Source organism: Lagenorhynchus albirostris, chromosome 9 (genome assembly GCF_949774975.1).
Source record: "Lagenorhynchus albirostris chromosome 9, mLagAlb1.1, whole genome shotgun sequence".
In the NCBI taxonomy this organism is placed as follows: Eukaryota; Metazoa; Chordata; class Mammalia; order Artiodactyla; family Delphinidae; genus Lagenorhynchus; species Lagenorhynchus albirostris.
This window is the reverse complement of record NC_083103.1, coordinates 69,921,038-69,993,126: the sequence shown is the minus strand read 5'-3', so window position 1 is coordinate 69,993,126 and position 72,089 is coordinate 69,921,038. Positions and strand designations below refer to the sequence as shown.

The following is a 72,089-nucleotide window of genomic DNA, read 5'->3' as shown; positions in this document are numbered from 1 at the left end:
TGAATTGATGCTGCCAAGGAGGCATATATGTGCTGCATTTCAAGCCACGAAAGTATGTGAGCTAAATCCCCCAATTCATCTCTCAGGAACAACTGCCCGAGGACAGGGCTCTCTCTGAAGACTCTGGTGACAGATTTAACTCAACACCGGCACCTTGTTTTAGAAAATGCTTCTTCAACGAGCAAAATAATTCACATCAGGACATATCAAGAGACACCTCTGTTTGGGGAGCGGTGGGGGAGAGGTAAGGGAGATTAGGTCCACCCATCATTTGTTCACCTGTGCAAATGTGTTTCTACTGTGTGGGCCCATCACTGAACACACTGCACACATGTCAGTGAATTAGACACAGGACCTGCCCTTGAAGAATTCACAGAGTAACAGGGAGAAGGATGTGTGAACCTGTGGTTAACATACAGTGGTAGGTGCCATAGAGAGGAATGTGCAAAGGGTTATGGGACCACAGATGGAGGGACTAATCCTCCAGCTCCTTGCAGACTGAGCTCGAGAATCTTCCTAACCCATTTCTGTACACCACTCCTCTCTCTTCACTTCCCACATTACGTTGGCATTGTCTGCTCGTGGGTTCCTCTCCCCAACAAGGCTTTAAAGCCAGGGTGTCTCAACTTCAGTACAATTGACATTTCGGGCCAGATGAATGTTTGGCTAAGGGAGGGGCTGTCCTGGAACTTTGCAGGATGTTCAACAGCATCCCTGACCCCCTACCCGCTACATGCCAGTATCATACACATGTATACACACACAGCACACATTCACATACATTATAATAACCAAAAACGTCTCTAGACATTGCCAATGTCCCCTGGCATCCAAATGACCCCAGCTGAGAACCTCCTATAAAGTCTAGCAAGGCAGTAACTACATTTTTTTCCTCTCTGATTCCTGGTGCCTTGGACAAGCCTGGCACTGTGAACCAAACAGAACTTTGCTTGGAGGGATAAGGAAAAGCCTTGTGTTAAAGAAGTATCAGATTTGGATTTTGAAGGATAGAGAGGAATAATCTATGTCAGCACTCTCCTGCAGAACTTTCTGTGATCATGGAAATATTCTATATACTGTCTAATACAGTAGGCACTACCATATGCAGCCTTTGAGCACCTGAAACGTGTGAACAAGAAACTGAATTTTTAGGGACTTCCCTTGTGGTCCACTGGTTAAGAGTCTGCCTTTCAATGCAAGGTACGTGGGTTCGATCCCTGGGCGGGGAATTAAGATCTCACATGCCGCAGGGCAACTAAGCCTGTGCATTGCAACTGCTGAGCCTGTGTGCTCAGGAGCCCATGAGCCACAACTAGAGAAAAGCCCGCACCACATCTAGGGAAGCCCCACACTACAATGAAAGAGCCCATGCACTGCAACAAAAAGATCCCACATGCCACAACTAAGACTTGACACAGACAAATAAATAAACATAAAATTATTTTTTAAAAAAACTGAACTTTTAATTTCATTCAGTTTTAATTTCTTTAAATTTCCAAGGCTACATGTGGCTAGAAGCTGCCATATTGGATAGCACAGCTCAAAGCATTGAGTAGCCCGCCCCACTGTAGGCACTACTCACCAAATGTGAATTTGGGTTTGGATAATTTCCCAGATATTCAGAAACATATTTACACTACCAGTTTCTCTAACCATTATCCAAGACTAAAGCAATATGTTATGGAATAAAATGAATATTATCATGCTTTATTCTACAGAGGTGATAAAGGAACCTCACCCCAGCAATCACAAAGCAACCAGGGACAACATTCTTGAGGGGCTTGAAGATGGATGCTGGTGGAATTCTCAGAATCACCCCATTTATTTAAAAGCAGCCCATCCATTTATCTATCCTTTCACACTTTATCCAAGGAGCACGTATTGAGAAACTGCCATGAGCTCTCACTGACATCACAAAAAAATATGCAGAACAGTCAGAGAGACAAATGTGTAAACAACTAACTAGAACACATTACAAGGAGAGCAGTGATGGAGTCCTGTGTGTGAGATCTTAAGTGCCTGACATGGATAGAGAAAGCTCGACAGCGAAGCTGATGCTAAGCTGAGCCTTAGAGTTAGGGAGAGAACTAGGTGAGTCACTTTTCTAAATGTATCTGAACTATATTAAAAAAAAATCACCTAGAGGCTTTTTTTTAAAATAAATTCTCTGGCTTCTCTGGAAATTCCTGGCATAGAGCTTAGAGTTTCACACATTTAGCAAGCACCCCTGGAAAATCTAGGAAAGAGGTGTTAGGAGGATGGGACCAATAATTGCCATGTGTAGATAGGAACAATGTCAGGTCTTAGTGATGGTCCTGATACCTGATATGTACCAATATATCATACCTGCCATATAATAAATAGTGGGAGTTTAAAAATAGGCATTTTTTCCTCAGATATCAAAAGCAATTGGAAACGTGGGAGATTAAGAAAAGTAAAAGAATTAAAGAGAAAAAAAGCCTATACATAGGCCCACCATCCAGACCTGATCATTGTCTGATATTTTTGATAAATATTTTGCTGGTCTTTTTCTTTGTATACACATACACACACACAAAACTGGAATAATACTGTACCTATTCTGCTTTTAAATAAACTTTTCTGTTTTAGAATAACTTTAGATTTAAAGTTGAGAAGGTGGAGATAGCCTCATCCACCAGAGGGCAGACAGCAGAAGCAAGAAGAACTACAATCCTACAGCCCATGGAACAAAAAACACATTCACAGAAAGACAGACAAGATGAAAAGGCAGAGGGCTATGTACCAGGTGAAGGAATAAGATAAAACCCCAGAAAAACAGCTAAATGAAGTGGAGATAGGCAACCTTCCAGAAAAAGAATTCAGATAGTGAAGATGATCCAGGACCTCGGAAAAAGAATGGAGGCAAAGACCGAGAAGATGCAAGAAATGTTTAACAAAAACCTAGAGAATTAAAAAACAAACAAACAGAGATGAACAATACAATAACTGAAATGAAAACTACACTAGAAGGAATCAATAGCAGAATAACTGAGGCAGAAGAACAGATAAGTGACCTGGAAGACAGAATGGTGGAAGTCACTGCTGTGGAACAGAATAAAGAAAAAAGAATGAAAAGAAATGAAGACAGTCTAAGAGACCTCTGGGACAACATTAAATGCAACAACATTCGCATTATAGGGGTCCCAGAAGGAGAAGACAGAGAGAAAGGACCTGAGAAAATATTTGAAGAGATTATAGTCGAAAACTTCCTTAACATGGGAAAGGAAATAGCCACCCAAGTCCAGGAAGTGCAGAGAGTCACATACAGGATAAACTCAAGGAGAAACACACCGAGACACATAATAATCAAATTGGCAAAAATTAAAGATGGAAAAATTACTGAAAGCAGCAAAGGAAAAATGACAAAACATACAAGGAAACTCCCATAAGGTTAACAGCTGATTTCTCAGCAGAAACTCTACAAGTCAGAAGGGAGTGGCATGATATACTTAAAGTGATGAAAGGGAAGACCTACAACCAAGATTACTCTACTCAGCAAGGATCTCATTCAGATTCGATGGAGAAATCAAAAGCTTTACAGACAAGCAAAAGCTAGGGAATTCAGCACCACCAAACCAGCTCTAAAACAAATGCTAAAGGAACTTCTCTAAGTAGGAAACACAAGAGAAGAAAATGACCTACATAAACAAAGCCAAAACAATTAAGAAAATGGTCATAGGAACATACATATCAATAATTACCTTAAACGTGAATGGATTGAATGCTCCAACCAAAAGACACAGGCTTGCTGAATGGATACCAAAATAAGACCAATATATATGCTGTCCACAAAAGACCCACTTCAGACCTAGGAACACATACAGACTGAAAGTGAGGGGATGGAAAAAGATATTCCATGCCAATGGAAATCAAAAGAAAGCTGAAGTAGCAATCCTCATATCAGATAATATAGATTTTAAAATAAAGAATGTTACAAGAGACAAGGAAGGACACTACATAATGATCAAGGGATAAGTCCAAGAAGAAGATATAACAATATAAATATATATGCACCCAACATAGGAGCACCTCAATACATAAGGCAACTGTTAACAGCTATAAAAGAGGAAATTGACAGTAACACAATAATAGTGCGGGACTTTAACACCTCAATTACACCAATGGACAGATCATCCAAAATGAAAATAAACAAGGAAACAGAAGCTTTAAATGACACAATAGACCAGATAGATTTAATTGATATATATAGGACATTCCATCTAAAAACAGCAGACTACACTTTCTTCTCATGTGCGCATGGAACATCCTCCAGGATAGATCACATCTTGGGTCACAAATCAAGCCTCAGTAAATTTAAGAAAATTGAAGTCGTATCAAGAATCTTTTCTGACCACAATGCTATGAGATTAGAAATCAATTACAGGGAATAAAACATAAAAAACACAAACATATGGAGGCTAAACAATACGTTACTAAATAACCAAGAGATCACTGAAGAAATCAAAGAGGAAATCAAAAAATACCTAGAGACAAATGACAATGAAAACACGACGATCCAAAACCTATGGGATGCAGCAAAAGCAGTTCTAATAGGGAAGTTTATAGCTATACAAGCTTACTTCAAGAAACAATAAAAATCTCATATAAACAATATAACCTTAAACCTAATGGAACTAGAGAAAGAAGAAAAAACAAAACCCAAATTTAGCAGAAGGAAAGAAATCATAAAGATCAGAGCAGAAATAAATGAAATAGAAACAAAGAAAACAATAGCAAAGATCAATACAACTGAATGCTCATTCTTTGAGAAGATAAACAAAATTGATAAACCATTAGCCAGACTCATCAAGAAAAAGAGGGAGAAGACTCAAATCAATAAAATTAAAAATGAAGAAGAAGTTGCAACAGACACCGCAGAAATACAAAGCATCCTAAGAGACTACTACAAGCAACTCTATGTCAATAAAATGGAAAACCTGTAAGAAATGGACAAATTCTTAGAAAGGTATAACCTTGCCAGGCTGAACTAGGAAGAAATAGAAAATATGAACAGACCAATCACAAGTAATGAAATTGAAACTGTGATTAAAAATCTTCCAACAAACAAAAGTCCAGGACCAGATGGCTTCTAAGGTGAATTCTATCAAATATTTAGAGAAGAGGTAATGTGCATCCTTCTCAAACTCTTCCAAAAAATTGCAGAGGAAGTAACAATCCCAAACTCATTCTATGAGGCCACCATCACCCTGATACCAAAACCAGCAAGGACTCTATAAAAAAAGAAAGTTACAAACCAATATCACTGATGAATATAGACGCAAAAATCCTCAGCAAAATACTAACAAACAGAATCCAACAACACATTAAAAGGTTCATACACCATGATCAAGTGGGATTTATCCCATGAATGCAAATCAATATATGCAAATCAATGTGATACACCATATTAATAAATAGAAGGAGAATATCCATATGATCATCTCAATAGATGCAGAAAAAGCTTTTGACAAAATTCAACATCCATTTATGATAAAAACTCTCCAGAAAGTGGGCATACAGGGAACCTACCTCAACATAATAAAGGCCATATACGACAAACCCACAGCAAACCTCATTCTCAGTGGTGAAAAACTGAAAGCATTTCCTCTAAGATCAGGAACAAGACAAGGATGTCCACTCTCACCTCTAATATTCAATATAGTTTTGGAAATTCTAGCCACAGCAATCAGAGAAGAAAAAGGAATAAAAGGAAATTAAATTGGAAAAGAAGTAAAACTGTCACTGTTTGCAGATGACATGATACTATACATATAGAATCCTAAAGATGCCACCAGAATACTATTAGAGCTAATCAATGAATTTGGTAAAGTTGCAAGATACAAGATTAATGCACAGAAATCTCTTGCATTCCTATACACTACTGATGAAAAATCTGACAGAAAAATTAAGGAAACACTCCCATTTAACACTGCAACAAAAAGAATAAAATACTTAGGAATAAACCTACCTAGGGAGACAAAAGACCTGTATGCAGAAAAGTATAAGACACTGATGAAAGAAATTAAAGATGATACCAACAGATGGAGAGATATACCATGTTCTTAGATTGGAAGAATCAATATTGTGAAAATGACTATACTACCTAAAACAATCTACAGATTCACTGCAATCCCTATCAAATTACCAATGGCATTTTTTTACGGAACTAGAACAAAAAATCTTAAAATTTGTATGGAGACACAAAAGACCCCGAATAGCCAAAGCAGTCTTGTGGGAAAAAAACGGAGCTGGTGGAATCAGACTCCCTGACTTCAGACTATACTACAAAGCTACAGTAATCAAGACAATATGGTACTGGCACAAAAACAGAAATATAGATCAATGGAACAGGATAGAAAGCCCAGAGATAAACCCACGCACCTATGGTCAACTAATCTATGACAAAGGAGGCAAGGATATACAATGGAGAGAAGAGAGTGTCTTCAATAAGTGGTGCTGGGAAAACTGGACAGCTACGTGTAAAAGAATAAAATTAGAACACTCCCTAACACCATATACAAAAATAAACTCAAAATGGATTAGAGACCTAAATGTAAGACAGGACACTATAAAACTCTTAGAGGAAAACATTGGAAGAACACTCTGACATAAATCACAGCAAGATCTTTTTTGATCCACCTCCTAGAGTAATGGAAACAAAAACAAAAATACACAAATCAGACCTAAGGAAACTTCAAAGCTTTTGAACAGCAAAGGAAACCATAAACAATATGAAAAGACAACCCTCAGAATGAGAGAAAATATTTGCAAACGAATCAACAGACATAGGATTAATCTCCAAAATATACAAACAGCTCATGCAGCTCAATATTAAGAAAACAAACAACCCAATCCAAAAATAGGCAGAAGACCTAAATAGACATTTCTCCAAGGAAGACATACAGACGGCTAAGAAGCACATTGAAAGCTGCTCAACATCGTTAATTATTAGAGAAATATAAATCAAAACTACAATGAGGTATCACCTCACACCAGTTAGAATGGGCATCAGAAACTCTACAAACAACAAATGCTGGAGAGGGTGTGGAGAAAAGGGAACCCTCTTGCACTGTTGGTGGGAATGTAAATGGATACATCCACTATGGATAACAGTATGGTGGTTCCTTAAAAAACTAAAAATAGAATTATTATATGATCCAGCAATCCCACTACTGGGCATATACCCATAGAAAACCATAATTCTTTTTTTCTTTCTTTTTTTTTTTTTTTTTTGTGGTACACAGCCCTCTCACTGTTGTGCCCTCTCCCATTGCGGAGCACAGGCTCCGGATGCGCAGGCTCAGAGGTCATGGCTCACAGACCCAGACACTCCGTGGCATGTGGGATCTTCCCGGACCGGGGCATGAACTCGTGTCCCCTGCATCAGCAGGCGGACTCTCAACCACTGCGCCACCAGGGAAGCCCCCAACATTATTTTTGAGAACCATTCATGTAGGTCTACATAGAACTAGCTAGCTCCTTTCTTTTAACTTCTATATAGTATTTTATAGTATGACTGTAGGATATTTTATTCATTCTCTTCCTTTACACACGTACAGGAGACTCTCAAAAGTACATACCTCAAAGTAGAATTGCTGGTTTGTAGGGTATAGGCCTTCCAATATGGTTGTACAACTTCACACTCCAGAAACGATGTTTAAGTTTGTTTCCTTGCATTCTCAACAACAATTAGTATCAGAAGACTTTTTAATTTTTTCCAATGTTAGGAAAATGAAATTAAATCTCATTAGTATTTTATTTTGAATTTTCCTGATTACTAGTGAACTTGAGCATCATCTCAAGTATTCATTAGTCATGTGGTTTCTTTTACTGTGAATTGCTTGTTCATCTTTTTGCCCACTTTTCTATTGGGTGTTGGTTTTTTTTAATTAACTTGATAGCATTTTTTTTTCACATTTTTGGAGTAATAATCCTTTTCTTATTGTACATGTTACAAATATATTGTTTCAGTCTGTTGTTTGTCTTTTAACATTACTACTATCTCATTTGTCATTTGGAAGCTTACATTTTGACATGGTGAAAGTTAACAATTTTTTCAATTTATGCTTTTTAATGTATTGTTTAAAATATATAAAATACATTTCCCTACCCTAATATCTTAAAAATATTCCCTCTGTTTTCTTCTAATTGTTAAAATTTTTGTTTTTAATGGTTAGGTCTTTAATCTACATGAAATTTCTTTTTGTTTTTCATGTAAGATGAAAATCTAACTTTCTTTGTGTAGGAAGCCCAGCTACCTGGTCCCTTTGATTAAGTCATTCATCCTTTCCTTTCAGATCTGTAATGCCAGCTCCATTAAATATGTTTCCATACATGTGCTTGCTTTGGAATTTCTAATCTGCACAGCTGATCTTTTATCTATGACTCAACCAAAGCCACACTGTTTTACTTATTTAGCTTTAAAATAAATTCTGATAATGGGTGGAATAAGCATTCCTTTCTTGTTATTCTTTTTCAGAATTACATTGGATATTTTGGGGCTTTTATTCTATCACATTAATTTTGAGATAACTTTACAAGTTTTATGAAAAACCATGTTAGGATTTTTATTGGAATTGCATTAAAATTTAGATTTATTTGAAGGAGCGTTACCACCTTTACCATATTGAATCTTCCTATTCATGAGTACTGTATATCTGTTTATTTTTTAAAGGTTTTTATATGTTTTTCAATAGCATTTTTGAAATTTTCTCAGCAAAAAATTTTACAAAGTTTTTGTTTTATTTACTCTTAGGCATCAAATTACTTTTATTGCTAAATTAGATTTTTTTCAATTTCTTTGTATAATGCTAGCCTGTGGAAATGCTATTTGTTTTTGTTTTTGTTTTCTTGTGGTACAGGGCCTCTCACTGTTGTGGCCTGTCCTGTCGCGGAGCACAGGCTCCAGACGCTCAGGCCCAGCAGCCATGGTTCACGGGCCGAGCCGCTCCACAGCACGTGGGATCCTCCCGGACCGGGGCATGAACCCACATCCCCTGCATTGACAGGTGGACTCTCAACCACTGCGCCACCAGGGGAGCCCTGCTATTTGTTTTTGAAGGTAGTTTTATATGATCTATCCTGTTCAGTGATTTTATTAGTTCTGAAGAATTTCTTAGGTTTTCTAAATAGACAATCACACCATGAATGAATAATGATAATTTATATTAGATGTAATTATAACACAGTATTGATGATGTGGTAGTGGATATCTTTGTCTTGTTTTTGACTTTAATGGAAAGCTTCTAAGCACTTGTTTTATGTAATATGATAAAATTGATTATGATATGATGTACGTTTTTGTCAGATGCCATTTTTTCAAGTCAAGGATGTTCAAGTTTTCTTCTATCTACACTTTGTTAAGAATTGTCTTTTTAAGTCACAAATTAGTTCTAAATTTTCTTGAAAGCTTAGTCTGCACCTTTTCAGTGATCATGTGGATTTTTTTTTTTTTTTGTCTCTTTTACCCTGCTAACATGGTGAATTACACTGACAGATTTTCTTAAGTTAAAACTTCTGTACATCTCTGGGATAAATCATGCTAAGTTATATTTTTTAAATGTATTCTTCTATTCAGCTAAACTGGATCTGTTAATATTTTACTTGGATTTTTTACATCTATGTTTATAAGTGAGTTTGGCATGTGGTTTTCTTTTTTATAGTGTCTTTGGTTTGGGAATCAAATTATATTGTCTCATAAAATAAACAGAATGGCTTTGTCTACTTGTCTACTCTCTGGAACAGTTTGTATAAGATAGGAATTATCTGTTCCTTGACTATAGTAAAACTCAGCTGTAAATCTTTCTGGCTCTGTTTCCTTTTTAGGGAGGACATTTTTGACTACCGATGCAATCTCTTGTTATTTTGTCACTACCATATTAGCAGTAGGTAACACTTACACAGTACAAAGCCCTTGTTCTAATCTAAGCATTTCAACAACAAATATTTATTTAATCAACACAACAGTCTTATGATCTAAGTGTAGTTATTATTCCCATTTTACATATGAGGAAACTCAGGCAAAGAAAAGTTAGGTAGCTTGATGAAGTTCACACAGTTAACAGCAGAGCCAAAATCAAACGCAGGCAGTCTGGCTGTAGGAGCTATGCTCTTAACCACCATAATATAGTAAATTTTTCTATTCATTTTGGGATAAATGGTCTTAATTTACATAGTTCTAGAAAATTATACCTTTCTTTCAAGTGTTCAAAATTATTGGCATAATGGTGTTATTAACATGATATTTTAAGATCTCTACAGTGCATTTTTTACCTCTAACATTGTTTTATTTCTGCCTTCTCTTTTTCTTCATGTGTCTTGCTAAAACTATTTTCTACCGGTCTCTCCCCACAAAGAGCCAGATTTTAATTATAGGATGTATAGATTTGCTTTAAAATAATACAGCAAGGAATATATATATATATATATATATATATATATATATATAATCTGAAAAAGAATATATATATATATATAATCTGAAAAAGAATGTATATATTCTTTTCCCATATAGGTTATTGCAAAATATTGAGTATAGTTCCCGCTGCTATACACTAGGTCCTTGTTGTTTATCTATTTAATATATAGTACTGTGTATATGTTACTCCCAAATTCCTAATTTACCCCTCCCCTCCAACCTTTTCCCTTTGGTAACTGTAAGTTGTTTTCTATGTCTGTGAGTCAGTTTCTGTTTTGTAAATAAATTTTTTTTTGTATCATTCCTTTAGTTTCCACATATAAGGGATATCATGATATTTGTCTTTCTCTGATTTACTTCACTTAGTATGATACTCTCTAGGCCCATCCATGTTGCTGCAAATGGCATTATTTCATTCTTTTTTATGGCTGAATAATATTGCATTGTGTATATATACCACATCTTCTTTATCCATTCATCAGCTGATAGACACTTAGGTTGTTTCTATGTCTTGGCTATTGTGAATAGTGCTGCTCTGAACATAGGGGTGCCTTTATCTTTTTTGATTTATAGTTTTGTCTGGATGTGTGTGTAGAAGTGAGATTGCTGAATCACATGACAACTCTGTTTTTAGTTTTTTAAGGAACTCCATACTGTTTTCCATAGTGGCTGCCCCAACTTACATTCCCATCAACATTATAGGAGGGTTCCTTTTTTTTTCCACACCTTTTTTTCCCAGCATTTGCTATTTGTAGACTTTTTAACCATGGTCATTCTGACCCGTGTGAGGTGGTACCTCATTGCAGTTTTGATTTGCATTTCTCTAATAATTAACGATGATAAACATCTTTTCATGTGTCTATTGGCCATCTATATGTCTTCTTTGGAGAAGTGTCTATTTAGGTCTTCACCCATTTTTCAATTTTGTTTGTTGTTGTTGTTATTGAGTTGTATGAGCTTAAACAACCAATATTAGTTTAGATTTACAACATATTTTACTAATTTCTTTACTCATCTTTGCTTTGTTCAGTGGGTTTTTTTCTGTTATACTGAAGTACATTCTTTAGTAGCTCTTTCAGCAAGGGTCTGTGGGCAGTAAACCCTCATTATATTTGAATTTTTAAATTTATCACTCATCAAAATTCATTTAGCTGCACATAGATTATTCTTCATTATTCTTTTCTCTCAAGACTTTAAAGATATTATTCAATTTTTTTCTCACTTATTCTACAGGCACTGTTATTGCTTCTTTACAGTGGTCTGCAAGTCTACACTTCTTTCTGGAAATCTTTTAAGATTTACCCTTATACTTGATGTTCTATAATTTCATCAAACTGTATGAAGTATGAAACTTCCTTATTTATTCTCCTTGTGATTTTTTTTCACTCTAAGAATGTGTGTTCCAATTTTGGAACATTTGAAGGCATTATCTCTTGAAAATTGCCTCCATCTTCTACCTGTTCTTTGTATTTCCTATTTCTGGAACTTCTACCAAATGTGTGGTGAGGTGTCTCATTTTACACTCCACGTATAGCTCTTTGTACTGCATTCTAAGTCTACTGATTTCCTAAAGTCTGCTTTCTGATTTATTAATCCTCTCTTTGTCTGGTTAACAAATTGATTGAGGTATTTATTTCAATGATTCTATTTTTCATTTTCAGGATTTATATTTGGTTCTCTTTTAACTCATCAATTCTCTTCCAGATTTGGGGAAAATAGCTTAGATACAGTACTCACTTTACACTAAAATATAATATAGATGGATGCACAGGACTATAGGAAAGGAAATAAAAACCAAGAAAAGGTCATATTTGTCAAATATCTAGACAGGGATAGATTTTCTAGGTTTCAAATCACACTCTGCTTTAGTAACATTAAAAGAAAACAGTGATAATTTGAATATATAAACTTAAAATTTCTGAAGCTGAAAAGACAACATAAACAAAATTTAAAAGCACATGGTAAATTAGAGACATAGGTACCAAAGTATGACAAATTATTAATATCTTTAAAATACAAAAGCCTTTGGGCTTCCCTGGTGGCGCAGTGGTTGAGAGTCCGCCTGCCGATGCAGGGGACACGGGTTCATGCCCCGGTCCGGGAGGATCCCACATGCCGCGGAGCGGCTGGGCCCATGAGCCATGGCCGCTGAGCCTGAGCGTCCGGAGCCTGTGCTCCGCAACGGGAGAGGCCATGACAGTGAGAGGCCCGCGTACCACAAAAAAAAAAAAAGCCTTACAGAAGTCAAGAAAAACACAAACAAAAAATACAAATGGCAAGAAGGACATGCTCTCACTCTCTCTTGTGAGAACACCAGAATCACAACTAACTGCTGAACAGTTATTGACAGGAAGACACTGGAACTTACCAAAAAAGATACCGACATCCAAAGACAAAGGAGAAGCGACAATGTGATGGTAGGAGGGGCACAATCCCAATAAAATCAAATCCCATAACTGCGGGGTGGGTGACCCACAAACTGAAAACACTTATACAACAGAATTCCACCCACTGCAGTGAAGATTCTGAGCCCCATGTCCGGCTTCCCTACCTGGGGGTCCAGAAGTGGGAGGAGGAATTCCTAGAGAATCAGACTTTGAAATCTAGTGGGATTTGATTGCAAGACTTCGACAGGACTAGGGGAAACAGACTCCACTCTTGGAGGGCACACACAAAGTAGGGTGCGCATTGGGACACAGGGGAAGGAGCAGTGACCCCAGGGGAGGCTGAACCAGACATACCTGCTGGTGTTGGAGGGTCCCCTGCAGAGGCGGGGGATGGTTCTGTCTCATCATGAGGACAGGGACACTGGCGGTGGAAGTTCTGGGAAGTACTCCTTTGTCTCAGCACTCCCAGGGTCCACCATTAGCCTTACCAAGGAACTCAGAAAGGCTCCAGTGTTGGGTCACTTCAGGCCAAACAACCAACTGGGAGGGAACAAGCCCCATTCATCAGCAGTCAAGTGGATTAAAGTTTTACTGCCCTCTGTCCACCAGAGAAACAGCCAGCTCCACCCACCGCCAGTCCCTTCCATCAGAAAACTTGCAGAAGCCTCTTAGACCTGACCATTGTCTGATATTTTTGATAAATATTTTGCTGGTCTTTTTCTTTGTATACACATACACACACACAAAACTGGAATAATACTGTACCTATTCTGCTTTTAAATAAACTTTTCTATTTTAGAATAACTTTAAATTTAAAGTTGAGAAGGTGGAGATAGCCTCATCCACCAGAGGGCAGACAGCAGAAGCAAGAAGAACTACAATCCTGAAGTTTCCAATCCTGTGGAACAAAAACCACATTTACAGAAAGATAGACAAGATGAAAAGGCAGAGGGCTATGTACCAGATGAAGGAACAAGATAAAACACCAGAAAAACAGCTAAATGAAGTGGAGATAGGCAACCTTCCAGAAAAAGAATTCAGAAAAATGATAGTGAAGATGATCCAGACCTCGGAAAAAGAATGGAGGCAAAGATCGAGAAGATGCAAGAAATGTTTAACAAAAACCTAGAAGAATTAAAAAACAAACAAACAGAGATGAACAATACAATAACTGAAATGAAAACTACACTAGAAGGAATCAATAGCAGAATAACTGTGCAGAAGAATGGATAAGTGACCTGGAAGACAGAATGCTGGAATTCACTGCCATGGAACAGAATAAAGAAAAAAGAATGAAAAGAAATTAAGACAGCCTAAGAGACCTCTGGGACAACATGAAAGGCCACAACATTCGCATTGTAGGGGTCCCAGAAGGAGATGAGAGAGAGAAAGGACCCAAGAAAATATCTGAAGAGATTATAGTAAAAAATGTCCCTAACATGGGAAAGGAAATAGCCACCCAAGTCCAGGAAGTGCAGAGTCACATACAGGATAAATCCAAGGAGAAACATGCTGAGACACATAGTAATCAAATTGGAAAAAATAAAAGACAAAGAAAAATTATTGAAAGCAGCAAGGGAAAAATGACAAATAATACATAAGGGAACGCCCATAAGGTTAACAGCTGATTTCTCAGCAGAAACTCTACAAGTCAGAAGGGAGTGGCATGATATACTTAAAGTGATGAAAGGGAAGACCTACAACCAAGATTACTCTACTCAGCAAGGATCTCATTCAGATTTGATGGAGAAATCAAAAGCTTTACAGACAAGCAAAAGCTAGGGAATTCAGCACCACCAAACCAGCTCTAAAACAAATGCTAAAGGAACTTCTCTAAGTAGGAAACACAAGAGAAGAAAATGACCTACATAAACAAAGCCAAAACAATTAAGAAAATGGTCATAGGAACATACATATCAATAATTACCTTAAATGTGAATGGATTGAATGCTCCAACCAAAAGACACAGGCTTGCTGAATGGATACCAAAATAAGACCAATATATATGCTATCTACAAAAGACCCACTTCAGACCTAGGGACACATACAGACTGAAAGTGAGGGGATGGAAAAAGATATTCCATGCCAATGGAAATCAAAAGAAAGCTGAAGTAGCAATCCTCATATCAGATAATATAGATTTTAAAATAAAGAATGTTACAAGAGACAAGGAAGGACACTACATAATGATCAAGGGATAAGTCCAAGAAGAAGATATAACAATTATAAATATATATGCACCCAACATGGGAGCACCTCAATACATAAGGCAACTGTTAACAGCTATAAAAGAGGAAATCGACAGTAACACAATAATAGTACAGGACTTTAACACCTCACTTACACCAATGGACAGATCTACCAAACTGAAAATTTATAAGGAAACTCAAGCTTAAAATGACACAATAGACCAGATAGATTTAATTGATATTTATAGGCCATTCCATCCAAAAACAGCAGACTATACTTTCTTCTCAAGTGTGCATGGAACATCCTCCAGGATAGATCACATCTTGGGTCACAAATCAAGCCTCAGTAAATTTAAGAAAACTGAAATCATATCAAGTATCTTTTCTGACCACAATGCTAGGAGATTAGAAATCAATTACAGGGAACAAAACGTAAAAATCACAAACACACGGAGGCTAAACAATACGTTACTAAATAACCAAGAGATCACTGAAGAAATCAAAAAATACCTAGAGACAAATGACAATGAAAACACGACGATCCGAAACCTATGGGATGCAGCAAAAGCAGTTCTAAGAGGAAAGTTTATAGCTATACAAGCCTACCTCAAGAAACAAGAAAAATCTCAAATAAACAATATAACCTTAAATCTAAAGGAACTAGAGAAAGAAGAACAAACAAAACCCAAATTTAGCAGATGGAAAGAAATCATAAAGATCAGAGCAGACATAAATAAAATAGAAAGAAAGAAAACAATAGCAAAGATCAATAAAACTGAAAGCTTGTTCTTTGAGAAGATAAACAAAACTGATAAACCATTAGCTAGACTCATCAAGAAAAAGAGGGAGAGGACTCACATCAATAAAATTAGAAGTGGAAAAGGAGAAGTTACAACAGACACCACAGAAATACAAAACATCCTAAGAGACTACTACAAGCAACTCTATGCCAATAAAATGGAAAACTTGGAAGAAATGGACAAATTCTTAGAAAGGTATAACCTCCCAAGACTGAACTAGGAAGAAATAGATAATATGAACAGACCAATAACAAGTAATGAAATTGAAACTGTGATTAAAAATCTTCCAACAAACAAAAGTCCAGGACCAGATGGCTTCTAAGGTGAATTCTATCGAATAGTTAGAGAAGAGGTAACGTGCATCCTTCTCAAACTCTTCCAAAAATTAAGGAGGAAGGAACACTCCCAAACTCATTCTATGAGGCCACCATCACCCTGATACCAAAACCAGCAAGGACTCTATAAAAAAAGAAAGTTACAAACCAATATCACTGATGAATATAGACGCAAAAATCCTCAACAAAATACTAACAAACAAAATCCAACAACACATTAATAGGTTCATACACCATGATCAAGTGGGATTTATCTCATGGATGCAAGGATTCTTGAATATATGCAAATCAATGTGATACACCATATTAATAAATAGAAGGAGAATATCCATATGATCATCTCAATAGATGCAGAAAAAGCTTTTGACAAAATTCAACATCCATTTATGATAAAAACTCTCCAGAAAGTGGGCATACAGGGAACCTACCTCAACATAATAAAGGCCATATACAACAAACCCACAGCAAACATCATTCACAATGGTGAAAAACTGAAAGCATTTCCTCAAAGATCAGGAATAAGACAAGGATATCCACTCTCACCACTATTATTCAAGATAGTTTTGGAAGTCCTAGCCATGGCAATCAGAGAAGAAAAAGAAATAAAAGGAATACAAATTGGAAAAGAAGTAAAACTGTTACTGTTTGCAGATGACATGATACAATACATAAAGAATCCTAAAGATGCCACCAGAAAAGTACTAGAGCCATCAATGAATTTGGTAAAGTTGCAGGATACAAAATTAATGCACAGAAATCTCTTGCATTCCTATATACTAATGATGAAAAATCTGAAGGAGAAATTAACGAAACACTCCAATTTACCATTGCAATGAAAAGAATAAAATAACTAGGAATAAACCTACCTAGGGAGACAAAAGACCCGTATGCAGAAAACTGTAAGACACTGATGAAAGAAATTAAAGATGATACCAACAGATTGAGAGATATACCATGTTCTTGGATTGGAGGAATCAATATTGTGAAAATGACTATACTATCCAAAGCAATCTACAGATTGAATGCAATCCCTATCAAATTACCAATGGCATTTTTTACAGAACTAGAACAAAATAATCTTAAAATTTTTATGCAGACACTAAAGACCCTGAATCGTCAAAGCAGTCTTGCGGGGAAAAAAACAGAGCTGGAGGAATCAGACTACCTGACTTCAGACTATAGTACAAAGCTACAGTAATCAAGACAATATGGTACTGGCACAAAAACAGAAACACAGATCAATGGAACAAGATAGAAAGCCCAGAGATAAACCCACACACCTATGGTCAACTAATCTATGACAAAGGAGGCAAGGATATACAATGGAGAGAAGACAGTGTCTTCAATAAGTGGTGCTGGGAAAACTGGACAGCTACATTTAAAAGAATGAAATTAGAACACTCCCTAACACCATACACAAAAATAAACTCAAAATGGATTAGAGACCTAAATGTAAGACAGGACACTATAAAACTCTTAGAGGAAAACATTGGAAGAACACTCTTTGACATAAATCACAGCAAGATCTTTTTTGATCCACCTCCTAAAGTAATGGAAACAAAAACAAAAATAAACAAATGGGACCTAATGAAACTTCAAACCTTTTGCACAGCAAAGGAAACCATAAACAAGACAAAAAGACAATCCTCAGAATGGGAGAAAATATTTGCAAATTAATCAACAAAGGATTAATCTCCAAAATATATAAACAGTTCATGCAGATCAATATTAAAAAAACAAACAACCCAATCCAAAAATGGCAGAAGACCTAAATAGATATTTCTCCCAAGAAGACATACAGATGGCCAAGAAGCACATGAAAAGCTGCTCAACATTACTAATGGTTAGAGAAATGCAAATCAAAACTACAAGAAGGTATCACCTCACACCAGTTAGAATGGGCATCATCAGAAACTCTACAAACAACAAATGTTGGAGAGGGTGTGGAGAAAAGGGAACCCTCTTGCACTGTTGGTGGGAGTGTAAATTGATACAGCCACTATGGAGAACAGGACGGAGTTTCCTTAAAAAACTAAAAAATAGAATTACCATATGACCCACAATCCCACTACTGGACATATACCTAGAGAAAACCATAGTTCAAAAAGACACATGACCCCAATGTTCACTGCAGCACCATTTATAATAGTCAGGTCATGGAAACAACCTAAATGCCCTTCGACAGATGAATGGATAAAGAAGATGTGGTATATATATACAATGGAATATTACTCAGCCATAAAAAGAAACGAAATTGGGTCCTTTGTAGAGACGTGGATGGATCTAGAGACACTCATACAGAGTGAAGTAAGTCAGAAAGAGGAAAAACAAATATCGTATATTAACGCATATATGTGGAACCTAGAAAAATGGTACAGATGAATCGGTTTGCAGGACAGAAATTGAGACACTGATGTGGAGAACAAACGTATGGACACAAAGGGGCAAAAGCCGTGGGGGTGGGGGTGGGGGTGATGTGATGAATTGGGAGATTGGGATTGACATGTATACACTGATGTGCATAAAATGGATGACTAATAAGAACCTGCTCTATAAAAAAATAAATAAAATTCAAAATATATATATATATATAAATGGCTAATACACATTTTCAAATGTTTTCCTTTGCCAGTAATCAAATATATATAAATAAAAACAAACTATCTGACATCTACCATATTAACAACATATTTTGCTTCTAATGAGAATATACAGAACTTGTTAGCTGTGAGAGCCTAAGATATGACATTTTGGGGAAAAAATTTGCAATATATACCAAACACCTAAAAAGTATTCTTTTTGATTTATTAATTTCACTTTTAAGAATCTAACCCAAGGAACCAACCCAAAATACTGTGAAGAAAAATTATGCCATCTTTTTATAGTAAGGGAAAATTCGAAACAACCTAGAGCTACAATAAAGAGCGAAATATGCAGTGGAATGGAGGAAGGATGGGCTGGGAGTTTGGGGTTAGCAGATGCAAACTATTATGTGTAGAATGGATAAACAACAAGGTCTTAGTGTACAGCACAGGGAACTATATTCAATATCCTGAAAAAGAATATATATATATATATATATATATATATATATATCACTTTGCTGTACAGCGGAAATTAACACAACATTGTAACTCAGCTATATTTCAAGAAAATAAATTTTTAAAAAGAGAGGGGAAATTGTTACATCTGTACAATAAAATATTATTCAATCATTAAAATTTACGCTTACCAAATTTTTAACAAAATACAAAAAACATGTTATAATCATATGTGAAAAATTAAGTATATAAAACTATATGTAGGGTATAGCTAAAGGACTAGATGAAAAGTATATATCAGAATGTTGACAGTATGTACTTCTGGGTAGTAGGTGTATTTGTGACTTTTTTTCCACCTCATTATATGTTTTTGTACATTCCAAATATTCCATAATGAAAGTCTATTTTTTTTTTTTTTTTTTTTTTTTTTGCCGTACGTGGGCTTCTCACTGCTGTGGCCTCTCCCGTTGCAGAGCACAGGCTCCGGACGCGCAGGCTCAGCGGCCATGGCTCACGGGCCCAGCCGCTCCGCGGCATGTGGGATCTTCCCAGACCAGGGCACGAACCCATGTCCCCTGCATCGGCAGGCGGACTCTCAACCACTGCACCACCAGGGAAGCCCAAAAGTCTATTATTTTTATAAATTTAAAATTAATTGAGGATTCTTTAAAACTTTCTCAGTAAATTGGAAGGAACTGGATTCCGTCTTAAATTCTTCAGTCATCCTCACTCTCTCCCCCTTCAAAACAAGTCCTTTGCTCATCTTTCCCATCAGGACTGTTGGATTATCTTGGCCAGGGGGTAATGGGTCAAGTTGAAAGTGAAAAGTACAAATTTACCTGAGCAACAAAACTCAGGCATTTGACAGCACTTCTCAGAAGCAGGCATTTCATGTCTGAGATGTTGAAGTGTGTTAGGAAGATTTAAGAGTAAACTGTCCTATGGGAAGTGGCTAACTTGAAATCCAATATTTTAAACATATGATATCTCAAGATAAATAGTTTTCTTTTAAATTTCAGGTTGTGGTCAATGGGGATTCCTAAGACTACGAATCAGCTCATTTTTATTAAAAACTTAAAAATGACTTAGTGGTTAAGGAAGTTGTGTCAGTTTGAGTCCCTCAAGAAACAGACACCAAGGCAGAATTAGACTTTTCAGAGATTTATTGAGAGAAAAGCCTGTGAAGGATGAAAGTGAGAGGGAGTAGTTAAGTAGGGAGAGCATACAGACCAAGATGCCAGTCTGACATCCATGAAAGGAGAGGGGGAAGGGAAGTGGGGTGGTAGGAAGAGCCCCAGACTACAGGGCAGTTCTGAGAAAGCCTTGGTCAAGTCAAAGAGGACTGCCCAATAGTGGAGTCCCATGTTGGGCAGAAATGGCCCAAATCTAGCACCTCTGCTGAGCCCAGTCAGTGGCAAGGAGCAGCCTGGGGTGAGCCTGCTCTCAACATCACCACTGCAGTGGACCCTGAGCGTAGCATCTGGAGGCTGTCAGCCAGTTGCAGAAGGTGTGATTAGTGCCCTTCATGGCTGCCATGGAAATGTATTCAAAGTATGCTCTCTTCCAGAGCCTGCTTTCCAACCCCCAAATAAAAGCAAAACCAAAAAACTCACTCCCTAAAACAGCAACTGGTAGACTGCTTATATCTAGAGAAAACATTAAGCTTTCCTTTAAGCAAGATTGTAGAATTCAGAACCTAGCATAGCACCTGGCACATTACATGGACCTGTATTTGCTGACTAATAAATTATGTCACTTCATGTCTCATGAAGTATAATAACATGGCCCTCTTGTTTAAACCCAGATACCCTAGACTGGACATTTCTACACATTTATACAATGTGAACATTGTTAGGTGTCTTTACAGGTAGATACATTGAGGCTCAGAGACGTTAAGTCACTTGCCCAAGGTCATACAGCTGGTAAGTGGTGGTTCTGGGATTCAAACCCAGGACTACTGCCCTAGACCAGTAGTCCTCAACCCTGGCTAACCGTCAGCATCACCTGATGATCAGACTTCACCTCAGACCAATAAAATCATTATTTCTGGAAGTGGGCCCAGGTGCCAATGTTTTTTTACAAAGGTTTTAAATATAGGAAGTTCTAATGTTTCCATGGTTGAGCGCTACTGGTCTACTCCAACCCCTTCTCATATTGCAAATTGGGTAACAGTCTCATAGAGGAGAAGTTATCACATCCCAATCACATCCCAAAGCTAAAAGAGTTGGAACCAGAGCTCAAATGAAGAGTTTCCTAATCTATGCTGCCCTCTGGCAGCTCACTTGGGGTTGGCTATTCTTCCACAATCTGTTGTACTGCATGGACCAGGCAAAGGCAGGGGGCTCGGCCTATACGACAGTCCTTGTGTGCCCCCTGGTGGGTTAAAATGGTAAAGAGTCGCTACCTTGGACAGTGCTTAATAGGTAAAAGGATGAAGAACTCTACAGGCCTGTGGCTCGTCTCATCAACGTGCTGCATGTAGGTTTATACAAGCCGGCTGTTAGCTGGTGGCGCTTTACATCAACCTTGTACTTGGAAGGAAGAAAACCACATCGTCAACACAAAAACACAACCACTCTGGATTTATACAGTGCCTTGCCTCTAAGACTTGCTATTCAAGGCCAACTTTAAAGCATATAAGGCACTCCCTCATCTAAGAACTCTGGGAGAAGTTTTTTTTTAATCTTTTCTTAAGGCAGTAGAGTCTTGTGGTTCACCTCTCAGGCTTTGGAGTCAAACACACCTGAGGACAAGTTCTAGCTCCACAATTATTAATTTTATAAACTTTGGTTAGCCACATGGCTGTTTTACCACCTGTAAAATGGTCATTATAATGTCTAATTCATATAGTTGTTGTGAAGAGTAAATGTGTATGTAAAGTGCTTAGCACTGTGCCTGCAATGTATTAACCCCCCCTCCACCCTTATACCCCACAAAAGGTTATTGTCACTATTACTGGAGTGGACCCATGGTGGGTGCATTTTTGCCTGGCCCGGACAAAACTCTCAAACAGGAAAAGACTGTGCTCTCTTAAATGATCTCTGCATTGGTGTCTGCTTCCCCTCATCCCTCAGAGAGAAACTTCTGCTCTCTGCTTCCCACTTCACCGCAGCCTTTCACACACTCTCTCCCCTGGGAGAAGAATCTGGAACTCTGAACTTTCCTGCATCGAAATATTCTCATTCCTGGGGCAGTCCTGTGAAAGGGATAGAAGATGAGGAGAAACCAGCAATGGAAACTGAGAATGAGTGATGGATGCAACAGGAGAGAAACCAGGAGAGTGTTATCCTAGTGGAGTGTCTCAAGATGGAGGAAATGACCAACTGGGTCAAATGCTGCGACAGGTCAGGGAAGGTGAGGACTGAGAATTGACCATCGGATTTAATAAAACGGAGGTCACTGGCCACCTTGACAAAAGCAATTTTGCTCTCGTGGTTGTGGTGAAATTCTGAGTGGAGTATGGAACTGGGTTCATTTTTCTGTAAAGAGGAGCAAAGAAATGGGGTGGGAGCTGGAGGGCAAATGTTTCTGTTTTAATATGGAAGAAATAAGAGTAGATTTACAATGCTGATGGGAATAATCCAGTGCGAGAGGGAAATTGATGATGCAGAAGGGAGAGGGAAGGATTGCTAAAGCAGTGTTCTTGATAGAGCAGAGGGAACGGGATTTAGTACACCAGTGGAGGGCCTTCCACAGGAGCGCAGACACAGTTTATTTATGATAATGAGGCGAGGGGCAGGGTCTATGCACAGAGATGCCCTTAGGTGGGTAGATGGGATGGTAGTCTGTGCAAGTTCTCTCCTCATGGCGTCTGTCTTTTCTGTGCAGTAGGAAGCAAGGTCATCAATGAGAGCAGTTGCTACTAAGTGAAATAAAATTCCCTAAGAGAAATAAAATTCCCTAAGAGAACAAGTGAAATCTGAAAAAGAATATATATATACACACACACACACACACACACACACACACACACATATATATATATCACTGAATCATTTTGCTGTACACTTGAAACTAACACAACATTGTAAATTAACTACACTTCAATTTTCAAAAAGAGAGAATAAGTGAAATATTCATTTTTAGAAATATAACTCAAAGAGTGATGGTGAAGTGGTCTACTGGGTAAGAGTCTTTGCTGAAAACCCTTAAATAATGAAATTCACATGAAATGCCAACTGAAATCTGAATAACAGTAAACACACATGTGATGCTTTGAATGTTCTTTATTTTCTAACAACTATTTAAACCACTCAACAAAACGCTCTGTAACATAATTTAAGAAAACTTCTGCAAATTTTAGTGTAGAAAGTAGACCCCGTTTGCCTACCATCAAAACATCATGCAAACATTTATTTTCTTAGAAGCTATTTAGCTTTGTAGTATTACTTTCAGATGATAGTACATTTTAATTCCGTACACCACAATAAGCATTCACTTCAAGCAAGTAACCTTTAAAATAAAACAACATACATTTCTTTTGAACCATTTCAGATTCAGTTATTTGGGGTTTTTTTCTTTTCCGTAAGTTAAAACTAAACTGAATCTCCTTCCCCCAGTCACAGCCTCGAGCTCACGGCAGATTTGTACGAAGTACACCAACGACTCCTCAGAAACCTCCGCTAGGGATGCCCGTGGTTCACGTCATCACAGGTAGAAGAGAGAATTGGCTAATTCCAAACTTGGTTCTTTATGAGTGCTTTGTGCCACCAGAAAGGTCAGCTTGTGTGCATACTGACACGGGGCTGGAACACTGATTAGGCCCTAAGGAGGAAAAAGTATTGGTAATGATTAAGAGAATAACTTCCTCTTCAAAGTGATATTTTTTTCCTGAGTTTTTTCATCCACTAGTTTTATACAAGATAGAATGTAAGTCAATTGGAAGCAAACTCAATCAACAAAGGGCACCCTTTCTCCTGGGAACTTAAATTCACTTAGCAAGATGGGAGAGCAGAGAGGGCCAGTCTGGCTTCCCGGTGCTGGGACCTGCGAGCCACATGCTTAGGGCTGATCTAAGTTTCCTACAATTTGATGGTCCAAGGGGCTCAGAGCAAATCTTGACTTTGGACTTGGTGAGCAGCTCTGGGCCTAACGTATAGGAATACAGAACAGAGCCAAGCCTGTTACTTTCCCACCAGACACAACATCTGAGTTGTCTTCAATTGCCTCATCTGTAACTTGGAAATAACAATACCCTGATTTCCTCCCAGGCTGGCATAAGAAAATGTATATAATAAAGTCTTCTAGAAAAATTATCAACGCTAATGCATTATAGAGTTACTGCTATTTTACGCCTATGATAGACTGGGTTTCATCCACTGTGGACTTAAGAAGTCATTCATTCATTCATTCATCCCTCCTTTGTGGAAAATCAGGCATTGTGCCAGGGGTTGGGACACCAAGGTGAATCGGGTGACAACTCCCTGGTAGGCACCTCGAGTACCACTCTGTACCTAAATAAACAGCTGTCACTTACTGGCCAGTTGTAGTAGAGGTGGCACAGTTTGAATGTGAGTCTCTGCATGTGGTCGGGCTTCAGGCCGTTGTCATCATAAATGACATTATAGTAGGTGGGATTAAGGGTTCCCCGACAGGCAACCCGGCTGATCAAGTAAAAGTCATACCTGAGGGGAAAAGAAGGACTGTGAGAAAGAAAGCTCGCAGAACAGGACCGAAACTGACCACACACAGTCAAGGCTTTGTTAAAAACGGATTTTCTAACAGACTTGCCATTCAGGCCGTGTTGCTCCTGAATCCACGATGGTGCCAAGAGGTGGGTTCTGCAGAGTTCGGCCTGTTTCCATCAAGAATCGTGGCATGCACTTCTTCCTGACCACGATCACTGACAGTTTGGGGCTTGGAACAAGAGAGGCAAAATAATAAATAAATAAATAAATAAATATGGAGAGAACTAAACCAAGCCATGCAACTTTCTATTTATTTATATATATTTTTTGGTAATCTTAAAATGAAATAAATTGATCAGCGAAACATTGCAAAACGAAGAAAAATTACCCCCAATCTCCCCTCCCCCAGAGACACAAACAATTTTTTAAATCAAGGATTGTCTTCATTTGTTGCAAAAGCGTGGTATGCTCAGTCATTTGACCAATTTATATCACTGAGGCGGGACAGGGGAGAATGGTTCACAGGACAATGAACTACAATCAGCACTTCTAAAGAAAAATTTTTCAGAATTATCCGTGGAGACAAGATTTTCTTCCCATTAGCAATCATCTCTATTTTCATCTTCAGTCTTCTCAATTTCTGAATAGCAAAGGAAGAACCAGAAGTTCCTCTTATTCTTCAAATCAACGCTTCTGAATCCTGCAAAACACGCACCTGGGAGGATCGATGGACGGTCCACATACACATATGGGCCAAATGCTAAATGACCAAGTGTTAAGTCAGTATTTGGTAAAATCCAAATCCAAATATTCCCATCATGGAAGAAACCTCTAGGATGCAAGGGTCACTGAAATTTCACTTTAAGTGTTTTAATTTTTTTTTTTTTTTTTTTTGCGGTACGCGGGCCTCTCACTGTTGTGGCCTCTCCCGTTGCGGAGCACAGGCTCTGGACGCGCAGGCTCAGCGGCCATGGCTCACGGGCCCAGCCGCTCTGCGGCATGTGGGATCTTCCCGGACCAGGGCACGAACACGTGTCCCCTGCATCGGCAGGCGGACCCTCAACCACTGCGCCACCAAGGAAGCCCTAGGTGTTTTAATTATTTTAAAAATATATTAATGTTTTCAATCTTGAAACTTTTTAAAAGTTGATGTTATAGTGCAGGAGAACTAACTCCTTAGCACCGTCAGCTGCTAAATTTACTCCTGTGATCCCCAAATTGCATGGGGGTGATTCTTAATAAAATCTAACTAACCCAAGGTCAGCGGGGAATGAGAACTTTTGGCTCTGATATTTTGGATACAGCTAAAGGTGGTTCTGCCTCCAAACTATGATTCTCTCCCTCCTTTCTGATGATTACTAATGAGGTCAAGGCTCAGCTCCTTTGGGGCTCGTGGCTGCGACACTTTGGTTGACGGTGGTGATGACGGTGTAACCCTACAGACCAAGCTCTATGCACAACAGAATAAGACGCTTTCTGAGGATTTTAAGAAGCCAATTTAAGATCGTCATCCTCCTCCGTTTTCTAGTTCTAACATTTTTCTTGCACTTAACACTTGACACAGTCATGGAGGAAAATATACCAAGACATTGAATCCAGAAGTGTGACAGCAGAGCAAGGTACTTGGTGTTTAGCATGGTCTGATTTTCACTTGTAGCCCAGCTTTCACAGCACACACACCACCCTCAGCACCTTCTGCAGACCTGAGCTGCACATCAGTGCCTGCAGGTCAGAGGCTTTTGCCCTGTGTGTTGATTTAGGCCTCAAATTTGAAACCACAGCTTGTTTTTTCCCCTAGCATGTTAATAGGTGTGAAGCATCTTCACCTGCCAGCAGCCCTGCAGGCTTCCTGCTGAATCTCAGGGTCAGGCACCCTGGAGGATTCCTGCCTTCTTCTGGTGCCCCAACCCAGGGCCCCCAAAAGCTCATGCCACCCAGACTATTTACATAATACCATCCCAACTACCCTCCAATCTAGGGTTGGTTGTACTTGCATAATGCAGAAATGCAGTGAAACTTAACTGCAGAGATGCTGGCATATAGTAATTTTAATAGTTGCGATGAATATGCTAGAACTGGAAGTGGGGGAAGGATACTAATTTGATACCTGGTATTTGAACTTGCTTCTGTCACACTGCTCAGTAGCTGTGGAACTTCATATTCAATGAGTGTTCTTAGCTGACCATCCCCTACACCGTCACGGTACACAATTATCCGTCCTGGCAAACCCTGGTTATGCTTGTACCATCTGTTCAGTGCCCCTGCAGGATTTGGTGTTAGTAAGAAAAGAACGACTTGCTTGATGCCAACAAAGAATAACATTCCCATATATTTCAACATTTAAATAGCTTGCTAGTTCAGACCATGATAAGACAGGGTAATACCTAATTTGGGTTGTATTTGCAATAATATAAAAATGGATACCTTTCCAGAACATTCCTGCAACTCTGCTATTTAAGGAATCATTATGGTTTCTATGGCATAATGTATTCTCAAACTTAGCATATCTCTTTAGTAAAATTTTAATATTTAAGCAATAAATTAAAATTTAATTCATGCAATAGACATACAAATTTCCCAAACCCATATTAATACTAATTTAATTTCTTTAAATCTATAAATCCTCTCAATAAGGACAGACTGGATAATTTTATGTAAATTTCTTCTCTGATGAGCATAAATACGAAAACATAAGGAAACGACTTGGCTGTTCCTCTAAAAGCATCTCTTCACGTGGATTCACCCATCACTCTCGCTGACAATATGAACTCTGAAAAATGTCCCCTCGCTCTAAGAAATTGCCTGAAGAGCAGAGAGCAGACAGTGACTCCTGCCCAACACAAGCTTTTCATAACTGCTACTAAGGTTTTGAAGTGAGGGGAAAGTAATATGATAAAATATTTCTTTTCATGCATATACGGCACCATTGTTTTAGGAGAGTTTATTGCCCAGGAAATTCATTTGTTTGATAGAAGATGACCGTATATCTTAGCCCACGACCAAAATATGTCACCAAATTCACCTTTTTTGGAAACAAATATTTATGACCCCCCCAAAGTTTATAGTTGGGACGATGCAAATCGGGGAGTGATTTGCACAGATCACAATGCTAGGGAATGACCAAGCCAGATTCAGACCAGGGTTGGAAAGGGCATGGGAACCCCAGACCCCCCCTTTCTACTGCATCCCATTGTAAGGAGGGCACCCTCCCCATCTGCTGCCTTTCCCGTCTTCTCCTGCCACGCCACACTTGATGTGTCAGCATCCCCGTCCCAGTCCCAAAAGCTTCTCTCCTATTTCTAGACCTAATGCTGGTCTGTCATAGTCCTTGCTCCTCCAGGGTAGGTTTATTCTGACCTTCAAACTGCTTGCAAGAGCCACCAGCAGCTACAAACTTTTTTTCCTCCTGGCTTTTAGTTTATCACACACAGACACAAATGTAAATTCAACAGAGCCTGTCTGTTAGCTTGAGTCAGGCCACAACTTCAGGGTCTCCTACTGGGTGGCAGTCAACTCAGGCAGGCTTGAGAAGTCTGTTTCCACCTGTCTGGTCTGCTAGAGGTTTATGAATTTGGGGTCTGAAAGAACAGTGCTTGGAGCCCACCCCCATTGTTACACTTTTAGTACCAGTCATGAAAACTTTTAAGCAATCTGCAACATCAGCTGTTGTTCTCTGAAGCATACAGCGGGAGAACCATCTAAAGTAAGCAAAGAACAAAAGTAAAGTTCAGTTTCAAAATTTCTATTCTAAGCATGCATTAGTATTAAGAAATAGACATAAGTAAATTAATGTTCATAATTTTATATACACTGTATGATTACAATTATATTAAAATGCTCTCCCTCACCGCCCCCCCCCCCAATAAAATTTATTGATACGAGAAACTAAAGCACAGTGCTAGCATCAGACGTCTCTGGGTTCAAATCCTGGCTGGTATACTCACCAGTTATGTGACTTTTTTATGTGAACCTAAGCCTCAGTTTTCTCATTTGTGCCAAGGAAATTTATAAGATAGTAAGGTAGTTACTACCTCATAGGGTTGTTGTAAAAATTAAACTAGATAATATATGTAAAGTACTTAGCACAGCACTTGGTACATAATAAGCATTGATAAATAGAGGCCACTACATTATTATTATAAGGGAATTTATTAGTTTAGCAGATCTACTTTAAAAATATTCAAAGATTTCTCAAGCATAAACTTCATTTCTATAGGTAAGCTTTTGGGAATTGAAATCTTAACATGATTAACTTATTTAGATTTCAGAAGCAAGTTCTCTTGCTAAAATTATTCATTAAAAGCACTTGGAAAATGAAGATCATGACTTAGTGGTATATATGTGTCCACGTTATTCCAGTTCTCTAAATCTGTGCAATAATAATGATGCAATTAGAAATGTTGCTAACAAGCCAGAAGTCCCTTATGTGCTTGATTAAGGAAGTGACATACAGAACAGGGATCTCATACAACCTGGGCTGAAGTCAGGGGCACGCAGTTACATTGCTGCTTTTCCTGTCTCCCACAATCCCCAATATATACCTGATCACAATTTAGAGGAGTAAATCACATAGCTTAATTCTAGGAAGAAAACATGGTTCAAAACAGCCTCAAAACACATTGTTTAGTTACGAATATTGAAACACTTCTAAGAACTACAATTTAACATGTACTATGAGTCAATGCTTAATGTGTTATCCCTCATCCTTGCCTATGTTTTTTTTTGTTGTTTTTTTTTTGTGGTACGCGGGCCTTTCACTGCTGTGGCCTCTCCGTTGCGGAGCACAGGCTCCGGACGTGCAGGCTCAGCAGCCATGGCTCACGGGTCCAGCCGCTCCGCGGCATGTGGGATCTTCCCGGACCGGGACACGAACCCGTCTCCCCTGCATCGGCAGGCGGACTCTCAACCACTGCGCCACCAGGGAAGCCCCTTGCCTATGTTTTTAATAGCTGTGTAAACAACCACCACATCAAGTTTCTGCGAGCATTAAAAACAACAATAACAGCAAGCATGTCTTGAGCATTTACCGTAATAGGTAAGTGACAGATCAGGATATAAATCCAGGCAATCTGATTCTCAACTGCTTGACATCGTGTATGTAAACTCCCTAGTATGGAGCCCAATACAGTGCAGGTGTTCAGAAAACAAATGCACAAGAATTTCTACACGGCCATCATTTGGGGAATATGATTTGCATACGAGCAATAGCTTGTCCTAATGTATGTATAAAAATAGTTTTTTAATGAACTACACTTTACCCCAATATTATGCATCACATTTATAGATGTAAGTATAATTTATGACCATAAGTGTCCATATATTAAAAATGAGTGAAGAAAACAAACTATTCCTTTCTGTAAAGTCTTTAGTTAAACCACAAGTAATAGTCTAAATAACTGAAGAATACGTTAGGGTAATTTTAAAAGTACCTGGTGATTCTGGGGTTAATACTGGCCACAAATCCAACCACCACCATTCCCTGGTTGAATGCATCTTTACAGACATCAATACCAACCACCATCAGGGACTTTAACTGTAAAATTAAAATTTTTCACGATTTAATGGAATGAGGTGTTTTCCCAAGCAATGATGTATTATGAAGTTTTTAAAAGACTGTCCCTAGTTATTGAATTATTTAAGTTAAGCTATGTGCCAGGGAGATCAAGGTCGAGATGAGGCAGATTATTAAACCAGAAACCAGAGAAACTTAAAGATGAAGGGAATAATAAGAACCTGCTTCAAAGAAAAACAAAAAGCAAAAAGATGGAGGGAACAATATAGTACATACTTTGCTTAAGAGACTCATTGTAATAAAAAATGGCCACCATCCTTTATGGGGGTGGGCAAGGGCCATCAGTGGCTCAAGAGATTCTGGTAAAGTGGCCCGTCCATCTCTCCCCTGTCTCGAGGCTGAAGGAATCTGAAGGGAAATTCCATTCCCCATTCTTCAGCTCTCTAAGGAATCCTCACTTGTCTATGTCCTCCAGGAGGGGCAGCTGGGGGTAACCTTGTACATCCTGGTTAAGGGAACAGGCAATGTACAACCTGGTTAAGGGAACAGGCAACATTCCCTCATTCCTCACCCTCCTCACCTCCTCCCATGGTGGCCATAGCTCAGGAAAGAGGAGAAGATTTTCTCAGTTCCCAACACGACTTGGAGGTTTGTATCACAGGCTCTGCTGGTTCCCCAAGCTCTAGTGGGGGCGTCCCATCCAGGGTTCAAGGCTACTCTGCAAAGTATCACCCTGCTGAAAGCAGGTAAAGGCAGAGGCCGTGGAGCACAGATTTTAAACCACGGCTGGGAGGCTCCAAATCAAGTGCCTCCAAGTCGATGTCAAACTAGATTCTCTTTCACGAGAGATTCTGTTATTAGCTTAACCGAAGCTCCATGAGAACAGGGGCCACGCCTCACCTTCTGGATACCCTCCCAGTGGCTGGTGTAACGGAGCCCAGAGCAGACAAACATACAACCCACCAACCCAACAAACAAAGCAAATATTTCTAGGATCACGTGAAAAGATCTCCTCCCACTTTGATTTAAATTTTAAAATTCATTAATAGATAGATTGATGACTAAAAGAAAAAGAGTGACGGTTCCTCACAGGGATCTCCACAGCCCACAGCTCGCCTCCGAGTTTACAGGTCATCTGCAAGGCAATCTTGGTGGCGATGCTCATCAACATTCCCTGTTTATTCAACGTCTGAGCAAGCACACACTGGCTGGGGACTGGGCAGTCGGAGCTCAAATATTTTTTAATGGAATCATAATAGCTATTCTGATTAGAAGGCAGAATACACATTACCTGAAAGTCAAAAAAAAAAAAAAACAGAAGAAAAGAAAGTTCATTTACTTATGTTCAGAGGAAGCTTTAAAAAAACACGAATATATGGATGCAAACATCTTTTGCCCTTAAGTTCCCAAGAAGCAAATATTAACATACCCACAGTTCTTCTCTTTTTTATTATTTTTTTTGTTTGGCCACACCACACAGCTTGCAGTATCTTAGTTCCCTGACCAGGGATTGAGCATGGGCCACGGCAGTGAAAGCACCAAGTCTTAACCACTGGACCACCAGGGAATTGCCCCTACAGTTCTTCTCTTAAATGGCCTTTAAAGAGCAATGAATCTAAGCCATGTGAAATGCCTTCTCATCAGCCATCCACTCTGCAAAGCCTCCCTCCAACCCTACCACTTCCCTTGGCTCTTCCTTCCTCCTTGCTTCTCTGCCAATCTGATTCTGCCAGTCTCCTCAAATTCCCTTCCATCCTAGCTCTTCCTCCAGCTGCCTCCCTTACTGCAGTGATCCTTCCCTGTAGCTCTCCAGCTATCATCCCCACTGCCTCCTCCCCAACTTCATCCACAGATAAGCAAAGTGGAGAATTAGCTTAAATTGTGGTCTTTTTCCCATTAGGCGCTGGACAGGCAAAATAAAAGGAAGAAGCAACAACACATTTTTTGTTAACCTGGACTTGAGTGTAAGGTATGAGGGGAGGGAAAATAAGGAAAAAGAAGGTTCAGGTGCTCTGGTATTTTTAAATTCCACCCTTCTCTCTCACTGCCTCTACTTCCCATCAAGTACTTCCCTCACAGAAGGACCTCTCCTGGCCTAACTCCATCTCCTTCCTATGTTTTATTCTCTACTTTCAAAACACCCAAATTACAGAAAAGATAGGCACTGTCATAATTAACAGAAAACAACGTGATTTTTTTCACCTATAGGACTGTTCATTATCATAATGTCAAGGGCTAAAATTATTTACACTTAATTATATAAAGTTGGGAAAAATATTTTTCAATTATCAGCAAAATTCTCTTAGGGGGGGTTTCCTGCCTTCCATCCCATGAGTCTGGGACTAAGCAAGGTAGGTGGAAGAACAAGGAATAGCCCAATGGGGACCAGGACCAAAAGAAGGTGGGAGTCAAGTGAGACTGGTAACACACCACGGATAAAGAAGCAAGTATGTGGAGAATAATAAGGGCCATGTTTCTCACTATGAGAGAGATGAGGTACAAATATGGAAAAGGGGAACACTTTCCCGTGGCACTGGGTTGCAACTGGAGGCGTGAACACGTTTTTAATCTTTAAAATTTTAATAAAATATTTTAACATATACATAACTACATATAGTAATAAAATGGATGCAAGTGTGTATGTATATATATGCACACACATACATATACATATTTCTTAGCTTTGCCCATTGGGAAAGCCTAGGGGCAGTGACACCCCAGTAGCAAATAAACACACCCAGCGCCCAGATCTTGGTTTCTAAATACTGTTCTCTACCAAAAGGAATCAGGGCTCATTGGGAAAACATATGATTCTAGAGTTAGACAGCAAAACTTAGATTAACCTGGAATGTCTTATTGTGCCAGACAGTAAGGAATTGTTCCAAGAAAGTTGGGAAGGTGTCAAAAAGACACACAAGTCAGCTTGAATGGGGCTCCCACTGGCAAAACCAAGGACAATTTGGATATCAAAATAAATAACAGTAGTGATAGACTATAAGCTGGTAAATAAAATAGGAATCCATGAATCCATACTGATGTAAATAAGTGAACAAACAAACAAATGGGAAGAAGAGAAAGCTCTTCCTTATAATGCCAACTAATAATTATAGAAGGAAGTACAAAATTAGAAAGCCACCATTTGGCCACCATCAGAGTAGTAATGGATTCAGACAAGAATTATCAATGGATTCTAAAACTAGTAGGAAAAGTCTGATGAAGAACAGGATATTTTCATAGTCTCAAAGTATCTCCCTACCAAAAAAATAAAGAAAAAAACCTGATTAATTACAAAGAGAAAAAGTGTAACTTTACAATGGAGAAAATTGACACAAACCATCTCAATCAATGGAGTCCCCCCTGGTAAGATGCAGTAAGAACACAGAATCATTGCTGTGATAACTCCTGCCAAAAGTGCATAACCTGAATTTAATCATAAGGAAACATTAGACAAACCCTAATTGAGGGACATTATATAAAATAACTGGTTTATGCTCTTCAAAACTGGAAGGTCATCAAAGTCAAGGGAAAACTAGGGAACTGTTACAGACTGAAGGAGAGATTAAAGCGACAGGGAAACTAAGGGCAACATATTAGATCCTTTTAACAGAGAAGACATTTGGGGGACAAATGGAGAAATATGAGTGGAGTCTGTGGATTAGCTAGTTGTACTGCTCCCTGATTTTGATGGTTGTTCTATGGTTCCATAGGAGAGTGGCCTTGTTTGTACGAAATGGGTGCAAATGTATTTTTTAAACTGTAATGGGCATCACTCCTGTAACTTACACTCAAATGGTTCAGGAAAAAAATAGGATAGATAGGAAGGGAGGGAGGTGGAAAATGATAGAAAATCATAAATAAAATGTCAAAAATTGGGGAATCTGGGTGAATGGTATATTACAGTTCTTTGTACTATTCCTGCAACTTTTCTGTTAGTTTGATTTTACTTTTTAAAGTGAAAAATAAATGCTCTTAGGATGATAACTTCCTGTATTATAACATCCTTACGGGCCATTTTTTGTGGAAACAAAGAGATAGCTAGGCTGCTTTGCATGCACTATGAATAGGAAAGTTGGGAGTTGGGATGAATGAGCTAGGGAGGTCAGACAGGAGATGGGACAGAAAAGCACTGCAGTACTGTGGGAGACTGAGAGAACATTTCCAAGAAATAGGAATGATTGAGAGATTTTTTAAGAAAGGGATGTCAATTTTAACTTGTCTGGAATGTTGACATGTGATATAACCATGCCTTGGCCCCAAACCCTCAGCAAAGTCAGATACATCACACACACACACACACACACACACACAGGACACACACATACACCAACACACACACACATACCACACACACACACAATACTTTGGGGAAATGAAGCAATTGTGGGTGTCCTTCAGGGTGATGCAATGCAGGAGGAAAAGGCACCCATGAAAGCGGGTAAGAATTCAGAGGAGGCAGGGACATGGGGCCATAGGTGACATGGAAACACTTAAACCTTCCAAGAATCTCCTGAAACAATGGGGAGAACACAGGGTGCCCCAACACTTATGGGATAAGATGGGAGTCAATTTATCTTAAATCTTGAGTAAAAGATGATCCCCCCAGTAAGTTGGAAAATATGTAGAATCCAAGAGGCTGATACAGGAGTAACAAAAAGTATTTAAAAATTAATATTAGAAATATGAAAGGAAAACAAAATATTGATTAAAATATCAAGATAAATACTTTCTTGGGTGCTTGGGGAAATGCACAGCAATTTGCAAACATATCATGGGAGAACATGTTCAAATTCCTTCTTTCAAGGCTATTAGATATGAAGAAAAAATTAAAATTATACCTCAAGAATTATCCTATACTTACCAACTGAACCTCAGGATCAACATATTTCTGTATAGCATGAAGAAATGCAGCTGGATTTTCTTGTACTTTTATGCTACAGAAAAAAAATTAATTTTGAAAATGCATAGTTCCCTTCTTAGTAGCACATAATCATATAGAACTAAAAATAATATTAGTTCATTTTTATAACAGACTATAATTTGAGGAAAAAATCATTGAAGTGAAAGCTTTTGAGTCTAAAATTGCTTCTCCCACACGTGATACACCAGCAACATTTCATTACCATTTTTATTAACTTAAAAAATAGTTTGGTGAAAAATGAAATTTTCTCCATTGTATAGAGTCCCTACAGATGCTATTTGAACAATTCTGTTGTTCAAAATGGAGTTGAAAGTGAACTTCTGAAACACAAGTCTCAATATCAAATGACTGAAACGGAGTTCAAGTTAAACTGGGATTAACAATTCTCTAATTCTGAATCTCCCTGGGAATTTTAAAATAAAAATCATTAGGTTGATGAGATCAAGATGTTCAGTTAATCTGTATGATTTATACTAAAACCTTCCTTTTTTCCTTAATGGCACACTGTGTGGAGCCTGGAATATTTAGCCATAATCAATCAATCAGTGGACAAGTATCAATACTTATCAATTATCAGTTCTGTGGTTACATTATATTAGGGGCCAGATGCTACAGAAAAAAATTGCCACGGAGAAGAATTTTTAGATCCGTTTTCTTGACATATGTTCAGCCTCTCATATGTAAATATAATGGGACTTTCCCAATACCCAGTGGCCTTTTGAAAGTTGACCAGCAGGTGGCAGGACCACTGTCTGCCGCTTGCGGGTTCTAACAGGAGTGGCCAGCAACGTTGTTTCAGATGGAAGAAAACCTACACATATAAATCTAGTAAGTAAATGGATACTTCATAGGGAAAAAAAAGGATGGACTAAAATATGAGCTTTCAAATAAAACAGGCCAAGGACCGAACACCGGCATGGGCATGTTGGAATTTGGGTGAGAAAGAGCCTATGATGCCAGCCCAGGTTCCGGGACTGTGGCTTCTTTCATGAATCTTTTCCTGCCTTATTACCTCATGGGTTAAGAGAAATTAGAGCAGGTGAAACTCAAACCAGGCGATTTGCTAACAGATTTGATAAGAGAAGAATTCTATACTACAGTGTAAAATGAGACTTTGGGAACAGCTATGGTTTTCAACAATGCTTATGCTGCTGATGTAATTAATTAGTAACCATGTGTTTAAAGAATAACTTCCCACCCTGCCAATTTAGGACATTTGCACCTCCACTACAACAAAGAAAAAGAAGTATCTGTTGCTCTTTTTTATGCATAGCGAGCTCAATGAAGTAAGGTATGACCAACTTTACGGCTTTCCTAAAGCAAAACAATATTCGACTTTGAGCGTGGCTGTATATGAATGGATCCCTTATTAAATTGAAAGCATCATATTCATCTCATCCCATGCAAATAGCATAGCATTTAGTATGTAGTAGCAGATACTCAATAAATGTTCAAAGGCTAAATGAATGACCTGGTTCTATCAGAAACTATCTAGATGACTAATCTTATGCTACAGGAACAGAATAAGAAAAGCTTATTTCAGATCTATTCTTACATTAAATTTTAAAACATAAAATCTATCAAATAAGTCAGGAAATGCAACATTTATTTGTTAATATCCTGTTTGCTGTTCAGTTTTATAAGTAAGTGATATGGAAGAATTAAGAAAAGAAACTGAGGAGGCACTATATGGATTTATTAAGGATTTATACCCCAACTAGTACTGGAAAGACGCTGAGATAATGAGAGTACTGCCTAGGAAGAACTATGAAAATAAAGTTTTATAAAGACCAACATAAAATACATTTCAGCTGGATAAAAATTTAATCATTGCCAAATCTATCTACTTATAACTGCTTGGCATTCTACGTTAGGAATCTTTACTGACATTAAAAAAAAACAAAAACACTTTTGTAGCTATATCAGCCATCATCTCCTATCTTTTAACCAAACCAAATTAATATGTGAAAAAAGTTGGGATGATTTTCTGCATCTTCTCACATTTTGGGGTGGTTCACATTAAATCCTATGGGCCTTCCAACTCTTCTCAAGCAGTTCAAAAAGCTCTCCGTCACACGTTCAGCTCTGTTGCTACACATAACCAACCATTTATTCAAAGACTGCGCACTTAAAATCTTGCAAGTTCGCATATCCTTGGACCAGTCAGCCGCAGACACAGGTTGACACTGAGAAAAATAATGATTGTGAAAGGGTTGAACAAATTTACTCAGAGAACAATTAAATAAAAAAGTGCGGAAATAGTTCATATTTGTCATAACAGAACTATTTAGTACAGTCTGCTATTCTCAGACTTAAAACACAGATACAAGCACTGCACATCTGAACACAACACATGTGCTTCCTGGGAGTGGACGTAGCTCAGCATCATCCCAGGTTAGCCGTTCCTTGCCTGCAGATCCTTGGCAAGTCCCTTTACTTCACGGGGCTCTGCTGTGGGCAAGGAAAGGCGCCTGGTTCAAATCTCTAGGTTCCCTTCCAGCTCTAAAAGTCTACGACCTTTACTATGAATGTAAAAGCCAGGCTACTGGCTGTCCAGTTTGGTCTCTTTGCTTTAGGTACCTAGATATCTCAAATAGAAAATGCTGATGACTGACACAATGCAGGTCATCATACTGAAACTAACAAACCCTACAATTAAAGACTATACATTATGCCAAGAGTAGATACGTCTAGGAGCAAAGTTGAGGCCAGGACACAAGCTCCTTTCTCATTCTTTGGAAGGTTCCCCAGATGACCAGGAAAAACAAGCTCCCTGCCTTGAAGAGGGGAGACTTCAGACTGGTCCCTAGCCTTCTGTTTATATCCATGGACTGGAATCAAATGGAAATGTTCTTGGTGTGGTAAACCAGGAAGAGTCACTGTTAGAATTTAAAAAAAACACTGCAATCTAATCTCTTGCTACTGAAAGTGTTGCCTTGTAGCAGCATGGCTATCTCCCGAGAGCTCGTTAGAAATGCAGAGTCCTGGGCCCAATCCCAGACCCACTGAATCAGAATCTGCATGTTAACAAGTTCCCCAGTGATTCATCTGCACATTACCGTTTAAGAAGCATTCCAATTCCCTTGTTTTACAGGTTCCAAAGACATGGCTGAAAAGGGTGATGGAGCCAGTTGGTGGCACTGAAGGTTTAGAATACTGCTTTTGTCTTTGCAACCAGGGCCCTTTCCAGTAAGCACTCTGACTTCCAGGCCCCAGCCAATCTCACGGTGGCCAGGCAGGGACTCAACTTCAGGAAGCAACCTTAGCCTGAGAATGAAGGGGAAGGGCTAGGCCTCCATAAAGGCTTCTGTCTGGAGCTAGGATTCGTTCCTTCCCTTTACAACCAGTGTGAAGAGAGCCACAGCTCTCTCACCTACACTCCTACCCGTTATGGGCCGGCAGGGGGCCCAGGACAAATGGCCACGGGCCACTCTGAAGCCTGTGAACCTTTAGTGTACTCAGTTCCTCAAACCCAATTTCCAGAAAGCAGGATCAGCTGAGAAGTCGAGGACACAGCCACCTCTAGCCCACCCACCATCGCCTCTAGGGGGCGGGTTCTCCATCTTAGTGCCCCTTCTCCTATGGAGACCTGTTTCCAGGCCGAAAAATGCAAACAAATCTCTGACAAGTATGACTCGACCTAGAGATGATGAGACAGACCATTTTAAATATTTCCCATCTCACTTCACGTGTGGAACCGAAACTGAGCTTCTCTTTACTGACTCCTGAACAAGATCTTAATGGGGGTCTACATTTTAGGACTTGACAAAGTTTTGTTTTGTTCTGCTTTTAAAGTAGTTTTTCTTCAGCTTCTCCAATAAGGGTTTCGGTTGCTTGGATAGATTATCAAAAAGAAATGATGAGAAAAATCTCCATTCTGCCAACAAAAAACCATTCGCTTGCTCAGTCGTTAGTCTTGATATGTTGGCTTACTTATTGTATCAAATAAAGGCAAGAAGAGTGCCTTTAAAAATGAAATGTAATTGGCTTTAAAAATGGGCAAAACAGAGGGGAAAAGTAGAAAGAGAATGTGCAATTTTTGCTTAAAATAGGTTCATTTTTAAATGGAAGCCCCAAAGAAGCAATGATTTGTCTCTCCAGGTTTCAGAGTGCCTCTCCGCCCAAATGCCGTGGCTGGGATGGGCTCTGTGCAAACTTCTTCACGTTTATGCCAACCGAGCAGCATTTTACTCTGGGGGAAAAAAAACCCTGAGGTACCAGGAAATATGGTCTATTGGAATTAATCTTCAGCAGTTAAAAGAATTTTCTCAGGTACCATAGATTTTTTTTTTAAGTGATGTAAGAGTACTACAACACGCAATAATAGGTTGGCATGTTTTGATTGCAATGGCTTGAAATACCATTTTCTAACTCATCTTTAAATGTGACACCACATCACAGTGACTGACCTAAATTACGTCCGCTGGGTGCCGCGAAGCCTTTCAAAAGTACACTCGGATTAAAAAGGAAAACAGAGGGACCTGGAGGTTTAGAACAAAGGAAAGGCAGGGACATGGCCATGGAAAAACCAAATGAATATTCTAAGCCCACTAGTCATTCTGGCATATGATCAAACTGACACACATTCAAGAAAATACTTTTAAATGAAAATAAAATCACTGCACTTACTGTGTGGTCTTGTATTATTATATTTTCTGAAGGCACAACCCGGCCAGTCAGAGACATCTGGCATCCAAAATGCAGACCCCAGGTCTCCAGCTCAAAACGAGCATCCTTGTTTCTGTTGATAGAGTTGAGTTTTAAATCATTAAAGGGCTTACTTTCTAAAGAATTTTAATCATTAGAGATAAAATTACAACTTAATTATTCGGACTGATTTTTTTAGGGCTCCTGACTTCTATTTCTACTCACCATTGTTTTCGCTGCTCAAGAGAATTATAGGAAGACTGCACCCATGGGGGACACGCAGGGATGGAAAGGCTCCCAGTGTGGCTCACTGGTTAGCAAAATGGGACTTTGAGCCAGACAGACCAGACTTCTACTCCGAGTGCTGACATTTAATAACATGTGACCTTGAGCAAACTCTGAAATCTTCTAAAGCTGTGGTTTCCTTATTGGCAAAAGGTAGGACTAATTGACTACTTCACAGGGCTGATGTAAAAATTAAACATGACAGTACATGGACAGTGCTACCACACTGCCTGGTACATGTTAAGTGCTCAAGTAAAGGTGAGATACCATTGCTGATAACAAACTTATCACTAAAGAGATACTGTGAAGCGTCTGGATGTGGAGATGTCCCTGTACCTCTGGATATCATCTGCGAGCCTGGCCAGGCGCTGCTGCCTTCCCAAAGGACTGAGGCGCGTTTCTTCAGCCACAGCCTTCATCAGCCGGAAATCAGATGTTGCCTCGCCAGGCAGCCCTATTCAACGTGAATGAAAACAAAGTGAAAAATGGACAGTCCTTGATGTAACCCCAGCCCATCTCAGGCACAGGGTAATAAAAGTTTTCACTTAAACTGACTCAGATTCACCGTCTGGATAGCACCATCTGACAGCAGTGCAAGCCACGTGTCATCTAAAATTTCCTATAGTAGCCACATTAAAAAAAAGCCAAAAAGAAACAGATGCAATTATTCAAATAGTATATATTACTTAACTCAATATATCCAAAATATTATCATTTCAACATGCAGCCAATATGAAAAATTTGTCAATGAGGTAGTTTCCCTTTCCTTTTCCTACTACGTCTTAGGCATCCAGTCTGTATTTGACACTTACAGCACTTCCCCAGCCAGTCCCTCAGTCGCACTAGTCATGTGTCAAGTGCTCAGTGACCACGTGTGGCTAGAGGCCACCGTGGGGACTGTGCAGACCTGGGATGTCCTAGTACCACTAAGAACGGGCATCCCTCCCTGCAGGGCTGATGTCCTTGTTAACTTTTCTAATCACGAAAGAAATACATACACATGATAACTGATCCGAGCAATACAAAGTGTAAAAAGTAGAAAGTCCACCCTTAGTCTCACCCTGGTAATCAGACGAGCATGATTAAAAGCACCTGAGACAGTTATTCAGTTTCTACTAGAGAGCGAAGATTACCTTGAAGCTTATGCAAAAAGAAAATAAGGAGCATTTTGGCACCACTCAAAGAATATACCTGAAGAAAATTAAATCATGTGGCTTCTCAGCCTAGTGAAGTTCAAAAAATGCGGAAGAACAGCTTGGTTTTAGGAAAACATCTGGGGACCATTTTAACATCCAATTAACAAACAGAATACACGAGATAAAGGAAATAGATAGCTTTCACCGTGCTGAGCAATTTCCAAAGAGCACTCTACCCTTCCACTTCCTCTGTGATGAAATAAATAACTTAAGGCTCATCCTCCATGGGTTAAATTAGTGCTCCAGCACTCAGCTAACTTAAGGAGTTCTACCCACCGCAAAGTATCAGGAATCTGTGACTGAGAGCCTGACAGCGTATAAAACGTAAACATCACCTGTTAGAAAGCAGAGCTCGGGGATCAGGTGGGCCATCCGGACCTCAGCGTCATCATTTCTCTTGCTTTTCAACAGACTAACGAGCACTGGCTGGTTTAGGTCAGATAAGGTAATATCATATTGCTGTAGGATGCAAGATTAATGAGGGAAAAGTTAATATGGAAACACTGTAAAACGAGCATCCTTGCTTATGAGCAGCAAGGTAATCCCCAAATGAATAGATAAGCAAATCCATTCAATAGAGGAAAAAAAGTTCCTACTAATCCGTATGGTTACGTACTCATTTCTACTTCCTTCCTAGGACCTATCTCTTATATCTCAGGGTCAGTTTCATGATTTTATTATCTTTTCTAATGCAATACTGTTGTTTTTTTTTTCATTCATTTCCTTGCTCTCTTCTGAGTTTCATCCAGAGACAGAATAGCCTTCAGCTAGCTCCATCCATAATGCCATGACCCCACTGCAGCATTTCCACCGTTGGAGACTGAGGCAGACTGCCCCATGTATAACTAACTGGTTCTAAGCGCCTGTGCTCATTTTGAAAATACCTATACACAAGTTGGAGGCAAGGGTTATATTGAGTCAATCTCAGATTTCCCAAAAGGGCACAACTGTCCTTCATTCCTAGGATAGTATGACGTTATAGGGAAACAGCTTTGAACTCCAACAAATGTAAATCTGATCCCCAGCTCTTCTATCAGTGCGTACATGGACTGTGACACTGGGGAAGTTACTTACCTTTCCTCATCTATGACATGAGGAGAACGGTAGCTCAGAGGTGTCCCATGTAAACCACTAGCGTGGTGTCTGGTTTATAATGAGTCCTCAGCAATCATTAGTTCCTACCCCACCCCCTTTCCCTTTGTAAACTTGAATTTCAACATTCTCACCTTGCCACGAGTTCATTTACCTTCCAACGGCAAAGTTTCCAATGAACACTCATTCCCAGTATAATTTACTCAATACTGATGACAGAACAACTGGAATTATAATTTACCAACTGCCTGGCGACTATATGACACTGACATCAATAATTATAATTAAGGAAGCTAGCAGTGAGTGCTTCTCTATTCAATTAGGACTTTAAGTCTTTAAAAACAATTCAGGAAATGTGATCACTGCAACAATGCTATGGCTGAAAAGCCTGGAGAAGGCTTCACAGAGAGTTTTTATATGTGACTTCATTAATTCACATCTCGTGCTTGCTATATTCCAGGAACAGCAGGGGATACAAACATAAAAGAGGCACAGTTCCTACGTTTACACATAACTACATTATCTACAAAGCAAAGTAGACCAGTAGCACAAATAACATATGCTAAGCACTTATATTTTCCCTCATTTAGTCTTTTTTTTAATGGATGTGTACTATGTTTTTTTTTTAATTGAAATGTAGTTGATTTACAATGTTGTGCTAGTTTCTGGTGTACAGCAAAGTGATAGTTATACAAACACACACACACACACACACGTACGTATTCTCTTTCAGATTCTTTTCCATTATAGGTTGCTACAAGATACTGAGTATAGTTCCCTGTGCTATACAATAGGTCCTTGTTGTTTATCTATTTTATATATAGTAGTGTGTATCTGTTAATCCCAAACTCCTCATTTATCCCCCACCCTTTCCCCTTTGGTGACTGTAAGTTTGTTTTCTATGTTTGTGAGTCTATTTCTGTTTGGTAAATTAATTCATTTCCTCCTTTAATCTTAACCACGATGAGTCAAATACTATCATCATCCCCTTCACTGATGAGGAAACAGCATCAGAAATTAAGTAACTTTCCCAAGGTCCCATAACTGTACATTAGCACAGCCAGGATTCATCCCTTAAGACCTGGGAACCTCTGCTTGTTACACCACTCAGGACTGGGTCCCTCGCAAGGAGTAGGGAACAGGGTGGTAGTGAAAACAATTTCTGGCTGGTAAATCAGGGAAGGCTTCGTGAAGGAAGTAGAATCCAAGAGAGAACCTTGAAGAAAACGTGGGAGTATTACAAGTTCCAGGAACAGCTCAAGCAAAACTGGGACATGTTCCAGGAAGAGGATATTCCATTTACCTGGAACATGGCCAGGAATTCTACCCACTAAGCTGTGTCATCAGCTGAACTTTACTCTCTCCCGTGCCCCAATTTTCTTAGCGTTTGAAAATATTTTTCACGATAAGATAAAATAGAGAAATATAAAGGTCAATGTCAAGATGTCTTCCACTTTGAAAGTTGACTGCATAATAATTTAGCATTCCTTTCCTAGGACAGAGAGGAGGACATTCTAGAAATTGGCACCATTTTCTTTTTCTCCCTAATATATATGCAGTGAACCACAACTCATTACACAGGAAAATGAGTGGGATTTTATCATGATTCCCTTTTCAAAATGTCACGGGTCCTAAAATACATCAAAGAAAAATGAATTTAACTGTGCAGAAAAAAAAATGTTTAACAAACTTTGTGTCTGATAAACGAACACTCATGGAGCACAATTTCTGCACAAGACGCTTTGCCAAATGTCAAACGCCATCCGTGTTCTATAAGGAAGACGTGTTCTGGAAGCAATGTGGAATGTTCTACAAGTGCTCAGGGAAGAGAACAGCTAGCTCTTCTGTGAGTGTGAGAGGGAGCAAAGTCAGAGAGGACTTCACTAACGAGATGACATTTGACCTTGAAGAGGAAAGGTACAGTTCAAGAGACATTATGCCAATGTCTCTTGAACATGAGCGAAGGCTGAGTGACAGCAAGTAGACTGGGGTGATGGCAGCATGGGGTGAATCGTGGGAGTGCCGTGAGAGATGAGGTCAAACTGTGTGATGCTACAGTTGAAGAAAGGAAGTGCTCATCACCTGCAGGAACTGGACTAAAAGCTCTGCGTGGACGATTCAGCGCTTACACAACTGAACGAGGAGGTGACGGTAAAGATGAGGAAGGACCAAAATGTCTTCCTGAGAGGCAGAATTCCCAAGGAGAGAGGGAAGTGGGAAAGACAATGAATTCAGTTTGAATTATGTTAGTGTGAGATGCCTGCAGGATATTCATGCAAATACAGTCTGAAACGGAGATGAGGATATAATTTAGGAATGAGGGCAAGGCAAAAATACCATATTTGAACAATCTCAAAATATGAAGCAAAGATCCTCTGCAAGGGGACCATGGTGAATAATAGCATTTAATGTCTGGGGGAAATGAAGAAGGAAGATGTCAAAAGAGGCTGAGACAGAACCACCTGAAACCTAGCAGAGAACCACCAGGGATGTGCGGAGGGGCCAAGGAAGAAGAGTTCAGCTCAGTGGGAGTGGTTACTAGTGTCCAAAGCCACCAAAAGCCCCTCCGAATAAGAACAGTAGCTGAATTTGACCTTGGAGGGCTATTTCCATAGCAGCAGAACCGGGTACCAGACTACTGAGGCTTCAGGAAGGAAGAACTGAAGAGGTGCTTGGAGCTAGTTTAGACAACCTTCTAAAGAAATGAGCTAAGGAGGAAAAAGAGATCGCTTTTCCTGAAGGTATAGAAAGGTCAAGGCAGGGTTTTTGCTTTCTGTTTTTGTTTTTAAAACAGTGAGATTTTGGAGACTGAAATACGACTGCACATTAAAGAGAAGGCACCTCTGAAAGGAACTGAAGTTGGATGGTGGGGATGAGGAAATTGTCATCCCTGTGAATCAAGCTCCCAGAGTCAGCAGGAGATTCCATCAGTAAATGTTTGAGTACCTACTAAATGCCACCCTGGGCATCCAGAAATCAAGAGCTCAGCGTTGAGGAGGGGAGTCAGACCCTTCGTGTCCTTTCTGTGATAGTCGTCTGCAGCTAAGTGCAGGGAGGGGACCCGGGGGAGAGCATCCTAGGGCTCCCTTAAGAGCTGACTGCTGAGCTGAGTACTGAAGGGTGTTCAGTGACCGGCTGGCTATGAGTGGGCGTCAAGGAAGAGGAAGCAACATGTGTGAAAATGCACAGCAGGGTAACTGACTCGAGGAACCATGAATGGTGGGCACAGCAGAACCCAAGAAGGAAACAGGGGATGGTAAGTGATGAGACTCAAGAGACAGGGAGTGGCCAGATCATAAAGGACCTGGGGAATTCTGCCCAGGAGCTTAGATCTGACTTCTAAAGCAACAGAGAGCCATGGGAATATTTTAAGCGGGGAAGTGACATTATCAGATATGTTTTAAAGGAGGTAACTCAGACTACAGGAAGGACCACAGGAGACAGGATGAGGGTCTGAGCCAATACAGGAACGGTGGAGATGGAGGGGAAGGGACAGGTCAGAAAATTATGTCAGAGGCAGACTCAGCCGGACAGACTGGGGGATTTGTTGGATTGGAAAGGAACAGGGACCCTCTTCTGAGCTAAGCAGAAGGGAGATGAGGATGAAGGAAGACAAGTCCCACCTGCTTGTAGTAATCCACATAGGTGATCTCGGTGCCATCCCGCTTCTGGAAGGTGTGTGTGGGCTTCACTGACCAGTCAATGTCATCGATGCGATAGGTTTTGTTATTGTATCTGGTAAAGGCAAGAAATCTTTAAGTTCTTTTCCCAAATCCTACAAGGTAAGTGGCTCTTTCACTATACTTTTTTTTTTTTTTTTTTTTTTTGCGGTACGCGGGCCTCTCCCATTGTGGAGCACAGGCTCCGGACACGCAGGCCCAGCGGCCATGGCTCACGGGCCCAGCCACTCCGTGGCATGTGGGATCTTCCTGGACCGGGACACGAACCCACGTCCCCTGCATGGGCTGGCGGACTCTCAACCACTGCGCCACCAGGGAAGCCCTTCACTATACTTTTAATTCAAAGTATTATTCTCAAGAATTTCAGAAATTATGAAAGATAATAACTCAAGAATAGTCACTTTAAAAAAAAAAAAGAAGGATCAGCTCTTATCTGAGAAGAGCATTAATTAACTCTTCCGTTCACAGGAGGACCTCTACCAGTGGGAGAGTCATTAGACCACCAGGTGCTTTTCTCACTGAGATACACTGCCACTTCAGGTAAATCATTCTTAAATGTTCAAAGGCTGAAGCATGGCTCAAAACTTTCCCATCAGCTTCTGGTGCCACTAAGATTTTCTGAACTCCCAACTAGTGCTTCTGATAAAGAGCACCGCAAGCAGGCTGATGGACCACCCAATTCTGGAAGCCTGCTTCCTCTCCCATCTAGGGCTGGCCCTGGGCAAAACTGCAAAGCAGGTCGGCTGAGATCTTTCTAAGCTCTTTCTCCCCTTCATCAGGTACCGTGTGGCCTGGAACATTCTCTCATGCCACCGCAGCCTTGGGACAGAAACCTCCTTGTCAGGTTTCTTCTGGGCTCTAGGTAACTTGCAGGGTGACTTTGAAATAGTGTGATAACTTAATCCATGAAGATCATGACAGGAGAATAAGGGGGCAGTGTGGAATTCAATCCGCACCACCTCTCTACTCTGTAACCCAGAAAAACAACTTCCAGTGGAAATTCCAAGCCAGACTAGGAGACTAGTGCGTCCTCTAAAAGAAGTGTCCCTGGACCAGCAGCCGCATAGGCGGGGCTTTTTGGTCCTCACGAAGTCACCTAACTGCCCATGTCCCATTCAGTTGAAATGTGCATTGATGACAAATGTATACACAGACAAACCTAGACACTTGCAAGGTCTCAGCCTTAACGGCCTCATAATCTTACAGCAGAGATGAGACACGGACCTGATGTTCTGTCCTGTTGTTACTGAATCAGACTTGGGTCTGCTCGCCCACGCACAGTAAAGCCAGTCTACTGACAATCGGGTTGTGGTGAAGGAAATGTGCATCAGGTACTGTTATCTGGGTACTTCAGAGAGGAGCTAAAAAAGAGGATATGGGGCAGAGGCCTGCCTGGGAAGGCCCCATAGGGTCCTGCTTGTTTACACTGTGATGTAATAAAATGAAATAAAATGGCTCTAAAGAGGTGGCTTACAAACACTGGACTTTGGGAATTGCCTGGCGGTCCAGTGGTTAGGACTCGGAGCCTCCATTGCCGAGGGCGCGGGTTCAAATCCCCGGTCAGGGAACTAAGATCCTACAAGTCGCATGGTGTGGCCAAAAAAAAAAAAAGAAAGAAAGAAAGAAAAAAAAGCACTGGGTTTGGGGAGCAGCACAGGGGCGGGAACTGAATAATTCCAACTGAATGGACAGGTGGAAGGTGGAAGCTTCAGAAAAGCAGTAACGTTTGAGCTGGACTTTGTGGGAGCAGAAATCTAAAAGGCAGAAATGGGGGTGGGGGAACCAGGCAGAGGGGCTGGAGCAGCAAAATGCAGACCACTGGCAGTTAGGGGAGAGGGTACAGCAGGAGGTAAGGAAGGACCAGGTCAGACTGTGGACCACCAAGCATGCCCCTCGAGGAAGCCTGCACTCTAGACAATTGAGAACGGTCAGGTCTATAACAGGTGAGTAGACTGATCAGGTCTGGGCTCAGGCCAGTGCCCTGTTCCCACACGGGATACATAATGCATTCTCTAGAGAAGAGTCTATTTAAATGCAGGCTTTTACCTTGTAATGACAATGAGCCCAATCAGCTGTTTCTCACACGTCTGGGTAAAGCAGGACATGCCAGTTTTGTGGCAGAGATCCGTCATGAATTCTAGAACAGTCTCATTCCTGAGTATCTTATAACTCACGTCAGCACAAAACAGGAGCCTGCTTTCGAAATGTGACACAGAAACGGCAAACCCAGGCCAAAGGGACAATCTTCAAAATAAATAAATAAATTGTAATAAATAAAATTTTTTTAAATGTTTTAAATGTTATATCAGGAAAACAATAAACATTTTAAAATGGTGACTTTACATTCCAATTCTCTAGATTTCATGAAACAATTTTTCTTTAATCTGATTTCTTTCAGTGGCTGACTTAACACTTCAGTTATTTCCAGCTGGAGTGTCTTTTAACATATATTTAGGATAAAATACATTCCTGTAGAGCTGCATTGTTTTGACCTTGATACTACTGACATTTGGACTGGAAAATTCTTTGTCAGGGGCTCTCGTGTGCATTGCAGGATGTTTAGCAATACCCCTGGCCTCCACCCACTAGATGCCAGTATCAGCCCCCAAACTGTGACCACCAAAAATATCTCCAGACATTGCCAAATGTCCCCCTGGGGAGCAAAATCGCCTCTGGTTGAGAGTACAGCTGTAGGATTAAAATGTTTATGGGGGGATCCATCCCAGCATGAAAACATCTAGGTTCAGAAAAGCACACTGGCTCAATGGTGAAGACAATGACTACACTTAATAATGAGATTAAGAAATAATCTAAGTGATATCACGTACAAACATACAAGGACAACTGGAGCAGTGGCTCCATCCCCTTTCCACATGTATGAATATCACAGTCTGAAGTCTTAAATAAGAAAACGTTATGGAAATGGCATGAAAGAATAGACAAATATTTTTTAAAAATCATTTCAGTTTATATTTTGTGGACTTCATTTGCTGTGATGCTCATGCCAGTTTTCAGGACAAGCATATGCACTAGGACCAGCTCTAGCTCAGCACAACACTGGGCCCACGAGGATTTCTAATCCAGGTGGAGAGATAAGTGACGGGGGTGAATGAATAGGATGCTTTAGACAGACCACTCCGACACACTGAATTAACATACAGAAACCCTGCCCTTTTCCTCTACCTGGCAGAAGCCAAACTCCCTGCCTCCACTTTCTATCTTTTCTGTACAGATCTCCCTCAACTTATGATGGGTTTTCATCTTGATAAACCCACCATAAGCTGAAAATATCCTCAGTAGAAAATGCATTTAATACACCTAACCTACCAAACATCATAGCCTAGCCAACTTAAACGTGCTCAGAACACTTACATTAGCTGACAGTGGGCAAAATTATCAAACACAAAGCCTATTTTATAAGAAAGTGTTGAATATCTCATGTCATTTATTGGATACTGTGAAAAAGAGAATGATTGTGCGGGTCCATCATGGTTGTAAGTGTGTCGGTCGTTTACCCTCGTGATCGGGTGGCTGCCTGGGAGCCGTGGCTGCCGCCACCCAACCTCGTCAGCGAGTATCATCTCCACATCCGCTAGCCCGGGGAAAGGTCAAAGTTCACAATTTGAGGTATGGTTTCTACTGAATGTGCATGGCTCGCACATCATCATAAAGTCGAAATATTGTAAATCGAAATATTGTAAGGCAGGGACCGTCCGAACTTCTCCATTTGTTTCGTGGCTGTCTTTGGGTTACTGGCTGCCTCTGTCTGTGGCACAGCTACTTATTTTGGAGAGCTGAGTAACAACCAGTTCAAGACACAGCCGATCACATTCCCTGCAGCATCTACCTCCCAGTTTAGGGTAAAAACTCTGCGAGTGTTCCTAACAGTTCACTAGGGCAGCTTAGCCGGCTTGTGTGTCTGACATCTGCTTACCCAATAATTTCCAATCAACCACCCTGGCTGTGTTAACATTCTATCGGCAAGAACAACAGAGCCCCAGCTATGTGGTATAACATAATAGAGCTTATCCTGCTCTCATTACGACTTGTCATACACAGAAAACTCAGTTTCTGAACTCCTTCTAGGATTTATGATAGTGACCTAGCACACTAATATAAGAAAACAGGCTGCTAGCTTTTGACATTCACCATTCTATAGAGAACTTGAAAATTTTAAAAATCCATTATTTTTCATACCACAGAATCTCTCATAGGAGGCATAATGGTATAATATTGCATCATAAATTATGCTGTTCACATTATAACAATTTCAGAGTAACAGAAAACATAAGTAAACCTACTTGTGCTGGGGAATTTCCACTGGCTCCGAAGGCTTATAGAAGTTCCGTCCAATCTGGTACATGGACAACTTTTTTAAGATCCTGCAAGTATATATTTTTAAAATCTGTTAAACAACCGTTGATAACAGTATACTTCCAAGTTTGTACACATGCTGAAAGAAAAATAGTAGAAAAGTCCAGAACTCCTATTGTTATAACACTGGAAGGTTTAGCTGCTAAATATACATATGAGTGTGTATACAAGAACTATCACTTCATGTTTGGGAATGACACAATTGAAATTAGTTCTATCTCTCTGGGGTTAACTGCAATAAGGAGGTGGTCACTTTCCAGTTATGACTGTGACTGTAACATTCTGGTTGGTGTGGATGAGGTGAGAAAAGCCATGTCCACAGGCTCTTCTGGCCTCTTTCTTATTTTGAGATGAGGAGGCTGTTTCCCTTCTTTTTCTTTCTTATTTTTTGTATAGTTAATTTACAATGTTGTGTTAGTTTCAGGTGTACAACAAAGTGATTCAGTTATATATATTCTTTTTCAGATTCTTTTCTATTATAGGTTATTACAAGATATTGAATATAGTTCCCTGTGCCATACAGTAGGTCCTTGTTGTTTATTTTACGTATCGCAGTGTGTATATGTTAATCCCAAACTCCTAATTTATCTCTCCCCCTGCCCGCATCCCCTTTGGTAACCATAAATTTGTTTCCTATGTCTGTGGGTCTATTTCTGTCTTGTAAATAAGTTCACTTGTATCATTTTTTTAGATTCCACATATAAGCAACATCGTATGATATTTGTCTCTCTCTGCCTGGCTTACTTCACTGAGTATGATCGTCTCTAGGTCCATCCATATTGCTGCAGATGGCATTATTTCATTCTTTTTTATGGCTGAGTAGTACTCCATTTTATATATGTACCACATCTTTATCCATTCATCTCTCGATGGACATTTAGGTTGCTTCCATGTCTTGGCTATTATAAATAGTGCTTCTATGAACATTGGGGTGCATGTCTCTTTTCGAATTAGAGTTTTCTCCACATATCAGGAGTAGAACTGCTGGGTCACATGGTAATTCTATTTTTAGTGTTTTAAGGAACCTCCATACTGTTCTCCATAGTGGCTGCACCAATTTACATTCCCAAGGAGGCTGTTGCTAATGAGGCTACTCAGGCTTCCCAGCGCTACCAAATGACAAGGTTGCCTCTTCAGCAACTAATCCTGGTCACCTTTGTAACGTGACACATCACTGATCTGAGGCTGCCCCATGCACGGGGGCAACAGGAGAGTTTCAAGTCCGAAAACAGGGGTTCCAACTGCATGATTTTTGGCTGTCCGATGTCATCTGAGCCTCAGTCCCCTCATCTGTAAAACGGGGATTTTAATCACACCTGCGTCAGGGCTCTCGAGTAAGGATCAAGGAAGCTCTAACACCACACAAAGAGCTTTGTCACTGCAAAGCACCTTGCAAACGTCAGCTGACTTAAAATAGTCCCCTCTCAGGGGGGCACATGCAAGACTGGCTGCTGAAGGGCATTTTACAGTGCTGAGCTGAGGCCCAGATATGATCTAAAGATGCTCGGCAAGGTGTCTGACTAGAATCAAAAAGCAACGTTATCTGTGTGATGAAAGTTCCTTTACGTGTCCTACTCAGCAAAACCCCAAACGCCCCGTCCTCATCCTGTCCAGAGGCCACTGTTGAGTGAAGGGCTCAAACCTTAGGTTCTTAACACATCCTGCTAGTGATCCACACCCGTAGCGGGGAAAACGGTGGTTCTCAAGCTTTCGTGCTCCCACGTGTCATCCGGGAAGCTTGCTAAAAATGTGGATTTTCAGGCCCCACGCATGAAATTCTACTCACTAGGTCCAGCGAGGCGCTAGGGAATCTGCATTTTGTCGAGTCCCACCCAACATCCAAGATGACACGGAAGCAAGTGATCCTCAGGTCAGTTTGAAGAACACTGAGAAGCTTGGTGACAACCTTCCTTCTGCCCCCAGGGACACATGGGGAAGGAAAGGGGGCTGAGAGGCAAGTGACAGCAGAAAGCAGATGCTGATGGCCTTTCACACCTAAAATCCATCAGCCAGGAGAAAAACCAATCCTTCCCTTTACTCACCCCGACACACGCATCTTTGAAGTCTGGCGGTGGAGGCTGGGAGTGGGTACAGAAAAAGAAGAAAAGGGAAGAGGCACCTGCCCTGCAGCCACTGAGACATCACAACCCTCGAGTCCTTTGTCTCCACACAGATGATACTGGATAGTAACAGAGGTGCCAGTCTGAGGCCGTGACGGACCGTGGTGTGTGTTATTGCACAAGTACATGAAAGGATATGGAAAATTTCCCTAAAGATGACACTGCTGCTTGCACACTGCCTACAAAATGGTTAATGCTTTTAATACCCAGGCTCTACCATGACAGGCATCATGAGCCTAAATTAGATTCACATTTAAGGCACTTTACTTCTTGAAGATGATACTGAAGACCTGCATGCACACGGGAGAACTTGCCGGCAGCTCCCTCGTCAGCGTGATAGTCATCTTTACAGTCTCGCCTCTTTGAGTTTCACTTGACAATTCCATGACCTGAAAAAAGAAGTACTTAAAATGCACTCTACGGATTATCCTCAAGGGCACAGAATGTGGATATGCTAAAGCCGTCCCAACTTAATAGGCATTAACAAAAACAAAACTGCAGGTGTCAGTAATGTAATAATCTAATGATTACGTTACGTGTGGAAGGTTTTTTTCGCTGTATTTTGCTAATACCAGAAAAGCAACACATCTCTTTCCTCTCGAACTTCTTAATAGAGAATCAAAACCGGCCTCGGGGTTCAAACATTCAATCCAAAGAGAATCCAGAGCAGCGGTTCTTGACCTTTTGGGGAAGTGGGGGTGGGAAGACAGGTCACAACCTACTTTGAGAGTCTGATCAAAGTTACAGACATTCTCCAAAGAAAATGTCACATATGTACATACAGAAGCAATGTATACAATGTACCCATTTTCAGATGTTCACAGATGCCCAGAAGCCTACTAATGAACTTTCCTGCCCATCCTGGGTTCATGGATTTCAGAGGGAAGCCTCTCAAAAGTTCCTTCAAAAAAACAGAGGAACAGAGAAGAAGAAAGCAAAGGATAGGGAACAGACGAGAGGGAAACATAAATGTGGAAAGAGAGAGGAGAAAATGGTGAAAGTTTAAACAGATATGAAATCTGATTTTATTAACTTTTGTGAGGTCTAGAGAAATCCCTAGGGTTCTTATAATCTGGAACAACGTTCTAACAATTAGAATGAACGCATGAATAGGTCTTTATACCAGATGCCTAACTAAATTTAAAGCTCTTCAGATCAGGGAGGGCTCAGGATAGATTTCTAGAATAAAAAACGACAAATCAGTCAGTAAAAATCTATGATCAAGGGTTTTTCAGAAAGGTAAGGAATTACAAGAGGTCAGTTTATTAGCAGGCATTTATGTTATTTTACCCCTACTTTCCATGGTGAAAGTGTCGTTTTAATGGCTTTTAGGTTGAACCAAGAATGTAGGGCAGGGATAGTTCACTTCAGGGAAACAAAGAGAAATGTGTCCTTTCACAGGGGATGAAATATTTCACTGAGGCGTTTCTTGCTTCAGATAAAACTGTAGAGAAGTCAGAGGTGGCGAGTTGCAGGAAGAGCTTATCAACGTCCAGAAGTCTAAGGCGCAGGAGATGGGGGAGCGGCCCTCAGACTGCTGCCAGGATCTCAGAACAAAGGCGTAAGCCAACAAAGTATGCAGGGATGAGTGGCTGGCAGCAGACGGTCCCCACTCAGAGCATTATTCAGGAACCCCATTCGTAACAGCCAGCAAAGAGCAAAATCGGCAGCACCCCCTGCACTTCCCCCACCAAACACCACTCCTCCTCGCTTCCCGCCTGTTCTGCATCCCACACCCTCACTCTCAGAGTGCGCTTTCACTTCCTCCTCTCCATCCACTTATCTAAGGGGTTGGCAAGTCTTCGCCCTTCTACACCAGCAGTTTCTCTACTCCATTTCAGCTGTTCCAATACCAATATTTACCACCGAGCCCAAGAGCACGTGACGTGGAGTTGCACAGACCCTGGTTCTCTGCCTCTTGCAGCCTGTATGATGCGGAGCAAGTTACTGCAACTCTTTAAGACCTTTTCCCGTCTTTAACGCGGGAGTGAGACCAGGATAATGAAGATTAAATGGGATAATTCATGGATCTTATCCCTATCCGTAGCAGTGCTTTGTACCTTGCTCGAGTTCTTTCGACAGCCTGCCCAGATTATTCCAGTGGCACTTTATTAATCGTCCCACTTTGTTCTGTCAGCCATTCAATAGGATGTGATCAGAGTCACTGAAATGTAACACAGCTCTATGGAAACTCTCTCTCAAAGGCTTCAGTGGTCCACGGAGGACAGTTCTTGTTCCTCAGCAGGACATTCAACGTTCTCCCTACCTTTGGAGCCACAACTTGCAAGCCTTCCCAGCTAAGCCTGAACAACCAGAAGTTTCTAAACTATGCCCTTCACTTCCCATCTTTGTGCCTTTGCTCCTCCGGTCCTCCCCATCTCCCCCTTCATTAATTCAAATCCTGCCCAGGAGATAAATTAATGACCATTCCCACTGAAGTGTCCTGCTGGGAATAACCTTTGCTTTCATCACCTCTTTCTGAAGACCTTGGGTAAGACACTTAACCTCTCTAAGGCTCTAGGGGTGATGAGAGGATTAAATGAGTTCATGCATACAGCAGCCTGGCAGAGTAAGTGCTCATCAAATGTAATCCAGTGGTAGGTGGGACATAAAACACAGATCTGCTCATCTCAAGAGAGCTGTGCTGGGGCTAATCCAGAGAACAACCAAGCAGAGCACCTAACACCTTGTAAATGCTCGATAAATGCTAGCATAACAAAACCACTAATTATTATTATGCCGCTTATGTCATTCTATCTGGCACTGAATTTATTTGTAAATAACTTCAGTACTAAATTGAAATGTTTCTGACAACAAGAACCTTGTTCTATTTATCCTGGTTTCCTCCAAGGTGCCAGCACCCTGCCTGGTACACAGTAGGCTCTTTATAAGTGCAGAAGGAATGCATGAGAGTGGCAAATAGATGTGACAGGTGACAGCAACCTGGGTCGTGGCCACAGATGCACAGATGGGGTCTGAAAGACAGTGGAAGGCCAGGAGGCAGCAGAACAGGACTTCTAGAACTGCACCATTTGGGGGTGCAATGAGTGAATCAGTGGAGGGGCTCTTTCCATGAAAATAAGCATCCTATAAAGTGTGTAGGGGATGGATGGGAGCACAGGATTAAGCCTGAGTCAGTGTTAAGACCAGAAGAAAAAGATGAGACTAGCAACCTTCGTTAGGACAGTTTCTTTTTACTATCTCATTTTTACTGTCATTAGGTGGCAGGTCATATGTTGATAGAAATTAAGACAACACTCTTCTGTCTAAATCTAGTATCCCCTGTGTCTGGAAGACAGAAGCAACAGGTCTGATCTGTCACACCACGTTTTCACCATCTATTTACTCCCTGCATCCTCATTAGACTCCATGCCCAACAATAAGAAGATGTGTGGCGTATACTACATGCTCACTTTGAATAAGAAATGAGTAATATTAACTTATTCCTAGCATCTGTAGAGTAAAATTCCTCCATTCTCCTTAGGTAAAATTGAAGAAGGCTGGACCATTCAAGGGGGCTACATGATTTTAATATATCCAAACTTCCAAACTGTTACTACAAATGCATTTAGAAGAACAAGATCTTTAATGATAGTAATGCCCTTGAAATATATCACTTAAGTATGAGAGGCCATATTAGCATGCTATCAACATCTAGTCATAGGACAAAATATTGAGGGATCAATAAGGACTCATGACGAATAAAAATGTTTCTAAATTTACAGGTCCAGATTTTCCAAGTCCTTAAATTTAATCATATGGTAGAATTTTTAAACTCCATATTCAGATGAAATAAACACTCAAGTAGCTCCTATAAATCTCACAGTCTCATAAAAGGAAAAAGGTTCCAAAAGTGCTCAGAAACATACTTCTTGAGGAAATTAACAAAGATACACATGGAATCTAGAAATTTACATTTATGCTCTTGGTGTTCAAAATGCTGAACTTAAAAAAAAAAAAAAAGATTAAGCTTTCCAAGGGATAGAAGCGTCAAGTTTTAATCCAATACTCTGTTTTAATTTTTCATACAGAAACCAGTTCTTTCTCATAATTTTCATACTGCTTTAGAACAAAGCACATGATAAAAACCTCAATAACAATACCTTGATTTTAGGGCTAAAAATGTGGAAGGCGTAAAAAATAAAATAAAATAAAGGGCTATGAATCTTGCAATTGCCATATCCAATGGTCATAACCATTAAAAATATCCTTAAGATTGACATAAATAACTCCTATTTCATATGATGGAACAAGTCATGAAAGAAATGACACTTTTAGAATCAGGATTGATGTAAAGTTCTTTGGACACGTGGACACAATGTGCAGGAGCAAAAAAATGTAGAGTAAATTTAAAGCTCTTAGGCCATAGGGTAAATGGTGTTTTTTAAACTTTTTTTTTTTTTGTCCACACCCTGCAGCATGTGGGATTCTCCAACCAGGGATCAAACCCATGCCCCCTGCGTTGGGGGCTCGGAGTCTTAACCACTGGACCACCAGGGAAGTCCCTGTTACTTAAACTCTTGCCTATTTGGGAAAAGTTGAAAAGGATTCCTATTTCAAGGACACTTTGCCTTTAAAAAAGTAGTTGAAAAAGCAGTGTTTGTATTACAACTCTTCTTTTTTAAATGCCAGACCATCAGCTTCTTAATTAAGAAATCAATCCTGATGTGGTCTTAATTAAGAAGTCTTTCGCTCTCAGGCATGGGAATAGGAAAGAGAAAAGGAGTGAGTGACATACTCATTCCAACTGTCATGAAAATCAGCTAACCTCTAAAATCTACATGAAGGAGTATAAATATATGCACACATGTGTGTATTAAAAAATTTAAAATACCATACCTTTTCCTCTAGCTTTTGGGAGAGAAAAAGGATGACACCATCAAATGCTTTTGCTTTGTTGGAAAGTTCCGTGTGACTATAAAGCAGAGCAATTCTCAGCCTTCTAGATTCTATATCTGGACTGTATGTCACATGATACTGGTAGAGCTGCCAGTCCTGGGGCAAGTCTAAATTAAAAAGATTTGTGACCAGTTTCACAGGTATTCCACTGGAACCTGAAGAAAACAAAGAAAAAACATGTTTTAACCAAAAAAACAAAAAAAACCCATCGTGTTCATATTAATCACAGCATTCAAAAAATTTATTTGCATATGCATAATTGTTCTAGAAAGCAAGGATTCTTGTTCAGTGACACAAGGTAAGCTCTAGTAACCAGCTGCCTGATAACCTTTGGAACCCTGCAAGCAAAAGGATCCTGTGTAAGACAGGCCTCATAAGAACCTGAGAGCAGACACTGACATTCTTGTTTTGGGGAGAAAAGAAACATCTGAATTCAACTACCCTAGGACTCCTTCCAAAGCTTGCCTTCCAGCTGATTCTCAAATCGATCAAGTAAGCATTTTGTAACCAAGCAGGACCCCATGGGGCCTCCCCCATATCCTCTGCTTTAGCTCCTTGCTGAAGTATGTAGGTAATAGTATCTAGTGTATATTTCCTGAATTGTTTTACAGATGCTAAAACCCCTACCAAACAGAGAAATTAACTACTTGATGACCATTAGCTCCCTCCAGAGCTACTGGCAGCAAAGGATTGATAATATTAACCCGTTACCTCACGATCAACCAACCAGAGAATTGTGCAGGAGCTGATCACAGACCCTGGGGCGCCCCTCTTTCACTTTGCCTTTAAACATGCTTTGCTGAAATGCTTCGGGAAGTTTGGGCTTTTTGAGCACTAGCCGTCCTAGACTCCTCGTACAGCGCCTCACAATAAACGCTGCACTTTCCTTCACCACAGCCCAATGTCAGTAGATTGGCTTTACTGAGCATGGGGGAAGGGACCCAAGTTTAGTTCAGTAACAGTTTCAGATGCTGCTCTGGAATTATGGTGCTCTCAGATTATAAAGAAACTCTCCAGTTTTTATCATGAATACAACCCCCATCCTCTTGGAAATCCAGATAATCAAAAGTTCACCATACTTCGGAAAATTCTGAAATCACTTCATTCGGTGATTAGATGGCTCTGTAGGTCCCAGCGAAGGCCCCCCAGAGATAAGGGGGCGACTGGGGATGGAAGAAGAAATTTTACATCTTCCCTGTGTGAGAACAGACAGGGCTCTGGGCTTCTGTTTTTTTGCAGGCACAGGGAGGCCATGTGGGCTTCCAGGAATTCCATCCCCTACAGAATTTTTATCCACCTCTTCAAAATCTACAGGACAAATTCAGAGATGGCCACGATGTCGCTGGTCAGTGCCCAGGATGGCATAAACTCCATCCAGGACAGACTCTAGGAGGGCATAAAGGAAGTACTTCTCACCTCTCCTTGGAGGGAATCATCCAATGTTCGTCTTATAGGAAAGAATTATCAAATAGTCACTATTTGCCTTTCTGGTGGAGGAGGTGGAAACATGAGCCCTGAGGTGGTGAGGAAGAAAAAGTATCATGTATATCTTACGTAGTATTCCCTCAGTTTTGACCTGTGTATCTACTGAGAAATAATGCACAACCTAAAAGGTAAGAGTTACGTTTTATTCAGCGGACAAAACTGAGGGCTGAAGCCCAGGACACAGCAGCTCAGTTCTGAGGGACTGCTCCCAAGAGGTAAGGGAAGAGCCAGGATATACAGGAGCTTTCGCAACAAAGACCGGAACATCATAAGATTACTTTTAATTAAGGAAAACCATATGTCTCGAGTTAATGAATTTAGCGCTTTTCTATGTTTGGGAAGATGCAAAAGTCAGGGCTCACTGAAATCATTCCTTTGATCTGCACCTCAGCTATCTGGGGCCAGTATCCTGTTCTTTCCCACCCTGAGTCTCCTTAGGGGGCGTCATTGGAGGGTGGCTGCAGTGACTGAAGACTTGGCAGCCGGCGCCCCGTTTGTCTCCATCCGGAGTTCCCTCAGGGCTCACCGTGGGAGCGGCTGCAGTGGCTTCATGGCTGCAACATCTTTTGTGTACTGATAAGGTAGGCAATATTTTTTTCATTGACGTGCAAATATCCAGTAGGAACAAGGAATCTTTGTGCTATTTTAATTAAAGAAAAGGGTTTTTTTTGTTGTTCTCCCAGAGGACATGGCAACATATTTTAGCCGCTCATATTAATGGACAAAGAGAAGTCATCTAGAATATCAGAGCTGGCAATACCCTTTAAGACCACTTACAACAGTGTGTTCCAACTGTAATCATGACCCATTAATTAGTGCTGCAGTTATGAAAGTAAGTGAGGTGAACCGTCATGTTTCATAGAAAGACTAGAATACAATAGAATGGATCGGAGTATGCTGCCCATAGGAAGGGCAAGCATTGTTTCATGAAACTTTGTTTCAGTTGCGTTTGTGTAGTGTGTGTATGCTGGAGAACAATTTATGTACTTATTTTTGCTGCATGGTTTGAAAGAGTTTGAAAAAGACTGATCTGCATCAGTGAGTCTTAACTTTTAGAGGGAGTTACAAAGCCTTTTGAGAATCCTATGAAAATAATATGCCTACTTTTCCTGAAAATACACATGCAATCCTAGGTTAAATTTCAGGGGTGAGCCCCGAATCTGCCTAAAGAATTCCCCAAAGAGGCCACATTTTTCTTTTTAGACCTCAAGTCCAGAAAGGTTATTCCCCATATAGGAAAAAGGTTGGGAAAGAGACAAAGCATCTTTGCTGACCCCTACCTCAGGTGTAAGGAGAAAAGGTTTTCAACAAGTGAAATGTAGTTCTGGAGAAAATGTTACTCTTCCTATTAATGAAAGAGAGAATTAAGGCTAAAACAACTAGTGCCTAGACAATGCTTGAATATAGCAGATGTTCAATACATATCTTTTAAGTCAATATATGAACTTGTTTATTTTATTAAATTTAAATTAAAATTTCTTAAGCAAAATTTGGTAACATTAAAAAAAAGTAAGAAATTCTCTGGCAGTCCAGTGGTTAGGACTCTCTGCTTCCACTGCAGGGGGTCTGGGTTCAATCCCTGGTCGGGGAACTAAGATCCCACAAGCAGCATGGCATGGCCAAAAAAATAAATAAATAAAAATTTAAAAATAAGTAACATGAAGACTGGGTACCTCTTTTGCAGTCTCTCACATGGGCCAATTTCTCTCTGGTACAGACACTCAAATCCATCATCTCTCGTCTGATTTTCCCAACTCTTTCCTTGAAGGTACATCCAGCATCACCAGAAGATAGACCACCTTCACCTAAAATATGAAGGGAACACCAAAATGTTATATATTATTAATATTATATACATCAATAACATTTCATGCTAGTGATATCGTTTACAACTATCATATCAAAAATGCATCTAGGGCTTCCCTGGTGGTGCAGTGGTTGAGAGTCCGCCTGCCGATGCAGAGGACATGGGTTCGTGCCCCGGTCCGGGAGGATCCCACATGCCGCGGAGCGGCTGCGCCCGTGAGCTATGGCCGCTGAGCCTGCGCGTCCGGAGCCTGTGCTCCGCAACGGGAGAGGCCACAGCAGTGAGAGGCCCGCGTACCGCAAAAAAAAAAAAAAAAAAAAAAGCATCTAGAGGGAATTCCCTGGCAGTCCAGCGGTTAGGACTCCGAGCTCTCACTGTCAAGGGCACCAGGTTCAATGCCTGGTCAGGGAACTAAGATCCCGCATGCCCCTTGGCACAGCCAGGAAAAAAGATGCATCTAGAACCAAAGCTCAGATTTTTGTAGCTTTAATAAAACTGGCCCGCATTGCTGAAAACAGTCATGACCATACAGAAGTCTGCAGCCTGAAAATTGAAAACTGTGAAGGAAGCATGGCGTGTTTTGTTAGAAATAACAGACTCTGAGTTAGTCCTACCTCATAACATTTGGGGCTTACCTGATTCTCCTCTTGGCTAAGGAGAAAGCTCTATCTCCCTATATCCCACTCCACACCCATTTATGGAAGGCTGGTCTCCCTCCTGTAGCTCTTGTGTAACACCCAAAGAATTACAGACTAAGATTGGCCACATCAACTTCTGTACAGATTGGGGCTAAACCTTTCCCCCTTCTCAATCACAAGAAGAGAAATGCCCATACACTGCCGTCAGTGTTTATGCTAGATCATTCCCCTGAGAATGAAAGTCAGCACGTCACCTTGGGACGTGTCACTTACTCTTAGGTTCTAGAAAATGGGAAATTAAAATCTGTTTCCTGATGACTATTTTCTTTTTTAAATGAGTACAAAAACATGCTAATTTTTCGGATACAACTTTGGCACTTTGAAATGTGAAAATATAAATTTTATATTACAGAATTATTACTACAAAGTAATGTGGCTAATAGTATGACAAACCTCTAGGACACTGACTTGACCACTGTCCTTTGATACAGTCACTGTATGCAACTACCCCAAATGGCGCTACCCACTTGCCCAAAACTGCTGTCCATACCCTTCTCGGTGGAGTTGGAGTCTCCCAGGAAAATCACAAAATTTATTTAATTTTTTAAAAATTCGATTATTCTCACTAGATTATCCATATCATTTACTGCTCTTGGTTTCAAAAGATGTTTGATGGTTTCTAAAAATTCAATCTACCATAGAACGGTAGTTCCCAGAATCTGGGGGTGGGAGGGGCACATGAGGAGTTCTTGTTTAATGGGTACAGAGTTTCAATTTTGTAAGATGAAAAACTGTTCTAGAGACGGATGGTGGTGATGGTTGCACAGCAATGTGAATGTCCTCAATGCCACTGGACTGTACACTTAAACACTGTTAAAATGGTCAACTTTGTATCATACCTATTTTACCACAATTTTTAAAAATAAAAAAAAATCAGCCTACCCTCAAAGGATAAAGAGTTTCCATCACTTGCTAGTCACAAGAAGGCACAGCAGATGCGAAGGAAATTCCCAAAGAAATTTTGGAATAACACTTGAATGGTGGCAGTAGGGCTGGAATTATAGGACATTTCTACTGTTTAGGCCACCCAGTCTGTGGTACTTTGTCATGGCAGCCCTAGCAAATTAGTGCATCGGGCATGCCAAATTATACTGTGTGGTAGGGGCTACTTGGACTAGCACGTTGACAAGTATCTTGAGGCCAAACCTGGATTTGCAGGTAAGAGAGCCACCACCAAATGGTGAGGTCTACCGTGGGCAGGGAAGGAAGAAGAGAGAAGGGGCAACAGGCATGTGAGGTTACTACCATCCCTGCAAGGCAATGGTATTGGCATTTATGTGTCACAAAGAATTTAAAAATACGTTTTCAAAATTATTCAGTAAACAGAATCAGCAAAACTGGTTTCCAAATATCTGGGGGTTCCCAACTGCTAAGCACCATCAGGAAATTCAGTGGCAGATTCTGTGTTTGGAAGTCCCAAAGAAACACAACAAACACAGGGGGATCCTTCAAAAAAGGAAGATAAGATGCTCAAGAAGTGAGTCTGCTGCTGAAAGGCTTAGTAGAGTCACTCCTATTCCATTCAGATGGGACGGAACTGGATGGAACAGACAGAGCTGCACTTACATTTCTGTGAAATCCTGCTGGTTCCCACGTGGTCACTGCTAGAAGATGCTTCACTGTCACTAAGAGCAACAGACAGAGGCTAAAATGGGGAAAAAATATTTGGTCAGATTTAAGATGTTAAGTCATAAACCAAAACTTTATCACAAGATGAGAATGGTATCACGTCCTATGTCATTGGATTACCGTGAGCTAGGAAAAGAAAATGTTGGCAGGTAAGATGCTTGAGAGAGGAGAAAAGATTGCTCATTTCAGAAAAAAGATAAGGACAAGCTACGGTCTTCCCCATTTATCAATCTTTGATTTCAGTGCCAACTGTGAGCCAGATACAGCCCTTAGGCCCTGCAGGTGGAAAGAGGCAGAGGTGTGATCCTTGCACCCGAGGAGCTCATCAGAGCTCCTCTGGAAGGTGGTACAGGTGATCGCAGACCTCATGCTCCTGTAGCCTTCAGACATGGGGCCTCTGATGTGAACATATTTGTACCAAGAAAATAAACTGAGCCCAGAGGATCTGGGCCACCAGCTCAGATGATGACCCTCCTGAATAAACTGCTCCAAAAGTTCACAAAACAGGTGAAGGGAACCATTAATATTTTCTCTTCAGGGTAATTACTTCTCTGTTCAAGAAGCTATAAATCAGCCTGCTAAAAAAAAATGGATGATACCAAGAGAAGACCGCTCTACGACAGTAAAGGCATAGACTACTCACTTGAACACTTCTGGTCTAAGATATTGCTCCAAATACTGAGTTTTTGCTAAGTACTGCTCCAAATACTAAATGTAACATCACTCAAAAATTGCTGGTTTGCCACTCAACTCAACCTAGTTGTCTAAGTCTAATAAGGAGCCCTATGCACAGTGGTTGCTCAAGAAACAGTGGTTGATTCTAAACTTCATTTGTGTCTGAGATTATTTCTTTTTATATATAAATTAGCGAGACAGATCATATTAGATTATATACCACATAATGGTACCTTTGAAGGGACAGCCATTTTCACGAGGAGACTTACAAACGAATGAAGTAATTAAAACTTAATGATATACTTGCCTCCCATTTTCAACCCTTTTCACTGACCGAAATATCTATATTAATATCTTACTCAGATAAGCTCCGCAACAGGGAAAAAAAAAATGTGAGAAACCCTGGAAGGACTCAAAGTTGAAAGAGAAGATAAGCCACTACTTCGTAGCAGAGAGGAAGAGATATCTGCCGAGGAAGGCGGTGTCCACGAAGGAAATAGAGGTAGGAGTGAGCGAGACAATGCCAGCTGCTAAGCTTTCTACCCACCAACGGCGAGGCCTGGATGCGCCCCACCTCCGCGGCGCTGGGGCTGAGGGCCATGCCTCGCGCCCTCGCTCGGGCCCGGCCGCTCATGTTCCAGATGCGCCCAGAGTGACTTCAAAGGCAGCCAAGTCTCAACGAGGGTATTTTGTCACCGGTACCCAGATGACAAGGCTGCGACAGAAGCGGTGGAAGTAGTGGCTCTCTGGGTCCTGGGCTGGAATGGCAGCCGAGGCGCACGAGTGGGTGGAGCCAAGCGCACAGCCCACCAGGTCCCGTGGTAGGGGCGGGGGGAGCACGTGGGCGGGAGGCGGTGTGAGGGCTGCGGCCAGACTTCTCTTTTCATCCACAGCCCCCACCATATTTGGAATTATCCAGCTTTATAGTTTTTGCCCATCATATGTGTATATAAGGTTGCATCACACTGTTACCTTTTGTCTGTATTATCTGCTCACTTCTACTCCTGGCTTCTAGATGTCTTTGAATATGTCATGTAAATGTTGTTTCTGGGAAATATCTGACTCACCTACTGGGGGATGGGGAGAATTTATTTTAAAATGTGCATGAATGCCAAAGAAAACACAAAAGGGTAACCACCTCTTCATATATGTGATAGCTGTGGCGTTTTTGTTGTTGTTCTGTGAATTGTCTGTTTATATCCGTTGCTGTTTTAAATTGGATTTCTCATGTTTTTCTTGTGATTTGGAAGAATTTTTTTTCTTAACATAGCAACTATCTGCTCCCTATTTATGAATTATTAATTTTAACTTTGAAGTTCTTTATCTAATCAAAAGTCAATTTTGATGGAGTCAAATCTACTAATTTTTAATTTTATGGTTTGTGCTTTTTGGGGTTTTCTTGAAAGGAAATATTCCCTGCCCTAAATTTACAAGGATGTTATATGACATTTTCTTTTATTAACTTTATAAGTTTACTATTCACATTAGCTATCTTGTATCCTTCGAGTTTATTTATATTTATATATATATATTTATATGATATGTAGAATGTGAGGTAGGGATCTAACTTTATCTCCCTATAGTGAGCCATTTTCCCCGAATGTCAGCTATTAAAATGTGTATAATGGTTTGTGCAGCCACGACCAGCAAATCACAAATTCTCATATATACCTAGATCTAATTTTGTGCTTTCTAGTTCTATTCTACTTATCTATATCTGCTCTGCACCAGTACTTTACCACTTGTAATTGCTATTTCTTTATATTACTCCTAAAATCTGGTGGGGCAAGTCTTTATTCTTTGATATTTTCAATTCATTCATTTGCCAACTGTATTCTTCCATATAAATTTTTAAAATAAGTTTGTCAAGTTTCTTTAAAACTCCTTAATTTCTAATTGGCATTGTATGGAATATATAAATTAGTTTGGGAAGAACTGCCCCTCTTACAGTGTTATAGTTCTTCATTTATTCAAGTTTCTCTTTATGTCCTTTAATAGAGTTTAATTTTTTCATAAAAGTCTTGTGTATTGTTTAATTGATAGAAATTTATAGTTTTATTAGTATTTTGAAGTATATCTTGTTTTCATTATATTTTCTAATTGTTTATTATTAATATAGATACATGATATTGATTTTTGTAAGTTGATACTGTTTATCAAATTTGCTGAACTCCTTAGTTCATATAGCTTGTCCTTTGATTTCATTGAGTTTGCATGTAGACGATTATATCATCTACAAATAATAGTAATTTTATCTCATCCCTTTTATTCTTATTTCTTTTTCTTGTCTTATCATGTTGACCAAGTTTTCCTGTACAATGTTGAAAGTGACTGTGATAGCTGAAATTCTTGAGTCACTTAAGTGACTCACCCAAGGTACTACAGTTTGTGTGGCAGAGCTGGGATTCCAACTCTGGTCTATCTACCTTAAAGCCCACATCATATCCCCTCATCTCTTATTCATCTCCCTCCAAAAAGGTGATCTGCCTGACTTTAGATACAGCCTGTACTATAGAAAAAAGCCCCAGTCCTGTGTAAAATGCCATGCTCTTCTTTCTATTTATTTCCCATCAGAATACTCTTTTATTCAGTTGTCTTAGGAAATCATTATCCCTGAGGGCTGGCAAGTGCAAGAGGTATGATGGCCTTGGACAGAGATGGCCAGTCTTGGACTTGGTTCAGTGAAGCCACTCTAATGAATAACACATTTCTTTAAAACGAATGAGTCTGACAGTTCTGAATGATCATAAACTGCATGTTAAAAAGTAGGGCAGGTGGAAAACAGAATCTGGACAAGGAATCTACTTTTGAAAATCTGTGCTTTGTTTCTGAATATAAAAATAATCTTTACCTCATGTTTTCCAAATTGACCACCTCCTGGTAAATTTGACTTGTACTGATGTGAGAACACTAAGAGTGATGAGAAATGCTGAGAACACATGTAGGCAACTTCAAACAGTCAAATCCTTTCAATTTTCCAAATACTAACTCATTATGAAATCAGAAATATCAGTTATTTCCAATCGTTAACTGCATTTTCAACTCCCTGTTATAATTACTATATGTGACATAAAAATCATTCACACTGTGCCCTGCACATATGATTTTTAAAGGCACTTATGTATTGCCTGTAATAGGGAATGTATGGCATGGTTACAAGCATACATGGGCTTTAGGGTCAGACAGACTAGAATTTACATCCCAACTCCATCACCTACTAGCTTTCTGACTCAAGAAAATGTACTTAATTTCATTTAGCCTCAGTTTCTTCAACTGTAAAATGGGGATAAAGTTATGCCAGGATTTCTCAACGTTGGCACTATTCACATTTTGGGCCTGATAATTTGCTATTTGAGGGGGTCTGTCCTATATATTATAGGATGTTTAGCAGTAATCTTGGCCTCTACTCACTAGACACCAGTATCTCTTCTCCTTGTGAGAACCAAAAGTGTCTGTAGATACTGCCAAATGTCTCCTGGAGGGCAAATTGCCCCAGATTAAGAACCACTTTGATATGGCTACCTCTCAGGCTTGTTTCAAGGGTTAAATGAAATAATAATAATGACACTTAGTGTAGTGTTTGGCATGTAATAAAAATTGGATAATTAGTTATTATCAATACCAGAGGGTACATTCTTGTCTCATGGCAGAAGGAATTCAGAGATGAGACAGGGAGGTCAAGAAAGCAAAGTGAGGATTTATTTAGGTGATAGTATGCTCTCAAGGGGAGAGCAGGCAAACTCAGGTGAGTAGCTGACCTGAGTTTCTTTGGCAAGCTGGTTATGTGGGGTGTAGAAAAGAAGAGGTGAAATATTCATTGGGGAGGGAAGGTTTTGGGAGTCATATTCCCTGATTTTTATCTCAGCTCCACCTTCCTGAGATGGGAAGGGATTTTTGTCCTTATTTAGTCTTGATCGGAAGCGTCATGGTGGAGGTGCTCAATGCGTACTTCTTATCTGCAAGGCTGATTTCATTGTAATGAGAGCATAATGAGCAAAAGATTACATTTGGAAGCCAGAAATTTTCCCACCTTTTCTCACCTTCCTTTGTCTGCCTCCCGGACATTTATCACCCCAAAACGTGTGGTTCCCTGTCAGTCCGGAGATTCCTGCTCTTCTTTGCCTCCTCAAGGACCCCCGTTGTTTACAAGATGTGTGGGTTCCTGACATTTGGCTCATATCCCCTTTCTCTGCTCATATCTAGCTAACTGCCTGCTTTGATATTTTTATCTTAAGAATGTGTGATGGACACATTTTACAAAAATTCACTTACTACAATTTTTGCCATGTTTCGTATTTGTGTCAGATCCCTTCACGTACACATACTGGCCATGATGTTCTAGGCACAGACAACTCTTGTCTTCTGCCACCCTTCACATTCTCCTCTGCCCACCTTTTAACTCCAGCTGTTTCTGTGGTGATCATCTGCACACAGCGTAACCTCAGCTGCATCATACCTCTTTCGCTTCTGTCCTGAGGCATCTCTGCTGCTGCAGGATACATGCCCAGAGGAACCCACTTAGCCATTCCGACACATGAGCAAACCTAGAAGTGCGAAGGAGTTGACATATCATGGGGCAATGCTTAGCCAATGTGGCGTGGAAGATGGTGGATAAATACTCCCTCCTCCATCCATTGGGCAAACTGTTTTGTGGTGCATTCTATGGCTTCACAGAGGGTCTGAGTGGGATCAAGTATCAGATGTCACAGTGGTGATCACCTCGGTAATGCATTCTTTTTTTTTTTTTTTTTTTTTTTTTTTTTTTGTGGTACGCGGGCCTCTCACTGTTGTGGCCTCTCCCGATGCGGAGCACAGGCTCCGGACGCGCAGGCTCAGCGGCCATGGCTCACGGGCCCAGCCGTTCCACGGCATGTGGGATCTTCCCGGACCGGGGCACGAACCCGTGTCCCCTGCATCGGCAGGCGAACTCTCAACCACTGCGCCACCAGGGAAGCCCCGGTAATGCATTCTTGAGTTGACATCATCCTTCTCTCTTTCACTCTTCCCACTCCCTCTCTACTATTTCTTGCAATCACTTCCCGAAATAAACTACCAGCATGCAAGCCCCTATCTCAGGTTCTGTTTGGAGGGAAGCTAGGCTAGTCTAGTTCAGTGAGAGAATATAGTATTCACTCACTTAAAACATATTTCATGCCCACTGTGGACCTAAGCATGGGTATTTGAATTTTATCAATGATGAAAAATAAATTAAAATATTTACCTAAACTCATCCTCCAAGTCAGCTGTAAAATCAGTTTTTCAGTTATTCAGTCCTGTGGTTGTACCTTAATTTTTTTTAATGATTTTTATTAGGAAAACACTAAATAATGACAACTTATAAGTGCAGACATGTTCAGATCAGCTAATTTATTTGTTCAGTGGTTTATCTGTGGCTCCTGCTAGTACAAAACTAATTTCCCAGGCACAGGTGTAGATGGTTGAACCTGTGAAATTAGTGCATCAGTGTGTTGTCTTCTTTGGACCTTATTTCAGCAATACTTACTGGATTAATTTTGAACAGTCTCACTTTTTAACTTTTTATTTTGAAATATATCACATTCACAGAAATTTGCAAGACCAGCATAAAGAACCTTTCACCAAGATTCACAGGTTAATATTCTGACATACATGCTTTATTATTTTCTCTTCGTGTACACACACACACACACACACACACACACACACACACACACACATATACACATGACCCATTTACAAAAAAGTTGTACACATAATACCCTTTGACCCCCTAATAGTTTAGTGTGCATTTGTTAAGAATAACAATATCTTCCGAAAGATGGCAGGGTAGGAGGACGCAGAGTTTGCATCTCCTCACAACTAGGGCACCTACTAGGCAGTGGTGGGAGACCTTGGACACCTAAGGGGACAGGAGGGATCCCCACACGACCAGATAGTACGTGGGGAGGAAGAAAAGTGTAGGTAGGGTGGGACCGGCACCCTTGAGGGGGGCTGGAGGAGGGCAGAGCTTCCCACGCTTGGAGGGAATCCCACAGCAAGGGAATCAGCAGGGACGGAGAGGGACTTTCAGGGGATCTGAGGGACATGCAGCCAGCATCTCAGCCACCTGCTTTGGCCCTGGCAAGCCAGCTGCTGTCTTGGGCCTGAAACCCCACCCCCAGGGCCCTCTCCAGCCACACGGCTCCCAGGCCTGAACCCTGCCCCAGCCGGGGTCTCTTCCAGCCACGTGGATCCCAGTGGAACTGAGTACCGCCCCTCACAAGGCCTCCATGGGCGGCAGGGTTCCCCACAGCCTGAGTGCCACCCCGACAAAGCCTCTTCCAGCCAAGCAGGTCCCGGGCCTGAGCCCCACCCCCACCCGCATCAAAGCCTCTTCCAGCTGTGTGGTCCCAGGCCTGAGACCCATCTCTGCCAAAGCCTGAGTTCCACCCCCCTCCAAGGCCTCCTCTGGCTGTGCTGGCCCCTGTGGGTGCACCTGTGGAAGCCTGCACCCCAGCTGGCCTACTCAGACATGTGTGCTCTGGGCCAGCTTAAGGGACAGACACTGGCAAGAGGAACACAGGCAGAGGTGGGGCTGACAAGCGGGTCCAGAGACCTACCTAGAGGTCTTGGAGGACTACTGGGGAGGCGGAGGTAAGCTGTAGCTCACCATGGGGTCAAGGACACAGATAGACGAGCACCAGGGAATTTTTTATGTTTTTAATAAAAAAATTTTTTCTTTTATTTTTAAATTTTATTTATTTATTTTTATTTTAAAATTTTCTTTATTTTATTTTCCTTATTTATTTTTTGGTTTTGTTTTGTTGTTGCTGTTTCATTTTTTTTAACATCTTCATTGGAGTATAACTGCTTTACAATGGTGTGTTAGTTTCTGCTTTACAACAAAATGAATCAGTTATATATATATACATATGTTCCCATATCTCTTCCCTCTTTGTCTCCGTCCCTATCCCACCCCGCTGTTTCATTTTTATTGTTATTTTTTCTAATATTTATTTTTCTAATTTTATTTTATTTTTTATTCTTCATTATTGTTCTGATCTTTTCTCTTTATCGCTTTTTAAAAATTAATGGCACTATTTCTGATTTTTTATTTCTGTATTTATTTATTTATGTTTTGGCTGCATTGGGTCTTCGTTGCTGCACATGGGCTTTCTTTAGTTGCGTCGAGCAGGGGCTACTCTTCATTGTGGTGCGTGGGCTTCTTATTGCAGTGGCTTCTTGGTGCAGAGCACGGGCTCAAGGTGAGCAGGCTTCAGTAGTTGTGGCACGTGGACTCAGTAGTTGTGGCTCACGGGCTCTAGAGCACAGACTCAGTAGTTGTGGCACATGGACTTAGTTGCTCTGTGGCATGTGGGATCTTGCTGGACCAGGGCTTGAACCCGTGTCCCTGCATTAGCAGGTGGATTCTTAAACACTGCACCACCAGGGAAGCCCCTGTTGCTTTTTTTGTTTTTGTTTTTTTCTGCCATGCTGCATGGCTTGAAGAGTCTTGGTTCCCAGGCCAGGGGTCGAGATTGAGCACTTGTGGTGGGTGCAGCAAGTCCCAAACCTCTGGACTAACAGAGAACTTCAGGTCCCAGGGAATATTAATTGGGTGAGGTCTCCTGGAGGTCCTCATCTCAGCACCAAGACCCGGCTCCACGCAACTGCCTACAAACTCCAGTGCTGGACACCTAAGGCCAAACAACCAGCAAGACAGGAACACAGCCCGACCCATCAAAAAAAAAAAAATGAGATGACCAAAATTATGCTACAGACAAAGGAGCAAGGTAAAAACTTACAAGACCAAATAAATGAAGAGGAAATAGGCAACCTACCTGACAAAGAATTCAGAGTAATGATAGAAAAGATGATCCAAAATTTCAGAAACAGAGTGGAGGCACAGATTGAGAAAATACAAGAAATGTTTAACAAGGACCTAGAAGCACTAAAGAAACAGGGATGAACAACACAATAACTGCAATGAAAAATACAATAGAAGGAATCAATAGCAAATAACTGAGACAGAAGAACGAATAAATGAGCTGGAAGATAGAATAGTGGAAATAGCTGCCAAGGAGCAGAAGAAAGAAGAAAGAATGAAAAGAAGTGACGACAGTCTCAGAGACCTCCAAGACAACATTAAATACACTGACATTCAAATTATGGAGATCCCAGAAGAGGAAGAGACAGAGGAACGGTCTGAGAAAATATTTGAAGAGATTATAGTTGAGAACTTCCCTAACATGGGAAAGGAAATAGTCACCCAAGTCCAGGAAGCACAGAGAGTCTGA

At 40.4% G+C, this 72,089-nt stretch overlaps 1 protein-coding gene across 1 annotated transcript; it reads right to left on the bottom strand.

Moving 5' to 3' along the window:
• Window positions 1-23,443: 23,443 nt before the first annotated feature.
• On the bottom strand, window positions 23,444-64,468 carry PIWIL4 (piwi like RNA-mediated gene silencing 4). The gene is made up of 20 exons (XM_060157900.1): window positions 64,382-64,468; window positions 63,097-63,175; window positions 60,699-60,830; window positions 57,481-57,695; window positions 52,909-53,030; window positions 50,449-50,529; window positions 48,194-48,391; window positions 46,091-46,202; window positions 41,711-41,834; window positions 40,516-40,633; window positions 39,877-39,988; window positions 37,249-37,433; window positions 35,188-35,260; window positions 31,420-31,620; window positions 30,247-30,350; window positions 28,445-28,515; window positions 26,925-27,078; window positions 24,921-25,046; window positions 24,667-24,814; window positions 23,444-23,954 (listed from the first exon to the last, which is right to left on the bottom strand). The coding sequence occupies exons 1-20, from the start codon at window positions 64,466-64,468 to the stop codon at window positions 23,838-23,840; spliced, it is 2,559 nt and encodes an 852-aa protein (XP_060013883.1). The 3' UTR covers window positions 23,444-23,837.
• Between the last annotated feature and the right edge of the window lie 7,621 nt (window positions 64,469-72,089).

Coding starts and splice junctions, on each gene's coding strand:
- PIWIL4 (XM_060157900.1), bottom strand. CDS start 64,468: ATGAGCGGCCGGGCCCGAGCGAGGGCGCGAGGCATGGCCCTCAGCCCC. Junction 40,634..41,710: donor CGAGCTCTGCTTTCTAACAG/GTGATGTTTACG, acceptor CACGTTGAATAG/GGCTGCCTGGCGAGGCAACA. Junction 37,434..39,876: donor TAATAATACAAGACCACACA/GTAAGTGCAGTG, acceptor TATTTTTCTCAG/TGTCAACCTGTGTCTGCGGC.